Source organism: Megalops cyprinoides, chromosome 4 (genome assembly GCF_013368585.1).
Source record: "Megalops cyprinoides isolate fMegCyp1 chromosome 4, fMegCyp1.pri, whole genome shotgun sequence".
NCBI classification, from domain to species: domain Eukaryota; kingdom Metazoa; phylum Chordata; class Actinopteri; order Elopiformes; family Megalopidae; genus Megalops; species Megalops cyprinoides.
This window is the reverse complement of record NC_050586.1, coordinates 29,689,101-29,749,356: the sequence shown is the minus strand read 5'-3', so window position 1 is coordinate 29,749,356 and position 60,256 is coordinate 29,689,101. Positions and strand designations below refer to the sequence as shown.

The 60,256-nt window shown below is 42.1% G+C and overlaps 2 protein-coding genes and 1 long non-coding RNA gene across 3 annotated transcripts; all 3 read left to right on the top strand.

Annotated features, from left to right (window-relative positions):
• Positions 1-6,698: 6,698 nt before the first annotated feature.
• On the top strand, positions 6,699-9,097 carry LOC118777201 (complement C1q-like protein 3). Its single transcript, XM_036527966.1, has 3 exons — positions 6,699-6,886; positions 7,329-7,463; positions 8,610-9,097. The coding sequence occupies exons 1-3, from the start codon at positions 6,748-6,750 to the stop codon at positions 8,933-8,935; spliced, it is 600 nt and encodes a 199-aa protein (XP_036383859.1). The 5' UTR covers positions 6,699-6,747; the 3' UTR covers positions 8,936-9,097.
• A 2,711-nt stretch (positions 9,098-11,808) lies between these two features.
• Positions 11,809-15,660, top strand: ela3l (elastase 3 like). Its single transcript, XM_036526753.1, has 8 exons — positions 11,809-11,851; positions 12,419-12,507; positions 12,849-12,946; positions 13,336-13,464; positions 14,277-14,413; positions 15,009-15,154; positions 15,346-15,498; positions 15,598-15,660. Exons 1-8 carry the CDS (start codon positions 11,812-11,814, stop codon positions 15,613-15,615), a joined length of 810 nt encoding a protein of 269 aa, XP_036382646.1. The 5' UTR covers positions 11,809-11,811; the 3' UTR covers positions 15,616-15,660.
• A 32,519-nt stretch (positions 15,661-48,179) lies between these two features.
• Positions 48,180-50,057, top strand: LOC118775959. The gene is made up of 2 exons (XR_005004898.1): positions 48,180-48,446; positions 49,292-50,057. It is a non-coding gene; the product is annotated as an uncharacterized LOC118775959 (long non-coding RNA).
• The last annotated feature ends 10,199 nt before the right edge of the window (positions 50,058-60,256 follow it).

Below are 60,256 nucleotides of genomic sequence, written 5' to 3'. Positions count from 1 at the left end.
TAGAAATAAAAACTATTCACTCATACACAGATGTACCAAATCCATGAGACATGTAGTTATTCTCTCTAATACAGTCATGAGCGCCCGCGTTAGGCTGGTCAAGAAGACTGCTGTCTGTTTCCTCAAATCAATGTTATTTGATATTGATATTTCCAAAGTTAGGAATGCAGTAACTGTTATTAACTGAATGACTAGCAAGTGTTTCATTTTGCTACAGAAGAACTGTAAAGGAAAAAAAAAATCTGTACAGCAAGAACAAACATGGACGTTCTAAAAATGGGGTCTTCTGTCCCAGCTCCATAGCCGAAAAACATCAAGCAGAGCAATGGAACCTGTCTCTATACATGATGGATGCTCTTTGCACTTTTTGTATAGTTTGCATTACGCGTAAGAAAGACATAAAATATTGTAATGGGCGGAAATGACCAAATAGTATGTGCCGGGAACAAAAGTTACGTTTTTAGCCAACGTGACGTTGACTGCAACACTTGAAGTTATGCATCAGATATGAAATAAAATACATGTTGTGGACTTTTCCCAGGGTTGCCATCTTCTTTGAGAATCACATGAATATGCATTAGTGATCAGCGAGGTTTGCCTGTGTCTTCTTGGTAAGAAATAGAATAGTAAATAATGGTAAAGTATAGGCATTGGCAAGAGAACGTAACATACAATAATAATATAACATTCAACATGCAAGCTTTTTTCTGCTTTTGCGCACATTGCATTTTGCTTAAGTGTATCAGTGTATTTGCTTAATGTTCTCCTGTTCTGTATTGCACTGTACACTGTAGCTGCAGTAATGCTCTGTATTGCCCTTAAAGTGATTGCGTTAGCAGCATAGCTTTGGCTTGTCCTGCCAGTAAAGTGTAACTGAAAGATAAACAGAGAGAAAAGCAGGAGAGCAAAAGATAGACATAAAGAGACAGGGGTCAGGAGAGAAACAGAAAGCAAGCGAGAGCAGGAGAGACAGACAGAGAGAGATGAATATTCACTCCATGGTGTTTGCTAATATTTCACACGTCAGGTCGAGATGACAAAAAAACACTGAATTTGAGTTTGAGTCAAGGGAAATGGGAAAGAGAGAGGAAGAGAGCCCAGTGAGAGAGAGTGTAGAGAGAGAGAGAGAGAAAGAGAGCGAGAGAGAGAGAGAGAGAGAGAGAGAGAGAGCTGTCTTTGTTCCCATGGCAGGATGATGCAACGTTTTTTCACCGAGCGGATCTGCTAGGACACTACAATGTTGTATCCCAGTCACGAATGGAGGACACAGTGAAGGGTGGCTCTGTACCCCTGCGGCGAAAGCAGTGACGAAGGAAAAGGCATCCCGCCCCTGCTCTTTCACGCTGTCAAATCACGAAGCACTGGACTGTTATTTCAGCCCGGCACATTGCTCAGCTTTCTGAAATACAGTACAGTCATTTCAGTTCTCATCAAGATCAGTGTCTTCCCTGTGATAGTCAAATACAACACAACCATTTCATTTTTCATTAAATATTATATTATCTTACTGTTTCTCTTTGGTTGTCAAATCCAATTTACATGTATTTACAACAATTTACATGTTGTCAAACACAACTGAATTTATTGTGATATAATTTGATATGTTTCCCTACAGTAGCCATAGCATAGAGCACAATCGTTTCAATTCTTATAAAATATTATTTAAATTCATCTTTAAATCTGTTTTCTTGTGGTAGTTAAAAACAGTATGATCATTTCAGTTCACAAAACATAATATTTAGCTTGTTCTGTTTCCATTGGATTGTTACATTCCACAGAGTAATTTCAGCTTCCATAGCATGTTGTTTAGCTCAACCTCTTTCCATAACAGAAAAATAGAATGAAATTATAATACAATGAAATTATTTCAAGCTTCATATGCTTTTTAATTTAAATTAATTAATTAATTTAATTAATAAATAGCGCATTCACATTGATGCTTATGCATGTATGTTTATATGCCAGTATGATTCATTTGTAGCAGGTCCTGCTATTCCAGAACAAAGGACACTGCACTGGTTCATGAAGCTTCAGGGCAAGCCTAGGTTTTATCCAACATGAAAATTAGATGGCACACACTGTTGATATAGTATTTCATATAACCTGGAATGAATTGATCAATAATATATTGGATATCATATACCTGGTCTTGTCTGACCTCTGCTCATAGGCATGACATATTATAGGTTAAGTTAAACAGCAATGTATGTAGCTCATGAATAATTTGTTGTGTGATATCTATAAGCCCCTGAAACATGACTATAATGGTATGGAAAATCAATAAGTAACCATGTATACTGGAGCATGTACAGTCTCCCTAGAAAATATTATATGAGAAAAGTAGCACACTCTAATATAAAATTGAATACTTTGATCCTCATAGTTAATTTGAAGGGGTTTTCAGCATCAACAACTTGACGTCACCATTCCCACAACATTTCAGCAACAATGTGTTGATATTCCCATGTTTGAAAAATACCAAAACAAAGTTTTTAATGCTTTAATATGAATGCGGAAAGTTGGAATGGTACTTGATAGGGTGCATTAAAACATACTCTGATAGCTGCTGGGCATTCATATCCTTTTATTGATTACAAAATCACTATCAATGTCACTCCCATTCTGATGTAATTTTACACAAAAATAGCTCTGTGTCATGTATACTCTCTCTCTGTCCGTGTGTGCGTGTGTGTGTGTGTTTCTATGTGTGTGCATGTCAGAGAGTGAAGTAGATTCACCACATCAGATGCTTAGATTTTTTTTTATTAAAAATTTACATTTGAAAGGTTTTTTCAATACATTTAAATTTCATTTCACTGTAACTCAACTTCACAAACAGAACTGTAGAAAACACACAGAGCTGAAGAAATACAATCAGCATTACTCAACATGAAATTCATTATTGCAGAAGGAAGGCATCACCCCCCACCTTCAGGTAATTACCACCAACACTCTGCAGGTAGAGGAGAATGGTAAAATCTATTCTTGGTGCGTTCACTGAGAAGAGAATTTCCACTTTAGCAAGAGAGCATTTGCGCAAAAATGAAAGCATTTCTTTATGTAAAGTTATTTCAGGAGACCATTTCAATGTTTTTACTCTTAAGCGGACGGGATACAGGGCAACGACATCAACCCCCCCCCAACCATCTCATCCCAGCAAACACAAACACATGCACACAGATACACACAGATACACACACACACACACACACACACACACACACACACACTGCCTCTTGCAGTCCTCTTGAGATGAGCAGACTGCCGACAATGCACACAGTGCCATCTTTTCCCATTTGCTTTACAGAGCCTGGTATCCAGGGAGACTCAGAGTACAGTGGAGGGTAACTGAAGAATTTTGGAGATCACTTCAGGGCTCAGCAGCCCACTCTGTGTGTCACACCAGACTCTGCATAGCCACGCCCCTCTGGCCCCGAGTCCAGCATAAAGAACCAATCACGCTCCTGCCATAAATCCACCTGCTCCTGCTCCTGCTTCTGAAAAATTCAGAAGATTTCTCAGACAACAAACTGTTAAATAAATACATAGAGAACATTTCAGAAAAACTGCTGTCCTCCTGCTGTAATGATTGAACTGATTGATCCCAATCGTTTTTGTGAAGGACATGGTTGCTGAAAGAACAGCTTGAAGTTCAAGTTCAAATGTTGCAGTTCAACCCCTCCACGGTCAGATAGTCTAAACTGGGTCACTCCTGTGCAATTTATAACACGTCTTGCTAGGTCTATATGTGCACAATTAAGTGGCCTCCTTGAACTCCCTCTAAATAATTAATTCAACATGCTACAAGAAAATCAGGGCAGGACAGATATATCAGTACTGGCCAAGTGGAAACTTAGCTGCTGCACTCACACCACCCCAGGAACAAACCACAAAAGAATGACCAAAGTCTCATTTACCTTGCCCATCTGTGTGCCCTGCAGTTCCTATTTCAGTACTGTCCAGCTAGAAGATCGACTACCTGTCAATGTGAACATGGTGGGACTCCTCTCCATTGTTATAGGGTATTTAAAAAGATAAATACCCGATAACAGGTTGTTTATCTCTTTAAATACCTCTTGGAGTAAAACACTGTGTCCTTCTTGTCCAATCGTTTGTAAATCACTCAAAAAAATATCACTCATTGTTTGCTAGAGAGGGTAACAGGAGAACTGTAGACCTGATAATAGCTTCAACAATAAGAAAGATGAAAGCACAGGTGAAGAAGAGAGGAAAATCTGTGATTACTCCTTTCTGAGGATGGGCTAACCTTTGGGACTGACCTGAAAGAAGCTGTCCAATCACAGCATCTAGTGAGGAAGACCCACACCACATGATTGGTTTAAAAAGATCCATGTTGTCTCCTCTTACACCAGAAACCCAGGAGTAAAGCTGCCATCTTTTTGCGTGTGTGTTTAGTTCAAAGGCCATGTCATGAAATATTGAGGTTCTCTGATAGCTGTTTTTTTTCCTGCTGTCATTCAGACAGCTCACCTTTTACCTTTTAAAACATATTTCCACATCCCTGGCACAGCTCACACCCAGTGATGCTGTAGGGAAAATGTTAAATTATTTGTAATGATCATTGAGAGATTCCAGTACATTTCATCACAACTGCTGTAAGAAGTTCCTGACTCCAAAGAGGAAAAAGAAAGCACTAAAAAGATAATGACATGACTTCCACCTTTTCTTTGTCATCAGTGTCAGGGAGTCAGTTGTATACCAAGACCTGTTCATATGTCCTGCGTATTTGTACCATTTTTGTTACATGTATAATAACGACAGTATGCCACCCGATGGTTGGTTGGGTGGCCTGGTAATTATCATAAGTACAGTGTATTTTTACAAAGGGCCTTGTTAATGAGAAAACCCTTTGCGGGTATATTGTGGCCTTAGTACCCACAGTAGCCATGCCTATAAAATTACCCAAAAAGCTTTGCAAGTTAAAAGAGGAAGCAAACTTGCAATTGGCAACAATGGACACAATTAAATCTAAGCTGAATGTACTGGTTGAGCCTATATGAGATGAGATGATGAGAAGTATTATTTTAATTTTTTTTTCAGATTCGTAGTATAAAACCTTTAAATTAATACAAGGTTAACACCTATGCTGCACAATATCTGCTACACGTTACAGAGCGACATTATTCAAATGAGCGGATTTATCTTAGGTGTCTTGTTTGCCTGGTATAAACTGCAAGGCTGCAGTTAAGCTTTATGCTCTGTTTCTGATATCTATCTGACAAAAGAGTGGTGGGGTGTTGATTTTGGCAGCAAAGTGAGTTTTTCCATATTGATTGTTTGGACATTACGAAATTGTGCAGTTTCCAGCTTACTCATTTACTGGAAGATATGATTTTTGTTGAGGTTGGGTAACCAGACATTTGACTGCTGAAATTGTGACTAACGGGAAAATGTGTGTATTTTAAATAGCTTTGTAAATGTCCTGCCAGCATATCCACTTCAGATTGACAAACTGTCACTCAGTAATATACTACCACAATAGTGAAAACACCAGAAGGGGAGCCAGCACCAGGAGCCTAACAACCCCATGCAAGACAGCGAGAACTTGAGTCAAGTAAATATACTGCCATATTTTAGGTGGCTCCACCAACACCAAGCAGATAAAATGACATCATTAATATAACAGAGGCTATTATAAAATGCAAACTGTCTGCTACACTGGATATGGATTAGACTGACATTATTAAGATGAGCTGATGTATCTCACATGGGATATTTTGGTCTCTTATGAACTGCCAAGCTGCAGTTAAACTTTATGCACTTTTTTATGCAAGAGTTCGTCCCTCTTGATTTATTGGATATTGTGAAACTGTTGCGCTCTCCACACTCGATTGGAAGATATTTGTGTTAAGATTGGGTAACTGGATTTCTGTCAGGCAAAAAAAAAAAATAAATATATATATAACAGGCACCACAGGAACAACTGGAGAAAGAACCAGACCTGTTCAAAGAGGGACAGGGAGCCAGGGATCCCGCTGTGTCCTGCTCCAGCCCAGTCAAAACAGACAGACCAGAGAGATAGCATTACCGAGCACGTGGATAGGACAGAGCCAGAGATCCAGCCTTACCCAGCACAGAGAGAGTGCCAAATCACACCGAACGTCCTCCTGCGCACAACTTAGGAGAATTATTCACAGAGGCTGAGTATAACACATCCCAATGTCTTTAATATCCTTATCCAATTTCTCTTAAAAATACTAAATACCAAACTGTAGTTTGCATTTACACTATTACTTTCTTTGATTATACCTATCCACCACATTTCCTTTTACATTATTTTGTAATTATTTTGTTACAATATTTTCTCTGAAAAGTCATGCATAGTTATGGATTGTGTTGTCTGTTCACTCAATAAGTTGACTGTACAAATTCAAAATTCTCTACCTGCAGATATGAATAAATACACATTATAAAAAGTATCTACATGTTTAGCTGAAAGTCTTATGCTCATTATTCATAATTTATGTTCAATCCCTACTAAAACATCATTTCATCTCTGAAAAAATCAAAAAACAATACCTTAACAAAGAGGTGTTTCAAAAAACTGTGGGAGGACTTCAAGCAATATTATTTGCACAAGGCCCTATGCACATAGATGATGTAAGATCTTATCAACAGAATATCAGCACTGCACTTTCCGGGAACACAGACCCGGAATATATAAGAAGACAGAGAGGAGAAATCGCCTCTATTTCACTGAGGTACTGCAGATATATAAGTGAGGTGATGTCACTACACCAGCTGATCTTACTGGGCTGTCTGTCTGTGGGACTGGCACAGGAGTTTATGACACCCACTACTGACATTGTGGCTGAGCTGAAAGCTCTGAAGGCCAGAGTGGAGAAGCTGGAGAAAGAAAAACAAGGTAAAATATGAAAAACTAATTGTTGGTTTGTAATTTTTTTTTGGTTGGTTTGCCTTTTCAACTGGGCGCATTTTGGCATGAGTTGGAAGTTGGAAGAGCCACAGAAGTATGAAATACTTGCAAACAAAAAACATTTAGAGGAAATTTCCCCTTTATGTTTAGTGTTTGTACATGTTTACTGTAGAACACGTGAAAAGGACATTGAGAGTGAAAGAAGTCAAGAAGAGAAAAAAACAGGTTCCATATTTGGCTAAAACTAGTACAAAGAAGGTCTCAATGCTCAGTAAAGCTATTGCTTTGTCAAGGAAGTGAGGCAGAAGGCTCTGAACCATGTAAGTAATACAAAGTGAGTGGTTTTTTTTTTTTGTGAAAGGGTAGATTTATCTGTTAAACTGTGATAAACTTTCCTTTCATACTTAGTTTGATGGCAATGTGTTTACAGATACACCAAAGGTGGCCTTCACAGCCAGGCTGTTAGAGTCCGGGAAACAACACACTGGTCCATTCAATATCCATACTACCCTGATCTACAAGGATGTGGTCACAAACATTGGCGCTAACTACAACCCAACCACAGGTATGATATACACCCATCCGCAGGGACAGTGAGCCAGATTCACTGAATTGCATCAATTTCTTCTTACCTGGAATGCAAGCACACACATTTCACCATTATTATCTGGGACTGCACAAATCCCACCAAAAGGAATGAGGTACACACAGGTGAAGCACCCAAGTGCAGAGGGTGAATTGCAAATTTCGGCCAAGTGATCTTCATCAGTATTATCCTCTTCTATTTAGAGTTATGTTACGAAAACCTGGCTGGTAACACGACTGGCCAACCAGCAGACACTACAGAAGGTTCAATACAACCACATATGCGCACTAGCTTAGTAATGGAGCACACTATTGGAGTGTAAGAAGACATGTCCACTCTGTCTTCCACAACATGTCCACGAAACAAGACATTCCCTTACCACCACGTGAACTGAAACAAGCGGACCCTATGTCTGTATCACTCCAGAGAACAGGGTTATGATTCAGAGAACTGATGAGTGTCTTTGAGACAAGGTATGAATTACATGTAGCCATGCATGTTTTACTCCCGTCTTACACCTGCAAAGTCTGCTCCCACATACTTTTGGCTACAAATGTCATTATTACACCAAACTTCATCAGGGCAAACTGTTTGATCTAAAATATGTTGGTGATAAGATGGAGTCCTCCATTTAGACAGAGTCCTTTTTTCAAATAGTGATTAACTGATGTTCTGGACACTCCACTGCTCACACTATGAAATACATATTTTTTCTTGCATCTACTTCTGTCAGCATTGTTTATGTCTCTGAATCAGAGAGAATATCTCCCCTCAACTAAAGCTGAATGCCCTTATATGGGATTTTCAGGTGTTTACTTGAGCTAATTGCAGATAAGATGCACGAGCATGCAACTTATGAATAGTTGGTATTTCTCATTATACAAATGAGGGTAAGAATGAAATTGGGTGATCTCTTTGACAAATATTTTCATGAATGAGACCAAGTAAGTACCTTCTTACAGGTACTCTACACACCCACTGACATGGATGTCTATGTAAATGTATGGTTAACATACATATCACGGAGGTAACCAGACAGACACCTTCACTGAACGTTTGCTCCTCTCTGTGAGTCTATGTGAATCTTCCTCTGTTTATCTCTCTCCTTTTTTTTCTCTGTTGCAGGGATGTTCACAGCGCCAGTGAAAGGAGTCTACTTCTTCAGCTTCACTAATTTTGGGTATATGAGCAACGGGGCGCATATTGGCACAACCCTGTATAAGAACGATGAGCACATAGTTTCTGCATTCCAGTATAAAACTGATAATACAGAGGATGTCTCGTCCAGTGCAGCCACACTGGTGCTGGAGGTGGGAGACCAGGTCTATGTGCGTCTGCCGTCCGGCTTTAAGGTCTATGACGATGCGCATGATCGCTGCTCCTTCAGTGGCTTCCTGCTCTTCCAGACAGAAGATGCATTAAAGCCGTGCAATAGTGCAGATCACAGCTGAGCATTCTGAGGGTGATTCTGCACATTTCAGTTTTTCAACAGTTTTTCTGTGTATTCACAACCTCTGTCAGTGTGTGCACAATTCTGTACAAATATGAGTGTAACGCAATACCTTCCCGAAGGATTTTCAGAAAAATAATAAAATAATTGATTACAAAAATGAATGTTTCGCATGCAATACATGTGCTCAGGAACAAACTGAAACAGTATCTTACTAAGTCACAGTACAGGGGACAGAATGCCAGTTTATAGTACCATATTTTATAGAATAAAGACAGCTAAAGAAATCAGAGTATAAAGGCAGCAGCTAAAGTTTGAAGGACACCATTATATTCATATGGTATGAGGGCGCTCAAAGATTGTGAATCAACCAGCAGTAAATATACATTAAATATCACAGGGGAAGGACACTGCTCTCTACAAAATACACGCCAAACACGCCCTTATCATGTGTCTGAAGGCCTCTGTGAGGATGGTGTTCCAGCTACAGGCTAACAGCTGCTTCTTTCCCAGCACTGCCAGGGGAACAGTGTGTGTGTGTGTTTGTGTGTGTGTATGTGTGCATGTGTTTGTGTGTGTGTGTGACTATGCATCTGTGTGTTACTGTGTGTCTATGTGGATGTGACTGTATTTTTGTTTTTTTGTTTGTGTGCGTTATGAGAGTAATACACACAGATACATATTCACACATACAAGCACACATATAAGCATGCCCTCACACACGCAGACAGACGCACACACACACACACACACACTCATACACACACGTGCGCACACATGTTCACACACACTCAGTTCTTGACACAGTGATTTTCAGCCATGTGTGTCTCATCCCCAACAACCAATAATCACCCATATGTAATCTCGTAGCTCATCTTCACACTTTGGCAAGACTGGCCATTTATATTACCAGTCAATGAAAATCACAAGGATCACATGAAAATGTCTCCATCCAAAACCCATTTGACCAAAGACACTTAACCCTCCGTATTACTCAGAAGGAATGCATAACCACCAGTTAAAGCTGTCAATTCAGTTATTTCTATGCTTAAGATTTTCTACAGTATGGACAATTTAATTGTTGTCGGTCCTGTGTGTTTCCATTTGGACTGATGGACATGTTCAGTAGTATGAGGACTTCAGCAGCCCTTCAGAGTAAGTCTGGCTTAACTTGATGAACTTGCTCTGCAGTATAAACACATGTAAAGGACTTTGTGTGTCAGAGAACATTGTTCAGAAACATTGTGAAATCCCAAAATTCAGTGTTGAGTGTTTATCATTTTCTTGATTATATGCTTCACGTCACCCAGCATCAATAAAATTGTATGGATTTGTGTAAACTACTTTTATTTACATACAGACAGCAATTCTTCTTCAATTTGTTAACAAGCTAACATTAACATGTTAATGGATAGATATGTTTCCTAGATAGTGGTGACCAGATGAGAAAGGTCTAGAATCACAGTGTCAGTGATATTAGAGTAGAAAAATGGAATACAATGTTATTAAAGAACATAAAATGGCACAAACTGTTACTCATTTTGCAACAAGAGGAAGAGGGATGTCCTCAGTGAAACATAGTATGTTGTTTAAATTCAGGCTGTTACTGTACGGTATACAGTTCTGAACACCTATACCATTGATAGATCAACTTTGGAGACTGTTTACTTAGATGCAGAGGGTAGGTAAAGCTAAATGGAGATTTACAGGGTGGCGTCCAACTCATACTGATTCTTCTGTCATTTATACAGTCTTCAGAATGTCAGCACACTTTTCACGTCACGCTAAAGCACCACATTGCAAGCAAAGATTGACCATGGTAATGTAACAAATAAAGAACTGTCAGAGTGTCTGAAGAAAAAATCACTGATGAGATTTAAACAGATACAGTCGTCCCTGTTATTTGCAATGCCACTATTGTGTCCTAAAGGACACTGGGGTTCTTAAATAAATTTGTGGTGCTCAGCTTTCTTCCACCAATGAGAGGAACAGAAAAAGGGAGAGATGTCAGAGTCCCTTTATTTATACTTTGCAGGAGGATTATCATGTGATCAATCAATTACCTCTCATACACTCTTTAATTGGAACTGCTTATATGCCACTACAGTTGTAGCTTTTGCTGTGGTTCAATTCAATACAACACAATCAACTCAGATAATCCTCATCAGATCAATCACTTGTAATCATCTCAGTTTTGCTTTTATTTATTTATGTTTCACTGCGGTACAGACCTCTGACGTGCCTGCTGCATGCTTCCCCACTTTCAGAAACTCCTTCTTTAAGTTAAAGAGACTAAACGGACACAGCCCCAAGGAGAAGTCGCCTCTTATGTAAGAGAAGTAAAGTCACCTGGGACTAGCTGGATTAACTGTCTCTGCTGGGTCAGCACCTGAAGGTCTGAGATGCGATTGGACACTGGTTTCAGATTGGGTTTAGAACAAACTGGCCAGATCTGGCACCGTCACACCTGCGGCTCTTCCCAGGGTCACTGCAAAGCTGGCACACCTGCCACCTGGGGTGTCACCTGATAACCATTGCGCCTGACCACGGGACCACGTGTGCTTAATGTGGAGGTCGTGGGAACACACCTTGACACTCCAGATGCAGCTCATGCAAAACAGCCCAAGCAGCCTGCGTTGAGTAAGCGTGAGCTGTGAGCTTGAATTGTCCCAGTCCCAGTTTCGGATTCAGTGTCCTTATCATAAAAAATTTCCATGCTTGTTCAGACCCTGACCTCTTTTTTCCCCCTTCACATTTCTTACACTGGCACCTAAGAAACCCCCTAAACCTATCAGACGCCACACCCACTGGCAGAAGAGGTCTTCTATAAAAACTGCTGACCTGCGGGGGCTTGGCCAGCAGTAACAAGGCTTCAAGATGATCCCAATCGTGTTGGCCTCCATCCTCTTCGCCAGCGGTAAGATGGTCTTCTCTGGTGTTTGTTGTGGCGTGCCCTGAGATGCAGGTTGAATGGTAACGTTCGGTGTCTTATGTTCTCTGCTCTGCCATTCGCTTGGGGCTTTCATGGTCATATTTGGCTTTTCTAAAGCAATGCCAGGGGCTTTCATGACCATTGTTACCTTCATTAGAACAATTGATGGGGAAAAAGGAAAACTGTGCTCTGGAGTTCCGCAACTGGTCTCTTACTCTCAGATCTGCAGTATCAAAGACAGCCGAAATGAAGGAGTGCGCAACAATGCAAGTTTTTCAGAAAAAAACACAGGTCACTATTGACAGCAGAGTCACAATTTACAGTCAAAGTGAAAAGCGATGGGGTGAGGAGTGTCTGTGAAAGACATCAGTGATGCTTACAATGGGACGAATCAGAGGGCAAAGGAGAGCATGAGAGAGAGAATGAGAAAGAAGAGAATAAGAGAGACACAAAGAGGAGAGGGAGGAGAAATCCTTCACATGGATTCCTTCACAGTGGGCTGTTCCACGTCACAGCAGTGTCCTGACTCCAGTCATGCCTGTGTTCCCTCAGCCTATGGGTGTGGCACACCCCCCATCGAGCCACTGTCCTCGAGAGTGGTCAACGGAGTGGACGCCCATCCCCACAGCTGGCCCTGGCAGGTACAGGCTCATCTCTATCTATCAGAATATCTTCCAGCAGGAAAAAAATATAATATGCTTCACGATATACAACAATGCTTAAAAATATATTATCTAAATACAGGTAGGAAATTTTTGAGTGTGTGTGTCTGTGTGTACAGAGTAGAACAGTACTTATTTTTCAAGCAATTAGTAATTAAATTGGGAACAAATGATAAGCCTTTTTTTGTCTTTTTTCATGAACCTGGAAGTTTTTTTAGTCTCCAGTCTCAGACCACTGAATGCGGTTATTATTTTAAATAAATTCTATTAAATGCATATTGTATTACATCTGTAATATATGCTGTGGCTGTCTTGTCCAGATCTCTCTGCAGTATCTGAGGGACAATGAGTGGAGGCACACCTGCGGAGGGTCTCTGATCGCCACCAACTGGGTCATGACTGCTGCCCACTGTATCAAGTACGTCTGCATGTTTGTTGCCAAACACACCAGACACGGCAGTCCCTGTTACTAACTGCTACTTGTTTTAAACATCTATACTCTTTATACACTTTATACTCTTTTTCTTTGTTATTTAATTATTCATTCAATTGAATTCGTTGCATCATATTCTTTCTCTGAAAAAAATCACCTCTAAAGCTTTCTGAAAATGTGTTGGCCTAATCAATTATAATAGAAAAACAGACTCAGCAATATGCTCTGTTTTTCTATATATATATATTTTCAACTGACAGTATTCCTGACAGACATTAAGAAAAGGCTGAGTTCCCTGATACAGGCAGTTTATGGGAACATTCAGGACCTCCAAAGCTGCTCTGCTGCTGACCATTGACCTGTTACCTCCACAGCACAAAGCTGACCTACAGGGTGTTCGTCGGAAAGCACAACCTGCTGCTGGATGAGCCCGGGTCCCAGGCCATCACCCCCGAGACGCTGATCGTCCATGAGAAGTGGAACCCCATCCTGGTTGCCCTGGGGTAAGGGTGCCCATGGGAGCCGTAGTCCAGGCCTGACTTATAAGCTAGATCTGGACTTCAATTCCCATCAGAACTGGAGACATTGCTCAATGTTGTCCCTGTTGTGTCCAGGATCCAGCAGGATTTCCAGGTCTTTCAGAGTGGAAGACAGCATGTTAGGCATAGCAGATAGGCCCAAGTACCCTGAAGGTTTCTCGCTTCATTTCAAGCTGGGTTTGCTGTTGCATGCTTGAACCTGAACTACAGTAAATACCCAGCTGTATAAATGGAAGATAAGTAAACAAGCAAGTCACTCTAGGCATCTGCTAGGCCACAAGTGATGGAATAATAGAACAAAGCTAAAATTTCGGTTGAGACAATGGCTATTTGAAACTGAGGTACCCACAGACTCAATCAGTAACAGGAATTAGCTATTAACACATTAATACATCACAGTTAATACATCACACCTGTTATGTCAAATAGAGGATATTGTAAATGACCCTGAGATTAATTCAGAACTGTAATTTCATGTAGAACTAGATGGTGTTAATTGCTTTCATGTCTGAGGAGCAGTAGTTGAGCTTAGGGCCCAAAGTAACAGGCTCTAGTGCCCAAAATAGCTGCCTTTTTGCATCACTCTATAGTGGCATCTAATAAGTGAAAGACAAATAAAAGACTGTAAAAGATCTTACTTATTAGTCAGGCTCAAGAGACGTGTGCTGCAGATAGATGGAGCAAAGCCAGCTGCACCAATCACATACTATATCTGACATCTCAACCAATCTCTGATCACCCTGTTTTTTTTTTTTTTTTTTTTTTTTTGCGGCCAGTAACGACATCGCCCTGATCAAGCTTTCGGAGCACGTGACCCTGAGTGACCAGGTCCAGCTGGCCTGCATACCTGCAGCTGAGACCATCCTGGCCCACGAGTACCCCTGCTACATCACTGGCTGGGGCAGACTCTACAGTGAGCTCCTCATATAGGAACAGGGACAGCCCTGAGAAATTAACCACTCGAAATGCAACACTGAATATAGCTGGCCTGAGCATTGCGTGTGTATTGAGTGCACCTGCAGCTGTGTGTGTGTGTGTGTGTGTGTGTGTGTGTGCGCGCATATGTGCCTGCATTCATGTGTGTGCACATGTGGATGCACCTGTGTGGATTTGTGCCTGTGGGTATGTGTGTGCCCATGCCTGTGGGCATATGTGTATGCACATGTATGCATATCTGCCTGTGTGTGTATGTGTGTGTGCGTATACTGTCGAGGGTAATGACATTAACCACAAGGCCTCACCATCCGTCTGTCACCTGCCGCAAAATGTCACAGTGCATTTAAAGCTACAGAGTTTGTACAGTGAGTCTGTACTCCCAGGATGTGGCTGTGCACTGCATGGATTGGTCCTCTTACATGTACATGGAGGAAGCAAACCTGCTCTGAAATAAGGGTTTTTTCGGAAATCATATCTCTTCTGCTTTTGCTTGAATTTCCTAACTGTGTGTGTGTGTGTGTGTGTGTGTGTGTGTGTGTGTGTGTGCACGCGTGTGCATGTGTGTGTTCCAGCCAACGGCCCCATTGCTGATAACCTGCAGCAGGCCCTGATGCCTGTGGTGGATCATGCCACCTGCACCAAGCCTGACTGGTGGGGCCCTGCTCTCAGAAAAACCATGGTTTGCGCTGGAGGAGATGGCGTCGTTGGTGGCTGCAATGTAAGTGTCTGTGATTGTGTGTGTGACTGTGAGTGTGTGTGTGTGTGTGTGTGTGTGTGTGTGTGTGTGTGTGTGTGTGTGTGTGTGTGTGTGTGATTATATGGGCATGTGAGTCTACGTGCATGTATGTATTACGTGCATGTATGTGTGTGCACGTGTGCGTGGAAACTGAATTGACCCTCTCTCTTCAGGGTGATTCCGGTGGCCCCCTGAACTGTAGGAACCCTGAAGGAGTCTGGGAGGTGCACGGTATTGCCAGCTTTGTCTCTGGCCTGGGCTGCAACTACATTAAGAAGCCCACTGTCTTCACTCGCGTCTCTGCCTTCAATGACTGGATCAGCCAGGTACCACACCTGCGGCCACAGACAAGCACATCAGAGCTTTATTTCTCACAGTGACGGCACATCTGCGAAACTCATGACTGTCTTCTTGTTTTTCAACAGGCTATGATGAACAACTAAGAAGTACTTGGAGAAAGTGTGCTTCAGTGTTTCCAATAAACAGGCCTTCAATAAGAGGTTTTCTCATTTCTTTGTTTTTGTTTTTGTTGTTTGTTGTGGGGAAACTGTGTGGTACACAAAAATTTCATCTCCAATCCAAGACCTTCCAAAAGATGGACATCTATACTGGGTGGATATCTGAAAATAGCCAATACATTTATAATGGACATAATTCTAAGAGTAGCCACTAGATGTCCTCAGTCACAAATAAAACTGTAGTACATGACACACTGAACAGGAAACAACCTGAGTCTCTTCACTGGCATCTGTACAATTCCTGCTTAGTGGACCTTTAAATGATTAATGAGCATCTCCTTTGAAATTATATATTTCTGGTAGGAAAATATGATGCAAGACGTATATTAATTATTTTAACAATCATATGATAATCATAATCATAATCTTATTATTACAGTTGCATTCAGTTAGGTGGTCTTGTCACACACCTCAAATGCTTCCCCCTATTATACCTATTGTGAATATGACCACATCAGACTACTACACTACAGACCACGACATTATGACTTGGTATACTGTACAAGGAGCAGTGCTGCTCCAAACAGACTTCAATGGCAGGAAGGGAAATCAACACAATGATCTGAAAAAAATGACCCCAAAATCTCTTTTGAATCATGTTATGTGTGTTGATGTGTATAATTATTCAAAGAAAAAAATATGTCAGGCTTGCATGATGCTACATTATTTCCTTGCCTGACAATTAGATTCCTGCTGGCAAGCAGAGCTAAAGCCCAGAGACTCATAAGAAGTACTAATAACACATTCAGGTTTCCTCCCCCAAAATAACCAACATGAACCAAGTTATCTCATGTTTGAGAAAAATTAAGGGATCTCACTTTATGATACCTGGACTGGCAGAGCACGAGTTGGGAGTGGCAGAGTGGTTAAGGAGCAGGGAGTGTAGCCCATACATTGGGTCGATTCCCGCGTGGAATACTTCCCTTGCACGAGATGTGTAACGGTAGTTGCTTTAGTAAAACACATAATATACATGGATCAGGTCAGACTTTATCAGCCAAGCATGCTTTTGCACATACAAGGAATTTGACTCTGGTTCCAGTGTCTCTCATAGTGCTTTTCATGTCAACATGACAACAGTAATATACACATACATGGAATAAGGATGGAATGAATGAGATATGTATGAGCAGCTATTGCACAATGAACATGAATTAAAGTATAAAGTATAAAGATGTGAAATATGGGCTGTGAGTTGCTGTGGATGAGCATCTGCTAACCAAATATGTCTTACCTATGAACAGCTTACCTGTTGACTGAGCAGTTGCAGAATATATGTAAAAATAACAATGATAAGCTTTGATAATGCATTTCTCAGTCATTGTGAAGAATGGTATTGTGAAGAAAGCTAAGTCACTGTGAATTAGCCTTTAGCTATGTTTTTCTCATAGGTCTGCATGAATCATGATCTGTGGTTTCACTCGAAGATGAGGCATGGTTTAGTTGATTTAACCTATGAGGGTCATAGGATCCAAACCCCATGTGCTCCAGTACTGTTGTACCCTTTGGCAAGGCACTGAACAGCAGTTATTGCGATTAAAAAAAGAAAGAAACAGGGATATAAAAGAGGTATAAAATGTCCAGGGCAAAAAAGTCAGCTATGTATCAGCCTCTCTGGGTACCAGAAACTGCAAAGCAAACAAAGGTGATGCATAAAATGTACGTCTATTATGCAAGCGTGTGAAACATAAAGGTCAGTCACAGCCTGTTCATTTACTGAGGGGTACTGAGGCATTCCGGCTTCTGTCCTGACTCACATTTAAATCATAGCATTTGTCTTTAATTGCTTATGATTAATGATGACTGTACCAGCAATATAAAATAAAATCTGTAGACAGCCTGATGAAGTTAAAGAAACACTGAGCTTTCATATTATAAGTTAAATTTTATTTTTTTTTTTCCCATGGATGCCGTACAGATTTGCTGATTTTTTAATTATGTGGATTGCCTGACATGGTGCATTCTGTGAGTAGGACCCACTGTCTAGATGAATTCAACAACAGCAAATTTTCATGGGTATCTGTGTAGCCTTCACAAAAACATATTAACACTATTTTTGCCCAGCCTAAGGTCCCTCTTAGCCAGCTGTGGTGTTGGATCTCTACTGACCTCTGCTGGACAAATTAAATTTGTAACCAAGTTAACATTGTCAGTTCTGCGTATTCTATGTGGCGTACTAGAGGTGTGTGTGTGTGTGTGTGTGTGTGTATGTGTGTGTGTGTGTTTCAGGGGGGTTAGGCCCACCTACATCTGATTTCTTCTTTCTGAAATACATAATTATTATTACTTTCTGCCTCAATTGTACACAATATTAAACTGGCTAATGATAACAATGAAGGAAAGGAAATGAGCTTGACGTTAGCTGTGATGGCTAAACTAATTTACCCATATTCAGGTCTTCATGTTTTCCATTAAAGCAACAGCGGGCGATGTACAATTTGTTCATTGATTTGTGACATGCCATGAGGACTATGGTGGTTACTGACTGTTTTGCAGAATGTTTAACCACAGACTAATAAACGATTTTGGAATATTTTATTGTTTGTTTCTTTGTTTTGTTTAATTTTGCTTTTTGGTGAGTGGTTGGAGATGGGGGCAACAGAGTTGAAAATTATTTTTTTATTTTAATATTCTTAAGCAAAACAAAAGTTCATCAAAGGTAATTGATGACACGAAAGGAAATTAATTACGAATTACAAAAAAAACAGACTAAAAACAGACATTTCCATGATTGTAGCTGAAATTACTTAATTATTGAATGATACATGATTCAAGCTTTACCCTGTGCTATAGATTACAGATACATTTACTCCCCTCAGACTGCCAGAGGCCAGTTACGAAGTCTTTTGACTTCAATAGATGTGGTACCCTGTCCCCTTTTGAGTACTTATTCCATGTGAGTCCCCTCAGATTGTCGTCATTTACCATATTACCATGTGGACAGGGAGGTGCTTGGCCTTTCCGGACCCATAACAGCGCAAAACACACTCCAACCCTATGAAAAGAATTTGATGCCAAAATGGAGAGGATGAAAAAAAATAAAATGTTTTTTGTAGGATGACACTAAGTCACAACATGCTTGAGAACTCTTACCCTGTGTCGCTGTGTGAAAACACAGCCATGCCCAGAGACCTGTATGTCTTCAGACTCACGCATCTGCTCTTACACGAAGATATAAAAATCCTCTTGGAGCTCGGAAGGAACTGTGTCATTTTTCTCCCCCCTGTGATTACTTTCATTTCCCCTTTTTGATGTGATGTGATTAAAGATATGAAATGATTCTGGGCTGAGGAATTGCGGTAAGAGACTGGTAGATTTATTGGAGAAATTTATTGGTACAGCACTGATGTGTTATCGCAGTGTGGGTCTGTAGAGTTGCTGAGAGATACAGGATGACAAGTAGCAATTTAAAACTGTACAGACATGGTCACCCACATCCAATTGAAGTTTGAAATGGTTAAGGTAACCACATGCATACGTATTGGGTATTTACCCAATTTTCTTCTTAGACTTTCCTGTATGTAATGTGAGAGGCACTCTCCCAGAAGGAACATAGTATTGCAACTTTGTTTTTTTTGTTTTTTTCTTGCAAACACGCTAAGTAGTCAGAATATATTTTTCTATACATCAGTTGTTATGCTTTTAGAGCTGTAACCTCACTCATACTCTCACACATACAAGTGCTTGGTCAATTAGCACTCAATGACTTTTGTACCACTGGCACTTCAAATATAAGAATCAAACCAAAAGCATCTTAAACTCTTCCTCATTGGATCCTGGCTATAAACCAGGGAAGTGCACTGTAATCTCTCCTCCAGTGCATTCTGGCCTAATTCATAATACTGTATGCTGTGGAAAACCTTTAATGTTTGAACTCCCAGAGTTTTTGTGCATGGGTTTCCAGCCCCTGAAAGCAACCCTAAAGAATGAGAAAAAAGGGGACCACTATATAAATTTGGCAAGGGAAACACCATGAAGAACTAACATCATGATGCTAATTCCCTCCTTTTTTGTTAGCCTTCCTTGTGTGACTTTTCTTCCATTCTGAGCTGTCTGTATAAGATAGATTCACTGAAAAAGACAATATTACTCCACCTACTCGCACACTGAAGAATAGGTATTCAGCATGTATTTATCTATTTATCTAGAGTGGCTGGCTTGTTGTGGTTGTGATCTTGATATGGCAGAGCTGTTCGGGTTATGAGCTGTTGTCTGCTTCATAACTGTTTGTTTTCACCTCCAACTTTCTCAAATAATGGAGGCCATGTGGAAAGTGCATCTAAACGGCATTAATTCATGATTGATGTGTTTACGTTTTCAGTGTTGACATCTTTGGATAAGGGTAGGGTGAAATTTAATTGGCAGCATTCATGGGAAAACTACAAAGGGGACGTAGCTGAATGGCAAGAGATATTTAAGCCTCCATGTCTCCCACTCTGTAGCTAAGATGTAATTAACATACTGTGTGGTGAAAACACTGTGCTTCTAATGAGGCAAGCCTCCACAAGCAGCAGTGGGCAGTTTTCAATCCTGGACCTACAAAGAGGAGAGCACAACAAGGAAAATAACATCTAATGATTATGCAAACACACACACACACACGCGCGCAAACACACACACACACACACACGGACACAAAGCACACACATATGTGCTATTTCACAATCAAGTGAACAGCCCTTTTCACCTTCCATGTACAGGTCCTCATATTGTGCATTTAGAGGCAAGAGGTGCCAGGTATCTCTAAGGTGTGATACTGCCAGACTGCCTGACATCCATCTCCAACAATAATGGAAGCCAGGCCAGAACAAGGGCAAATTTAGCAGCTCAGACGGCAATACTGCTGTGAGTTGCAGCAGCTCAATGTGTAATTACTCCACCATCCCAGCCCCATTTTTCAGATCCATTTCCTCTCCACTTGAGTGCCAATCAGAAAGGCCATGATATGACCAGCCTTGGCTTTGAACCAGTTCCCCTTGCATTCATTTTACTATCACTGCTGACCTCCTGCAATTTAATTACGTCCATATAGTCAATTCTAGACTGCTGTAGTTCGAATAATAAAATAATAATGATGAATTAATAATAAAATTACAATTTCTTCAACATATTATAGGGTACCCACCATTTGAAACGAACATCTATTTTATTTTGACTGATTAAAATTCCAATTTGCAATTATTTGAGATTTTGACAAAATATGCAAAATACGCGTATGCTTTTCAGAAGAGTACTTATGAAATATTACTCCAGGTTATGTGCTAGCTGTAGATTTTTAGTCCACTAGAGAGTACATAGTTTCAGGTTTTGTAGTGAATTTTCAACTTTTGCATTTTTTCAAAAATTGTGGATTGCCATGCCAAGGGATGCAAGCTGTTTAGAATTTGAATCCATCATCACTTTTCACCACACAACTTTCCCTTATATGTCTGAACAGGCAATCTACCTGCAAACCTGTGAAGATTTTTTAATTAGGCTAATCATTAGACTAATTCATATTTATTACACTTTAACTATAACAAATGTGGGCCCTGTTGCTACACACGGGGACACAATCAGTCCCAAATTGTGAATTTTATTATTTGGTGGAAGGAAGCATTGCATCATCATGAAAACTGAATTCTCTCTACTGTAGCAAGCACACCTGTAACTCTTTACAATGTCACGCTTTATAAACAATGTTTTAAAGCATTTTAAGAGGGGTATTTTGAAAAAAAAAAGAACTTGATAACCCACATTTTTGTTTTCAGATCCTCTTTGACATCAAAATGAAGATCTGCGTAAGATTAATCTGTCATCATCTCAAGATAATGTCAAGACATGTGACATGCTTAAGGTTTTCAGTGCTTTTCTGAAGTACACCAGCAGCAACAAATGGACACACTTCATGGGGCCATGCTGATGTCAACATTTATTTTTTAAGATATCAGCTTGGATGGTGCTATCGTGTTTTTCCAGCACATCCAACTGGCTTGCTCCTTTCAGCTTGAACCAAATTCCTTTTGCATTCCAGTTGGCAGGTTTGGAATGTTTTCTACAGACATTATGATTTAAAAGGTGCTTCTGGGATGTGGTCTGGAAATATTTATTTAGCAACATGATTGTAAATGAACAGCAATGTGCAGGTATTTTCAGAGCTTCCAGCTCTGTGTCGGAGGAGCTGTGTTATGAAACATGAGCTGGAACAGGAAGAGGAAGTGAGGCCTGACTGAGAAGTCAAGGGATTTCAAATGTTCAGCGTTAGTTTCAGTGCAGTTCAGTGTTCATACTTCAATGAGCAAGCAAGCAAAAGGACAGATAAAAGAAAGAAAGAACCATGGGAAGCACATCAAGGACCACTTGCCTCATACACAAACCGTCCCTTGTGGTAAAATGCTAGCATGAAGTGCCTGACAAGCTGACCATGACTGACAAATAGGCATGATTGAGAGAAGTTGGCAGCCTGACAGGGTAGGCCTTTAGCTTAACAGTTAAAATGTTGTACATTATTATTATTGATTATTGTTATATTGACAGTGTCATATAAACAAAGGGAGAAGATGGGATGTAAAGGTATTCTCAGTTGTATCTGAATAAGATTGCGTGTCTGTCGTCTGTGACTGAACCCGTGGAAGTCCTCGTTTTGTTGTTGCCATCTGTTGTGTGGCCTCAGCAGTGGAAAATCTTTTCACACAGATGAAAGCAAACATGAGGTCTTGCAAAGAAAGAGACCACCCAAGCGTAGTGTAAATGCGACAATGTTAGGGGATGGGGTTGAATAAAAGAGAGACAGACAGAAGGAGTGGGGGACAGAGAGAGAATGAGGGAGAAAGACAGAGAGGTAGATAGAGCATGAGACTGCTTGGAATAGTGAATTCCTGAGAATTCCAGGCTGAATAATGCATGAAGTCACAGCCATTCATTTGACTGTTTCAACCCCTTTTCTTCTGGCTGAGTTATGTTTCATGCTTAACTCCTTCTCAAAAGGCAGCCCTTGAGGATCACATGAGCAGTTCCCAGATTCACACATGGAAACCACCCCACAGTTACCACACTGAAGCACAAAATGTAACATAAACTTGTACATTCACGGTTTGTCACCCACTCCATCTGCTTGATATGGTTTAAAGCCCCACTGTGCACCTGCTCATGATCAAGATAAGATAAGGAGAGAGATAGATTAAGAAAACGGATCCTGCTTATACAATACATAATACATAAACCTTTTGAATCATTCATCTAGTAGTATCCAGTGTGATTGTCACAATATCAAAGCTAAAAATACAAGCTCTTCTGCAAAGCACTTTTAGCTTTGTTGTGCACCTGACCACTGTATTCGATCCACAGCCTGTAAAACATAAGACACGATTAGTAAATAAGCCTACAGACTCATCAGCAAAACCAGGTCATTCTCTTGGGTGAGCTGAGACAAGAGCATTGAAGAGCTTTAAGTGAGTGCAGTGACATTTTCGACTGAGCCAAAATGATGAGGCTCAATATAATTAGGGATACATGCAAAAATAGCTGTAGAGTTCAAACAAGGAAAACTAGTTTCTTGTTATTTCAATATTACGCTATGCCACTTTGATTAACAGAGTCCCAGTGAAGGCCCCTCTCATCTTTTTTTTTGCTTCTTCCTAACAAATGTATGTGTAGGGAAATGAGTGGTTTATTTTTTTCCTCTGGGAGCAGTGATTTTACTCAGTGTATTTGTAATTTCATGGTTGTTAAGTTGTGTATTTGTGTTTGTGTGTGTTTGATCCTGTTTGTGCGTATGTGTCTCTGTTTGAGCATGTTTGTGCACATCTGCAAGTGTGTGTTTGGGTTCAAGCGTGTTTTTGTGCACATGTGTCTATGTGTGTATCTGTGTTGTACAGCTTTTTTTTTTAATTTCAGAACAATGGAATCCTATGGTGAGCTGACCTGAATCTATGCTGAATAAACCAATCCCACAGAATCATTCTATAAGGACTTGTCTGTGCAATCATTTTTAGATTGCTAACAATAGCATCTTTCTCTGTGGTTGGTGACAGAGAGCACCTTGTCTCTCTTAGGTACTTATGTACTTATGTACTTACATAAGTGAAGTGGGTCCTTAACAGCATACTCACCAACAGGCCACTGTTGAGGTATTGAATTATGACCTGTACTTTTGATTTTTGATTCATATTATGTATGCCTGCATCTCACTGATTAAATCAATTATGAAAGCAATGTAGGACAGCATAAAGCTCACCAAAATTATAATATAAAAACAACTACAAAAAGTTTTTAAAAAACCTACTTGTGCACACAACTTCTTTCATCAGTGTGGATCATAAAGACATCTTTCTGTCACCTTTTGTTTGTGTAAATATATAAGCAATCTTTGAATGTTATGAGTTGCCTAATCATTATTCCTCTCCAGTAATGGACATCTTGCAGTTCTTTCTTTCCCATTCAGCCCATGGAGTGAAGGGAGGGGGGGGGGGGGGGGGGGGGTATTATCTTCAGCTGCTTATAAATCTCCTGCCATTCAATGGTTACCACAAGGGGGTTGCTCAGATACAAGGGGCGGAACTGGGCTTGCAGCTCATTGGTTAGACATGGACCAGCAGCATTACCGCCTGCCTGAGAACAGCGGTGGCTACACTGATGTCTGTGGATAGCACTGCAATGGTTCTGATAAGGACTCCGGGGCTGCCTGGCTGCACAGTCATAAAGCACCATCAAAGGCCTCCATATGCAGTTATCTGCAAAAGCTTAGCGCGGGATCCGTGGGCTCAGTGGAGCACAAGGGGTAGCGGTGTAGCGGGAGATACCACAAGCCAGGTGGCAGATCCTTACTTGTGAGATAACCCAGTGTTCAGAAACGTTCCAACTCAGTGTGGATTACTAAGAAAATAAATCATGATTATGATGCACAAGTACACCATGCACTGCAAGGCAGAGCACATATAAAGGAATGTTCAAAATATGTGTCTTTGCAGGACAATCTATGATGCCTTTATTAACTAGTCTTCAGAAACATCTGCATGCCTCCTTTGAGCCAGGTGTTGAGGCTGATTGACATAATCACTCTCCTATCACAAATAACTAGGTGTTGAGGCTGATTGACATAATCACTCTCCTATCACAAATAACTGTGCTCACTCTTATGCTAATCGTATAAGTCTCGCAGTCTGTAACCTGCACATCCAGCAGAGAAGTAAATGAGTCTTCCTGAGACATCAGGTTCCACTGTATGTAAACCAGTTGAACCTTAACAGAGACTCAGCAAATCGCATGGTCAATATTCCTTATGTAATCATGTGACTGACTGCAGAGCTGGGACTTCCGAGGCATTTAAGCTGTGCCAGGAGATGAATTCGTAAAGCCTTATTCATAAAGCCTTGTTTTATGACCCTTCAGGGTGTGGTGCATTTGTCTGACTGCTTTGGGCTGCAGTCATCAATCCATCTTCCGATCAATTTAATCTCGATATAGCATGCTTTAATAGGGAATCACCCTCAGAGCACTTAGCGGTACAAAAAGAAAAAAAAAATCTAATTTCACAAATAAATTACAAGCAGAGGATCAAACAATTAGTGTGTGATTAAGGTAACACATATCATACCATGAGCTTTTGTTGTCTTTAATGTTAAACCTCAAATACAGTATGCTTGAGTATGAATGCTATGTAAAAAATGGTGTCATTGCATATAAAATGAGTCTGCTTTGACTAATTTGACCATAACCAAATTTAGTTCCATCTACACTGGCTAGAATAATCATAAAGAAGAATGTAATATAACCTGACAATATTAATGTTTTAGGTGGGTGGGTGGGAGGAGCAGTGACAGCTTTCAGTTTTTTTTTTTCTATTTGTTTAATTTCTCCCCTGTGTAACATCATAAATAGCTGTAATTGTGTTCACTCAGTGCTGTTGACGTTTCCCTGGTGTAACATGGCTCTTCCAGTTCCATCATTAACAACGTAGAACTCAAAGAGGTGCATCCCACCACAGAGCAAGACGCTGCTTTGTGATTTTGCAGTGTTTAGATTTTAATTACCTCTCCCAGCACAGACGAGGTCACGGGTGACAGAAACGCAGTCTAATTTAGGTGCAACGATTCAGAATACCTTTCAATCCCATCTCCACCCCAGCTCTCATCTTGAGCATCCTGGAGAGGAATCAGGAGGCTCCTTTGATGTTCAATGGCTCCCTCACTGTTACAACTTTTTTTCTTTTACTGTCTCAGAAAACTACAGTGAAATTAAAACTCCCCAAGTCTGAAAAACATCAACAAGAAGGCAGGCGTCTGGCATACCATGTCAGCTCCCTGTCAATACTAAACCTCTGATGTGGGAATACCTCAGAAAGCCACACAATACTATATATTTTGCTCCTAGGCATCATGCTGTCAGAGACATTACCACATTACAGAGCTCATTACATGTATGAGGCCATTACATGTGGCATTATTATCCCCAGAGCCTGTGACTCAAGCACAATTCAGCAAATTAAATCCAAAGACACGCTACAGTGTGAAGGAGTTGGGACTTCTGTGAAGCGGATTCAACCTCTCTTGGTCAATGTTTTGTGTCAATGAAAAGTGGACAAGTTCGTTGCTTGAGAAGTTCAGCAGTTTAAACTCATCCTCAGAAGAGGCTGTCAAATACCACACAAGTTACAAATTGCATTTCAGAGCAATTGCCTCTGCATGCTCCACATACTTGGACTGTGAGGGACAGCTGCAACCAGAAATTGAGCAGCTTATGTTGTTTAGTTCCTAAATACACTATTCTCACAGATACATAGCCACAGCTGTCAAAAATACCACCAAGCAAGTTCTTTTTTTACATATTGCATACTAGAGATTCTCATCCTAAATCTTCTTCTAGTCTGTTCTCAAACTTGTCTGTATCTGTGATGAATGCAAATGCACAATAATCTTGTGAACCAGTTCTGAGAGGTTTGCTCACTTAAGTCCCAACCCAAACCATGCCCCCCTCCAGTTTTCCAGCAGTTGGAGATTCAACAGCACCCTGGGTTTCATCTATTCTTCCTGGGCTGCAATGTGTTGGGGAGCTGTTACTTTTTAGTAACTGTTTAGCAGACACTCTTACCCAAATGACTGAGTACAATTTTGACATGTTACCCAGGTAAACAGCTGGATATTTACTGAGGCAATATTGGCTCATGTACCATGCCCAAGGACAAAAATCAGCAGCCCACCTGGAAAAGAAACTGGCAACCTCTGGGTTACAGGCCCTGCGACTTGTCACCATGCCACACTGTTGTCTCTGTGGCACAGAGTCCCAAGTGCTGTTGTGTCATAAAAGCAGGCAACACACCTGTAGGTAATGAGCCACGAGGAGCACCTCCTAGGGGATGCTTATTACAGGGGCAGAAAGACTCTCCTGAGTTTCCCTGAGATGGAGAGCAGCTGCAAATATATGCTTATTACAGAGGCAGAGAGACTCTCTCGAGTTTCCCCAATGAGAGGAAGCACAGACAAAGACCTGGCATTTTATTTGGGCTGTTCTTGTTAAAGCATAGGGAACTTACCACCTGGTGACTGAGGGCATAGTTCATAATTCATAGTTTGCACAAAATGTGGGTTAAGCACAGAAAAATGTGGGTTAAGTAGAGATACCAGATTTGGCTTTTTGGCCAGACTGGCTTATTTTCTGTGAGTTTACACCTGAAGAAGATTGTTGGGTCCATTGCTGTCATACCCTTGAGCAAGCTAGCTGTCCTGGATTGCTTTAGTAAAATACCCAGCTGTGTAAATGGATAACATGCTGAATGTAAGCTGTATACCTTTCCCTACAGCTGATTGTGGTGTGGGCTGGAGTTTGATTGGCACCACTGGACTGTTCCTCCATTTTCATTATAAAATGTTATGCTCTGTGGGATGACCCACAAAGGGCGATGCTGATGAATACATTGTTCTGTGTAGTAGAGCTGAGTGGTTTAATTCCAGGTGATCTCAGTGCAGAGGTATGACACATCATCAGGACTGTATACTCAGCTGATGAGTAATGAACACAGAGAATTCGCACTGTAGGCGACCATCCTCTCCACCTGTACAGTGTCAACAGACTGCCACCCACACGACATAGCCATGAATTAAATGGAACAAAAATCAGTATTGGAATATGTGCAATTACGGTCCTATGTAAGATTTTACAAGTGGTACACTTTCCCAGCTGATGCAACATTCTGCCAGCGTTCTTGGGACCTGTAACTTTGCAGCGACATTGCAGCAATGCAACATAAATGCTGTGGAAACATTACTGTACATACACTGACACTGACAGCAGAGGGCCAGCAATGGTACCGCCTCAGCGCTACACCCTGAGTCCCTGATAGTATCTGGCTAACAGTGTGATGTTTCATGACTTTCGCTACACCCTGATTGGCTCCTTGTTCCACGGTATGTCACATTGGATGTACAAGAGCTGCTGCCTATGTGTGCTCAGGGGGCATTGTTTAAGCGGTAGCCTGTCCACAGCCTGAGTGACCCATGCAGTCCTCAGTGGATTCGCTGATGCTGGATGTGTCTACAGTCAAATCAGCTGACACACTACTCACACAGAACTCCTGTATGCACAGCTGTGTTGGACTTAAATGTCCAACCTAGTGGCCTTTGCATCCCTGTGGTGAAAATTATTGCTGCTGGGTCAGCACATTTCTTTTTCTCTTTCCCAGTTCCAATGTACAGCTTTAGTGCTGAGACATACATATTGCATGGGAAGGTACACACACACACACTCAGGTGTACAGTCTTCCTCTGTAGAAGGACATCTCTTCCTGATTCTTGTTTCCCACTTACGCATTCTCTTAAGAACAACAACAAAAATGATTCTTCATATTTGCCCAAAGTTGCCCTATACGATGTAGTTATACAAATCTGATAGTACTGTGTCCTCAAACAGACCTTGCTCTCAGCTGAGAACTGTCTCATTGTGGAGCTGTACACATCCTGTCCCCGTACTGTCGCTATACTTACTGTATGCACTTTTGTAAGTTGCTTTGGATAAAAGCGTCTGCTAAATAAATAAATGTAAATGTAAATAAATGTAAATGAAAAATTATTATCAGTTCTCTTTAAGATAACGCCTTTGGCTACATTCCGCCTACTCCAACTGGAGGTTTATTTTGAAGGCAGCTAAATCAAATAAGGTAGTAACTTCTGCCAGTCAATTGCCAGGTTGTGTTTCCCAGGGAAGGACATTATGAGGAAGAAACAAGTGAATGTCACCAGCTCGCTACTATTTTGATCACGATACTTCCGCTACAAAAATATAAGTGTGCGAAGACTACTTTAGCCAGATGTCAGCCTGGTGGAGACAGAGGGCTGCCCAAATGTGATTCGGGAAAGCCTTGTTCATGGGATGTTCTCGGCGCAACTTAAAAATAGCCTCCCTTTACTTAATGACAGACGGCGATTCGTAATCGGCCGATCCCCCGAGTGACAGCGCGACAGAAGCCGAAGCGGACACAGCTCAGTCTCATTAATACTGGACGCGTGCGTCTCACTCCACCTATCAGTCTCTCTCTCTCTCTCTCTCTCTCTCTCTCTCTCTCTCTCTCTCTCTCCCACTCTCTCTCTTTTGTCTCGTACTCTTCACTTTTAAAACAGCAGCTGCTGGGAGTCGGAATGCCAGTATCGCAACGTTACTAACCGCCGCGAGTCATTCAACGCGGGGACGAGTCTGCCAGGCTTCGCGTACGCACGGAGAAGAACCGCTTGCTAATCCATGCTTTATTTCTCTGGGTAACTTTTCGCTCGTCGTCTCCGTGGATTTTTTTTCTTTAGATTTTTTTTTAAATATATATCAAGAAGATTCAGTGAACACATGAGTGGAAGATTTATACTCATTGAGTTGATTCTCAAGTTACTCCATAAGATTAAAACACACCGTCAAAAATAAGCGAGGTAAGTCGTAAAACAGTACTCGAATTTTGTTACTAACACGCAGTGCACATCACGTCTTCAACAGTTATTAAGCGTTTCATAACCAGATGATGTGTCAACATGCTACGCCGCCAGGTTGTGAAAAAAATAATATGTTGTATGTTTATGTGTATGTCTGTATGTGTAATGAAGAACGTTGGCCTCGTGTATCTTTAAATATGTGTAGTTCAAATTTGATTGAATCAACATCGCTGCTCCAACCCATGTGGACGTTAACCCGTTTTGGTCCGCCGATAACTGCTGTGACCGAGAATCATAATCCTGTAATCATGTCCTGTTTTTTTAAGTTATAGTTGTGCGCGTGCACGCATGGTTCCGGCCGTTGGGATGACCGAGGTGCTCTTTTCTGAATAATCAAAGGGCATGTTCTTGTCACTGAATGAATTCGCGTCATGTTTAGGTTCGTTAAGTTCGTTATAGTTCACTCCACCTCTCAAAGCAGTTACACGCAGAGTTAAAAGCCTTTACCTCCGTGGTTTAAAGAGCCACCCAGTATTGAAACACACATACACACACGCACGCACACGTTGCTCGGGTGCAGTCTGAGAAAGGAAAAAAAAAAGGATCATTTGCTTACGTGCATACCATTTGAATACAGCATGTGTAGATTGAATAAATTTGTCTGCATAAATAACTGATGTTCTGACACCCCTAGAGTCACAAAATGGATTTGTGGGACATAGAAACGTATGGATTTTTTAAAAATAGTTTTAGCTGTATTTTAAAAACAACTAGCACATGTGGCTGATAATATTGATTTTATTCCAGTCACAGCATCTGATATTATTACTGCTCTGGTGGATACACTGTTTCATCATTATCATGAATTGTGTATTGCCTGAGACCTCCTTACAGGGAAACCCAGGGACCATAGTATTTTTTCCCAGCACCAGAATGTTTACTGTGCCCAAGCTTACAGCACCAGTGTCCTGTTTAGGAATTAACCTCATAACCTGCTGGTAATCAGTCCACAGCAGTGGAACAGAAGCTTCCAGCCAGTCACTGGGGTATAGCTGAAATGGGTAAAGCCCCACTGGAAGGGAATTGAATCTCCACTTCAAGGGTTTGCATCTACAGCCCAGTGGAACTTCTTGACTCCTCTCAAAATACGACCCCTGCAATTGTATTACTCTGACTCACAGTGTGGAGAGCGGGAGAATGCACGTCACAGAACCTTTTGCATGCATAGCTCAGGTCCATATGTGCCTCCAGTCTCCTGCCTGACTACATTAGTTAGAGGAAGTTGCAAACCTCTGATCTGATTTGCAAATTACTTCACGCTTCACGGTTATGGCGCATGTGCTCTGCTAAAGGGCTTCCCCCTTTGGTTTAATGACAGTTCTGGGTAATTGCATCAGCTGCTTTATGTGAAGAAATAACAATGTAATAATGCTTATTGTTGTGAAGTGTGCATGCTCGCAGTAAGGCTCCAGACAAGAGATTACTCTCTGGTTAAAGATGGTTAATCTGATCCCTTTACTCCAAAGGTTACCCGCTTGTCAGCTGTCAACTTAACTGCAACAACTAGGCTATGTGCACAATGCATCTGATCACTCACTGTAAGCAGCTGTGATTATTCAGACAGGATATCATATTCCATTCTACATAAATGTGAGCTCTGCTAGTATTTGCAATGCAAAACCAGACCAACGCACTGTCACTGTTTGTAGTCTGTGTGCTTTGTTTGTGACACGGCTTGTACATTTAGTTTTCCCCAACAACACTGCAGTGCTCTTGTGATGTAAGGAACTACAGTAATCTAATCACTCTAAGTAAAAAAAAAAAAAAAAAAAAAAAAAACAGACACAATGGACTATTGTGCAATCACAGGATGGCCCCGCCCACAGCACTAAGAGAACCCTCTATAGCACATTTCCATTGTGTTTAGTAATCCTATGGATAAAAAGTGGGTCAAACATGAGACATCTGCTTCTCCATGTGAAAATAAGAAACAGAGACACCCTTCAGCATGTCCACGTGAATTATTCATTTGAAATCTGGACGGAAAACACAGTGTGAATTGCTTTTTGCTTTTGGAGCTACCACTTTGAGCCATAACTCTAGCCATGTGAGAGAAACAGCCTTATTAGGAAGGAATGTTATTTCATTATGTTGTGGGCAGTGGTGTAGCATAGTGGTTAGGGAGCAGGACATGTAACCGAAAGGTTGCCAGTTTGATTCCCAGCCGGGGCATTGCTGCTGTTCCCTTGGGCAAGGTACTTAACCAACAATTGGCTTTGTTAATATCCAGCTGTATGAATGGATAACATTGTAAAAAAATAAATAAATAAAAAAACTGTAATCGATGTAACTTGCTCTGCATAACAGCATCTGCTAAAAAATGCCAATAATGGAAAGTATACAAACATAACAGAGAATGGAGTTTGAAAACCAACCTGTTCAACTTGCTGGGACTGGTTCTTTCATTTATGATTTATTGTGAAAATTAACAGATCATTAAAAAAATAGAATAGGAACTTTTTCAAGATCTGTGACTACTTTGGTGGCACTATTGTCTGTTAGCCATCTAGTTGCTAAAAGAAGGTATAGGTTCTGTTACCTCTGGGGAAGAATTTTGACCAACTGAGTGAGGGACCTTTACTAGAGCTGCTTAATCACAGCCACTACTATTAAAATTAAATTAGTGTGTTTTCCTTCATGTGAACCTTTGAAGAGAAATTATCTGTTAGCACTGAAACACAAGAGCGGCTACATGCAGGTGAGTTGCACATTGTCCCATGAAGCAGTTTCATGATAACATTTTAAAGGAAAATGGGCTTCATTAAGCCGTCTAGAGGGAATGGTGCTCCCTCAGCTTGTCCTGGCACTTTCAATTAACTTTAATGAGAAAGCATAGCTGGTCACTGACTGAACAGAATAGGTCAGTGTTGTCTCTAGAAATTAGCCAGCCCTTATTTGGGCTGTCTCTTAAAAGGTGAGCACATCAGACATAAAATCACCCTATTTGCAAACATTAACTCCAAATTTTGGTAGTGCTAAAAAGTTGTACACAGTGCCGTTTCCTTTCATCCTTCTTTAGCCCAGTTTTTCTTTAATGGATGGAATGCATGGATGGGGCTTGAGGAGTGAGGAGGGGTGTGAGCTGAAATCATCATAAATAAAAAGCCAAAATGAGCTCCTGACTGTGGAAACCTTCTCCTTCAGATTGTGCTCCTCTCGGATGTACACATATTACATATTTACATTATTGATATAATTGGAGACACAATTTTAGTGTGTGCTTCGCTTTCAGCTGATGCTCTTGACAGACCCGTTCTTTGTGTGGGACAGGAGCAGAAACTGACTGACCAATGAAGAAGATGCCATTGAACTTTCAACCATCTCTAGCTCCACCCAAGACCCAACCTATCCCCAGCTCAACCGTATTTCCAGGCTATTCCAGTCCTGCTCCGCCTTGCTCTGTCTGACCCAAATCTGCCACGCCCACCCCCAGTCCCCCTCGGAAGCTCCAGCCAGCCCTCTGTTTAACCATCTGCAATAGGGGCATAATGGTCTGCCCATTAATGGCAAACACAGGCAGGCATGTAATGCTCACATTAAAGAAGTGGATTCATGGGCCTTGATAGTTTGGGAAGCTCACATTGGCTCATCACCAATTGTCAGTCTCCTTGTACAGAACTGAAAGTGCGTGCAAGTGAATTCACATGGGCAGATTCCCAGGCTTGGGCAGAGAGAGAGGGAAGGAGAGGAGGGGGAGATCTGTGCTGAGTCCTATGATTTATTTAAACCAAAAGGAGCTCAGAAACATCAAGGGCCTGACTTGGTTCTGCTTCTCATCTGTTCTTCATGAAGTTCTCAAAGTACTTTTTCCCATTGTTGTTTATTTTTAGCAAATAGTTGCAGGAATACATAAGGTAATCTTGAAGAAAGGAGTTATCCAAAAGAGCAGCTGGCTTCCCTTTACTGAGTAGCACTCTCTGGATGTCTCCACCACATACTGTTGAAAAAGCTCATGCTTAGCCTGCCTCACAGTGGTCTTCTGGCAAGAGTGTCTTTCCTGACCATGCCTGACCACAGGCACACACCATGATATTGTGAGCTCAATGTTCAGTCCGCAGCAGTAATGTTTCAGATGAAAAGGCTCTCTACTAATTTATGGTGCAGAATTTGGGGGTATGCCCCCATCCCACAAAACACTCAGTCCTGATCACTGTTAGGCCTCGTATAACTCCTCCAGTCTGTCAAGTGGGCAAGCCGTGCGCACCGTGGGGTGAAACGGGCTTGTTTGGCAGCGCTGGAAACATGGGAGCGTAACGAGGGTGGTGCACCATGACTCTGTTTGTGTTTAATGAGCCACCCCCCCCCGTGCGCTGTTAGTGCCACGCAATGTCTCCTCAGAGACGGTGCTTCTGCGGCGCGGCCGTTTGCAAGCCTTCCCGACTCTTGCAATATTGCCCCTGCTGAGTCGTAATTGCAGTGTTCGAGTGCAGAAAGACTCTTTTTTTTCTTCCCATTAGCCATTGCACATTTGTGTCACTTGCTGGGGATGCCCCTACGGGGTTGCAGTCAGCTTCATCATTTACTGCTGGGGATCTGAGCCAACTTCTTTTGAATAAGAAACATCACATTTGACAAAGGGAGCTATCTCGGGTCTCTGTTGAGTTCTCTTTGTCATTCAGCCATGTTTCTCTGCTTCACTTAACGGTGCCCTATTCCTCACATGCTTGGCAGAATAAGAACAGACAGTTCAACAATAAGTCATGGCACAGATGTAACTCCATGCAGACTGAGACAGTAAAGCAACATTAATGCAGAATGAATATAGACAGAAGAGATATGACTATGCAGGTCCTGCCCATTGGGACAGTGCAGTAGTTTGTGGGTATAATTTACTGCTGTAGTTTCTTCCTCTGGAATGTACTAGATTAATCTATTGGTTATGCCTGTGGCTGCTGGTGCTGATTTCCCAAGAACCCCTTGTGGTGTGAAACGAGTGGAAGGAAATTATGCAGCTGTTGAGTAGCTTTTTAGCGCCTGGCTGCCTTTCTTCATTTTGCTCCAAGTTGTTCATGTTAATCACGTTCATTTAAAAAGAGCAGGGTTTGAGCTGCCCTCTCTTCTTTGGCAGAGGAATGACTGTTGCCCTCCTGGGTCAGGGATAGCATTTATGGATCGGACAAAGGGGCAAGCCAGAGTGGCTTTCTCTCATATCACGCCACCAGCAAATAGAGTGGGAGAGAGGGCCACGTAGTCCATATAGATAACATGATCGATGACACAATGATGAAACTGCTGCCCTTCTAACCTCCATCATTGAAAGAATGGAACCAAGACGATGAGAAAAACCATACTGTGTATTTGGACTATGACCTGAAACTGGATTTGTGAAATCAATGCAGCATGATGGATTTTTTAAAGGCAAATTACCCAAGAGTTACACATTTATTTGAACAAAAGATACCTGTATATAGACAGAGTCAGGGGTCATGTCATGCTAAAAAAGCACATGCCTGAAGGCATTTAACAGCTCATCAGTTTTTGTATTTTTTAAATTATTATTAGAATGTCTAAAGTATTTTGTATACAGTAAAACATTGTGTTCACATACAATAGGAAATAAGTGTTACCTATAGTGCTTTTTTGAAAGCCAACTACTGTCACCATTCCATTATAGTGTTTTATGAAGTATTGCATTTTTTCCATAGGTTTCCATCAATCTAGTTATCATCATCTGCTCCTATAAATAAACTGCAGTAGAGTGAATTAGATAAAACAGACACTTGTGCAATCATTGTTGTGACTTGCTCATGCCAAACCCCACATAGGACTATAAACCTTGGCTTTCACCGGAGCCTTAGAGGAGAACCATGTGTAATAAAGAGCCTTGCAACCAGGTAGTGCAGGGTTCATTTCCCCGAAAGGGAACTGCTGTTGTACCCAAAACAAAGACACTTAATCCTCATTGTGCGTATAAACAGCCCGCTGTGTTAGCGTGTAACGGCTGAGAGGAAGGATTGCCAAGCTCTGTTGAGCGGAGGCACTTTCAGGGGAAGTGAGGAATGTTTCTCTCTGAACTGAAGCATCCGTCTCTCCCTCTCCCTGCCTCACAGTGAGTCTGAGCGGCTGTTACTGTCACAGTCTCTTTCTCACCCCGCACTCTTTTGCCTCAACGTTAGCTGACAACTCCAAACGTTTCCTCATCATCTAAGGCCCGTGCTGCAGTCGGAAAGAAGGGGAGAAAATGTGTTTGTCTCAGCACAGGGCTTCAATAAAGGCTGCTACTCTCCCAGATTTCGCTTCCATCCAATGGCGGGCTCGTGTTTTCCCACCCTGCTCGATTCAGATAGGCCGAGGCTGGCACCAGGGCATATGGTTGGCACCATTACCTGGCACGGTTGGCACTGCTGCCTGAGGCACAGTGAGATTCCAACTCCGCTGCCAGAATCTATGTGAAAATGCATTTTCGCAACGTTTTTGGCATTAACCCTGTTGTAACGGTGGCCAGAAAAACAGCATATGAAGAATGTGTCTGGAATAACACCTGGCTAGCACTTGTGTGATATGTTGTCCACACTCTGATGCCCATTGCACTGTTGGAGGTCAGGGAAAGTGTACCTTTTTAGTCCTTGGTGAAACTTTACCCCAGTTCAGAAGAATGATTTTTAATAAACACATTATGAACCCTAACCAACCACTGTGCCAACTGCAATCAGGCAGAGAGAAAAGGTGATTTTGTTTCTGTGACTGTTCTGATTAAAAGTGTACCACTTGTTGCATACTTTTAAAACACACAAATCCTTGATTTTTAGGACGTAGAGTTGTGCGTCTTAAATCCACCTTAACCAGTTTGCTTGTGTGGAGCAAGTGGAGGGCAGATTGAATGGTGGGTGGCTGAGACTGACATATGACCAGGTGAATGCTCTGCATACTAAGCTAGTACCTCTTCAAACTCAGACATGAAAGACTGGAAAATAAGTGCATGTCATTTTTGAAAGTGCAGTTTGTTAACTGACAGAACAAGAGACAGGATGGATGGCATCTCTGAGCTCACTCCTGCATTACAGCTGTCTGGGGTTTTGGATTTAGAATGCTTCTTTAGAATGATTCTTGCTCTTGTCTGGCAGTGTTTTCGCTTCTCTTCCTCTCTCAAAGCCTCGTTCTGCACCTTCAGCTCTGTGTGGCGACGCTCATTGGGTCGGTTGACACTAAGCTGATAGCCTTGGATGACTTGTTTTCTATTAATGCCACGCCTCTAAACAGCAGGCCTTGTAACAGCACAGTTACAGCCTTCAGGTTTAATCCAAATAAAGCAACTTTACAACCCCCTCTTGAACTCTCCACAAATGGAAGGCTTTTTCTGTAATTCCGAAGAGTGTATCCGTGTGTGTGTTTACCCCTGCAATATTATGTGTTTATGATTTAATCAGTTTTTCAAATCCAAAATCCATCCTCTTTGTGCTTTTAAATTGTCACTTGCAATTTGATATTTTTATTTTATTTCGTCCATCTGGTGTGAAGCCGTGTAAGAACTTAACTTCTTTATGATTTTACCTGGACAGATTTATAGAGAATGAGCATCTGGGATCTTCAGGGTGCAACAGCTTGTCCTGTAATGATAACTGCAAGGACTTTCCAAACTGGCAGTTTTGGGTGGGTGCAGTAGTTCTGAAAATGGGTACTGGCACAGACTCAATCTCAGGTCCCTAAACCACTAAAAAAAAATCTAGTAATAAAAATCAATTACTGAGTTTCATCTCCCTACTATTAAACATTATCAATCTTGATTTTTATTCTAGAAGAGCACTGTTGAGGTGGAAAAAAAGAGACACCGGAGTTTGGAAATTGCATTCCAAATAGAATAGGCAAGCCATTCGGCTCTCTCCACTGGAGGAAAATGGAATCCTCAGGTTTAATTAAATCTGGAGCGAGGCAGAAAGGAACAGTTTGCAGATGAGCCTCGGTGTCCGCGGGGCATTTAAACAACCCGCACACATGCATCAGCTTTGTTTCTTTTCTCATTTCTCATAATTTCATAAATGGAAGAATACTCACGTCCTGAGAACAGCCCATTTCGCTGACCATCAGGATTATGATGGTTCACAACGCATAACCATCTGCTTATTGTGCAGTCTGACGGGACCTTAGGCCAGCGTCAAGATTTATGAAAATAAACGAGAGCCGTAGCCATAAATCCAAGTCCTCAGTGAAGGAGCCAGAGCTGCTAACCCAACCATGAAATTGAATTATCGGAATGGTGTTTGTTCCTCCATGGGTCCCGTGACAGACACACAGACCTCACCTCTTTCATCTCTGCATTGCTGTGATTAGTGTACTCATTAAGTTACGGGAACGGTGCCACGCATTTTTAATTAGAGCTAATTTCCTCCATGGTTGTGCGGTGGTCTTCATCATTTACATTTTAGGCCTTAGGACTGATGTGTCGTGGAGGGATATTGTCCTCTTTGTGGGTCTAGTTACTGCTTTACCTTTCCATAAATCAACATTGTCAACTGTGTCAAATTATGGTTTGTCGTTATGCGTCAATTCATGGCTTACAGTTGGATTGCAATTAAATATCAATTTAACAGTATGACCAGTGAAAAGGCTTATACGGTGATATATATACTAGACCTAGGCATAATAGACCTTGGGCCAAATGTATCAACGGTGCGTACACACTAAAATCGTGCTGAGCACTTTTCTACACATAAAACGGTAGTTATGAAAAGATACTTCCCGGGAAGACATGCATACCTCTGCGCGTGGTCTGGAGGGGACGTATGCATAAAATTTGTAATTTGCAGATTGACGACACCAAGAAGAACTAACGGTGATGCAAGGAAACTTGTGTCAATCATTGATGAGTGTTATCGCACTGGTCCTGTGTGCACTTATTTGTTTTTTTGGTCTCTCTTTTAAAATCCGACCACTTCTTCACCTTCTCCACCGTACGCACCTCTGGTGAAACTGCATTTATAGCAGTCACCACTTTGAGCCACTCCGCACTCCTACCATACTAATAGTAATGTCAGATGCACAAATGAGGGATTGATATGTATTGTGTTTTTACTGCTGCAGCAGTAGGCCAGGAGCAGGGAGTGCTGCCTGATTCAAATTCTGGAAACTCTGGAATTAGTCTCCAGAGGGGGACTCCTACTTTAAGTTAGGGTACAGCAGAAATCTCGCATCTGGGATTTGAACCTGCGCCACGCTACCGTGAGGGACAGTCTCACTCTCTAATTGGTGCTCCACCACACGGGGAGATGTATAGTTTCCCTGCAAGGGGTTTACTCAACATACAACTTAATGAGATAGCTGCGAGCCAGGCCTGGAAGTGGAGAGTCACTCACCGGCCATTAGGGCTGTGCAATATAGCCGTCACTATTTTTAGCGCAATAACAGCTATCCCCGGTATGTGGCGTTAGGTTTCTTCCCGTATTTTTTTCCCTTTAGTCATACCTGCTGTGGGAGCACACCTCCAAAGTTCAGTGAAATGCTTCCGGGGCAGAAAAATATCACTTGGATCTATATGTTGGTTAACTTATTAGCTTTGAAAAACACATAGCATATGTTTTCACTCTTTATCTTTGTAGCCCATATTTTTGTATCTACCACATGGGACCAGCATAGTGCTGTTGCTGTGATATCAACATTGAATAGATACGAGTGGCATTTTCCCCCGGAAACCTTGGAAAACTGGAGGTGTGCTCACGCATCAGGTATGACTAAAGGGAAAAAACATGCGGGAAGAAACCTAGCGCTACATACCGGGGATAGCTGTTATTGCAACGGCTATATCGCACACTTTACTATAGACTGTCTACCTCAGTAAGGAAGCAAAGCGACATTTTATTATTAGTGCTAGACCACATAGGCTGGTGATTAATCTTTCATTGAAAGAGCTTGCAGTCATGCTTTGTCTCTCTTCAGCATGTAGAAGTATATCAGTCTAGAATTAGTTTACATTCCTCTGCAAGCACCACTGACTTGAGCTAAGGGATAAGGATGGGGACCACAGATATAAATGTGTTATACAGACTTTTTAAAAAGTTTAGCAGAATTTTGTGAGCTGATTTCAGTCTAAAAAGGCTTGACAGTCTAATAAAGACAGTTTCAAGTGGCCATTACATGCCTAAGGGAGACAGGAGATTCGCTGTAGCTCAGAGATTAGAATAACAACTCATTCTTGGGAAAAGCTTTTGTCTGAGTATTTTGTGCAGCCTTCACAATACCTTCATAAAGTCTGATTAATGCCATTCATAAGAATTTGTAAATGTCTTTTAATGCTTGTAATAACTGAATTCATGAATACTAACCCAAATGTTCACATTATGACTTTTGCCCTTATGAGCCTGGCCTGCAGTTATACAGTTTAATAAATGGTACTGTGGGAAACTGGCTAAACCCTATAGTAAAGTAATGGTAAATTTCTGAGGGGGCAAGATTGTTATAAGAATGTGTGAATGCTCAATGTGATTATATATGAAAGATATAATGTATCACTTATGAATATGAGGTAGGCTGTGTAAGATGTATTTCAGATCAATTGCAGCCAGTTGTGGTAGGTTATTCTTCCCAACTTGTGTCACTGCAGATTTAGGCCTGGCTGCAATCAGCATTTCTCCTTAACCTTGACGATAGATAGATGCAAAGGTTACTTTTCTGTTTTTTTTTTCTTGGTCATTTTGGTGATTTGTCAAATTTACAGACTGTTAAGGAACAAAGTAGTACTTCCATTTAACTGTGTAAAAGTCAAAATTGAGGACAAATGTTGATTTAATCCTGACCTCTGTGTCATTTCTAATAGCATTCTAATGGGAAGTAGCAGTTCACTCAAGCATAATACGGAGTCATCATCAGGATTTTGATATTTGGAGGAAACTACTGAAGAAGTTTTACTCACTTAAACTCTGGGATGGTAGGACAATTTTATACAAAACATCACTGTACAAAATCATCTAATCAAACACATTAGTGTGACATCTGTAGTATACTGCAGTTTTTTGTATACATTTTTGTTGTTTTGTTATCTCTGGCTGTGATATCTGTCTGCGTTATTGTCTGGATGTGGACTTCTAAATTACCTATCGCTATTTGGTCTGGTGTTTGGCTTGAATTTCAGTAGGCTTTGCAGCAAAAAGGAAGTGAGAGGCACTGAGGGTGCCAATTTCTGCACCGATATCAAACACTCTTTTCCACTGATGATAGCTAATGCACTATGAAGAGCTCAATATTCTGCGAGGAGCTCAGCGGGACCGGATTCATTACCCAGAGTTCAGCAGCGCAGCGCCAGTGCATTTATTACAATAACACCTAGCCTGAGGACAGAAAGAGATGGTATTTACTGAAGTCCTGGTCCAACAGACAGGTAGGAAATGTAATAAATGTGAGGACAGTGTTGGGGAACTCAGGGAGATGGTGTGTTATGGAATATTGCCAGGCTGTCCTGGACACACTGATTTTTTTTTTCAGCAGGGAACACTAAATAGCCTGGAGCTGTACATAGGAGAGTGCGGCAGAAAGTCAAACTTTCTCTGCAACTTTTTCTTTTTTAGTATCAGCTTTGGAGGCAGGAGCTTGTGAGCTGGAAGGTGGCTTGGGGCATGGGTTTCTCTTCTTTTCATCCCTGTGATATCCAGAAATACTTTCATGTTTTACATCAGATGTAAATTTTAAAAAATGTGTCTCCTAGCAAAAGTAAGGGAAAAATCCCAGGCACTGACACACTAAAGCACAAGATCAGCAAAAGCAAAATCTTTAGATTTTTTCACCCGTATACATTAGCAATAGGAATTGCAAGATACAGTCATCTTTCTAAAAAAGACATTTGTTTGAAAGAATTTCATGTGTTTGAAAGAGTTTGGAATGTGGCATGGCTTGGAAGATAGGTATATGGGCAAAGCCCCGTTTGGAGTGATCATAAATAGTAAAACCACCAGGGTGACAGGAGAGGGGATGGGGTAGCAACCTTTTTAAACTATGGCCACAAATAAGGAACAGTGAGCCAGCTGATGGTGCATACTGGAAGGGTGGGATTATAAACTGAGGTCATTGTCACATGTGCTTTTTGCCACATCAGAGAATCCTTTCACTTTTAAACCTGGATTTTAAAAACCATTAGAGCTGTTTATTTCACATAGGAAGACCCTTTCAGCAGAAATACTGAGTGCTCTATGTCCTGTCACTACAAAGGAAAAAAAATAGAAAATATTATTCGTTTGATTATGGCCTAGCTTCCGAGAGTCTCTCTTCCTTTTGATGTCTGAAGATTTCTAATCATATGGGAAGTGTGTGTTTAACTTATCCAGTAAACCATATAAAGGTAAGGGAGCAGTAATCAACTCAAAGCGCCAGGCTTTGTGCACATGAAGAATGTCAGCTCAAGGTGTACTGTACCTCCACTCCTCTGGCAAATGTGCCAGTCCCATCACCTCTCTACATAAACACTGCCCTGGCTGCCGTCACACCAAGCCGACCTTGTGCTTGTGGACTGTGCATTGTGGTCTGGCTAGCCATGTGTTCTTTTGCTGGCTGAGCATACATTCATTTTCATGGTGGACTATGCGGGCTTTGTTTGATGGTCCGTGTGTCTGTTTGGAGGAGAGTAGGAGGTTCCATCTGAAATGCGGCCTGGTAAATCCCTGCAGCTGCACAGTGCTGCTCCTCTTTCCTGCCTTCTCCCAGGAGAACCTGGGCTACACCTGGTTCCTCAAAGACACATTCTGCTTTATGTGGCAATTTGGCACTGAAATGTGTGTGATTCTTTCTTTTAGGGCATGGAACTGTTATGAGAAAAAAATCATTTTCTGCTTATATCACGTTATCGAGAAGCTTAGCTGAGCCCTTTTCAAGGCCAGCTTATAATTTTACATCTTATGCAGCCCAAGGGCACCAGTGAATCAGGTCATTAGAAAGGCCAGGTCTCAACATGGCAGGATAAGGGCCGCTGTCTCTCGGAGAAATGTCATCCCCTCAAAGGTTTGACATTTTCTACCTCGGCGAATTTGTAATGAGGAAGTAACTCTCAGTAGGCAGACGGGTCCTTCCTTCTAGCCTCCCTCTGGCACAATATGGGACACCTATTCAGACCTTTTCAGTCTACTGCTTTGCATTGGGAGTGCAGACCAACACATGTTTACAGTTCACAGATCTTCAGTTAGGGTATGTGAGGTCCCTTGGGGCACTCCAAAAGTCCTCCCACTCACCATCATTCCCCTTGCAATAATTTACCCACCCCTCTTGTGGTTGGTTGACATTGTGAGTAAAACACAGCATTCAGCATTAATCCAACTGAAGCTTGTGCCAAATTTCATCTACAAAAGGTGCATAAAAATCTTAATTCAGCTCCAGTGCCCTCCATTTGACAATGTACTTCTTTTGTTTTACTCTTGTTCATATTATAATGTTATGCAAAAAAAATTGCAATTTGGGAGCTATTGTTGCATGTTGTCCAGCAAGTAGTCGTAATCGAAACATCAAAAATATTCAATTGTCAGTGAAGGTCCTGAGGAAGTTAATGGTGTAATGTTGGTCTTAAAAATGTTCACATTACAGCTTCCCTCCACAGTCATGCACAAATTTAGATATTGGAAAATCAACAGGACATGTAACACATTACATATAACCAAGTGTGATGAGTGTGTCAAAACGCTTTTACAAGGTGTGCAGAATATCCTCATGGGCCTTTGGCTGGCAAGGGCTTTGGCAGTTTAGTGTGCCCTAGCATCCAAAGCAGGGACACTGCAGTTGATTTAACACCTCTGCAATGGTATCTATGCTGAAACAGGTTCAGTGATGTTCTGGCAGCAGTCCTCTTCTGCAGCAAAAAAAAAATGTGCTGGTTGTCTCTGTCTCGGGCTGAGCATCAGCTGATGGGATGATTTGCACTTCAGGGAAGCCACTGGAATGGGCCGTACTGTACCACTGCTGTGTTAAGGAAGACCGTCATTTCTTCTGTTTATGCATTCTCTTTCAGTGTCAACCTGAGCCATAAAATGTCAAAAGAGGAACACATTGTTTTGTTTGGCTTGTCACAATTTACCCCAGTTATGTTCAGTGTACTTACACTTCCCCTTCAGTTAATGCCTCTCTCTAGCTTCTAACTAAATTTCAACGTCTACCTCACAATGTTTCTAATATCTAAACTGCATCTAATATTTTCCTGTGCGTAAATAAGTCTCTTATTCCCGTCTGGGTGGTAATGCGTTAATCTCCCTGGAAGTCACGCTCAGATAAAAAGATTAGTGATCAGCGTATGTTAGTGCCAGAGGTGACGTCCGTCTCTCCCTCTCCTTCCTGCAGCAGGAGCTGTGACTGCCCAGGGCCCCGCCCTTCGCCTAGTGGGCTGAGCCAATACGATGTGTCTTCTGATCTATGTGGAAAATCACTGTATCGTTGAGTTTCTTCTCAGGTGACTTTAGTGTGTCATAGCTTCATTAACCTGTACATCAAAGTGACTCCAGGCAGAAGTTTTTGTAACAGGGAATGGAAAACGCAAATGGAATGAATGTCATGTCAGACTTAAAGACTTGATTCTTTTCAGTTAATAACAACTTTGCCCAGTTTAATTCAGTGTAGCTCACCCATCAACAAATGATTCCTTTTTCACTTCATTGTGTCCTGTGCAGTGTGATTACCCTTGTATCCTTCTTAATAAATCATTTTAATTATGGGTCCCAGAATGTTGCAAAGTAAGTTGCAACAGCAGTGTAAGACAACAGCATCCAGACTCCAGTTGGAGACTCTAGTGTTGGTGATAAGATTGTGACTGAATGACTTGAATGACATACCTTTATTAACAAAAGTAAATTGAACGCTTTTACAAATGGCAGTTCTCAAGGGGAAAAAAAAACAGTATCTCCAAAAATAGTTCTTTATTTCAGTGTTGTTTGTTCTCTTTTCTCTAAATAATGCATGACATTGTCTTCTCCAAGCAAGCGGAAGCCATTGCAGCAGCCTGTTAAATCTGGACTGGCTGGCGTGGAGATATCTCCTCAGGAAGTGTAGGAGTTACACACACATTTTCTTTCTCCACAGTGAATAATGCCTCAGACATTTGTTGAAATTATTTTATGGGTTATAACGTCTCCACTGGTAGGTGTCTCATTACTCCTCTGGGGTTTTTGTCTTTGAGAGTGAAACTACTGAACACCTGGGGAACACTCTTTTGATGCATGGCATTGGGGGGCACATTTTGGGGAGCTGGAGTCATGGGAGCAGGGGGGATAATTAATGCAAGTGCACACAGGATGGGGGGAGACAGGGATACTCACTGTGAGTACCCTGACCCTTCCTGCCTGTGGGTTGGTGACCAATCGATTGGCCCAGTTAACAGACTTTAATGATCGCCCTAGTTTCGTTAAACATCCAGCTTTCTGAATTGGTGGCATTTAAAATATGCAAGTCGTTTTGAAGAAGGATATCCACTAAGCAAATAAATAATGTAACATGACGATGCCACACGTGAATATTTAATGGATATGTATTCCAGTTCATGCCTCTCTTAATATTTCTATAATTGATTTAAGGGGGTGGCACTAGGAATTGTAGCAGCGTCTTTTTAATGTGATATTTTTATCAGGCAATGGCTTTGCTCACATGGACTCTTCTAAGTAGAGCAAAAGTCTTGGGAAAGGGTTAGGTCAGGCAGTTCCTGCTGGGCACAGTGTCACCCCCCACTGTGTATCTCTCTCTCTCTGACATCCTCCCAGCCTCCCCCACCCCATCACATTGTCACATTGTTACATTGTCACAGATCATGTTGCACTGTGCGCTGTTGCCATGGTATCTCTGTGACACAGCACAATTCCTGTTGCCCTTTGGAACTGGATACCCCATCACACCACCCACCTGGAGATACAGGTGGCTGGAAACTCACCCTGCACAAATGGGTCTGATTTTGGAGGTCGGTGTGTTTCTGGTCGATTGCAAGTCTGGAGGTCAGTGTGTTTGGGTCAGATTCACACAGGCCAAGAAGGTGAGAGACAGAACTTGTAGGTCCTTCTTAAAACAAAGTTTCCTTTTAAGTTTCCTTCCAAAACTTAAAAAAATAACAGGTACATAAGACTTGTAAGCTTCTGATGAAAAGAAAAACAAGACCTGGGAAAATGAGATGTATCGGATACATTCTTACTTTAAACGAATCCTAAATGTAAAAAATATATTCAAACATAATTTGTCAAAGTGAGTGATTAGAATTCAGTGGAGGTACTCTGAGGAATGTGTGTTCCCAGGGATGCACAGTGCCCCCAACTCGACAGCCCACCACTTGAGCATTCTGTTCTGCTGGTGCTCTAGCGTATCCATGCAGGACATTAATGCATAACCAATAACGCGTGACAATACCTCAGAGACCTCTGCAAAGTGGGAGTCTGCCCGCCAGGGCCTCAGTCTCTTACAGAGTCATGCCAAGGACTTTGAAAATGGCAACTCTCTGCCTCTCCGCCTGGCACTTAGCAGGAGATGAGATGGAGTGTAGGTAATAGTCCTGTAACAGGCTTGCGTTCCGTATAGGGGGAATACTCACAGAGCTGTCCCTACTGCAAATACTGGGGTAAGACTGGAGCTTGTGAGCTTTCAGGCTCAGGCATGGCCCCTTACTGCAGAGCCACATGAATTGGAAATCATAAGGATTTGTGTCTTGATCTATAACGCAACGTGTCTCACATATGTTTTGTTTTTTTTTTGGTCTCTGCGGGGTAGTTGTAGATAAGAGTTTCGTATCAGCGTGTGCCGTGCAGAGAGTGAATAATTAAAGAAGTTTGCAGAGCCGACAGTGCTGAGCAGATGGTAGCAGTGCAAATGACTGAGATGGCACTGCATCCCTATCAGCCTCTGTTCTTGCCTGCTCTGTATCAAAACAGAATGGGGTGCTATATGTACATTGAAATTGTATGTACCATCCAGATGACTGTGCTCTGCAGCCTTCGGGCAACTGAATGTCCCTCCCAATGGGTTCACTCCTCTCAGCCATGATGTCTGTCAAGACCCACCTCTTCACCCTGCATCTCTGTCCTGCCTCAGTCCCCTCCCCACCCTCAACACCTGCTACTTGTATTACCTGCTGCTTATTTTATGTGCAGTATCGCGATGTGTCATGGGTACTGTGATCGAGTGACTGTGATGCATGGTAGTGTACAAGCTTTGCTTCTTTTAGTTTCTAAGCTGTCTAGCTTCATGTTAGCACAGGTTAACTTGTTGTGGTGCTTGAATGGTGCTGTTCTCACACTCCTCGGTCTGAAAGTGTTGCTCATTTAACTTGAATGGATATAGTTTTGTTCTCTTGTGCTGGAATAGAAAATCTATTTCTCTCTTTTTCACTGTCTTTTTCTCACTATTATATAATGTGTATGTGTGTGTGTGTGTGTGTGTGTGTGTAAATTATCAAAATAAAGTGACAACATCTTCATTGTTGAACTCTCCTGCACATTATGTAATATTTATTGTGCATTGTCAAACTGAATTTCAATTCCAAATACTTAGTGTGGAAAACACTACATAATTTATGCTTTTTTAAGTCAGCTTCTTTTCTCTATATATTTCCGTAGTTTAGTCAGATGTTGGGCTGTTACGAAAGATTTTGTTCTTCCTGTATGCTGAAAAAAATGTGAAATTGCTTGTGAAACCTCTCCATCCAACATCCATCCACAATATAAGTGTGGAAGTGGTAATGCAGTGCAGCAGTTAAAGGCCTGAGATTACTCTGAAATGGGTCTATCACACTTGTCCCTTTGCACCAGTATAACTCAGAGTAGTAAGCCCCAGTCTACAGGGACTTATGAATCACTTGCTGCAGTGGTCTTAAGTGGGAAGCTTTCTGCGAAAATCCACTATGATAAAAAAGTTAAATATTAAAATGAAATATGTATATGTTAATATATATGTCATGTTTGAAAAATACTGCTATGCAATATGGCTCATCCCCCTCTTCTTCTTTTAGGTTGGCAGAGAGGCCCCCCCTCCCCACATCCATCACCCCCTGCTGTCCAGGCAACCTCTCCTTTGGTCAGGTCACACCTGTGGGCCCCCTGCCAAAGCCAGGGCTGCTTTACGGGCACGTCTGAAGCGCTGGATCGAAATGAAGAGTGAATGCAGCTAAAGGAATGAAACCATCAGCGGGTCATGGACTCATGCTGATGTGAACTGCACCGCTGCACGCAGGATTTGCACAGGAACACATATAGGCAGGGGACTGATATATCGCCCTGTTTCTGGCGCAGGAAAGGAGGAAAGCGTTCCAGCTCTGAGAGCTCACAGGAACTCACTGTCCAGTCACTGGAGATCCATTCTGTACTGGGTTATTGTTTACTCTTATCACATTTTGTATTCTTTAACAGCCTCTGTGTGCTGGAATAGGCAAAGGTTTAACACCTGACTCCTGTGTGTAGTGATCCACCTCCATGGAGTACGAGATGACCACCGGGCTCTCGGCGGCAGCCATCGTCGCCATCGTGTGCAACTCCGTGGTGGCCGTACTGATACTCATCCTCTTCGTCATCCTCTACAAGGCCTGCAAGGTGCCCTCCACCCAGCAGAAGGCGCTGGCGCTGGCCGCCGGACAGGAGCAGCAGAAAAAGAACGAACAGAAATACTTACTCTCGGCGCCCTGACAGGACATGTCCGCAGGCACTTCCACTGTGTAATTCTGAAGAATGACAAAGAGGAGTCCAATAAATCTGCTTCTGTTCTTCCTGGGTTTGTGCCGCCTCTAAACAGGCAATAGCGTCCCTCCCCTCCTCCCTGGACCCCCGAACAACTTGGAGAATAGCTAGGACCTACGCTTCTGTCTCCTAGCGTGTGAATGTGTGCGTACATGTTTGTGGGACAGGGTCATTGGATAACCGTCTCAGAGGAGTGGGAGCATCCTAACAGGTGAGACGGGAGCGCAGGAGCGATAAAGCTAAAGTGTTGTGGGAAATGTATGCCATCACATGGATGATTGTGCAGTGCTCAGTCTCTAAAAATATCCTCTTTCCTACATTCCCCAAATTAAGTCTCCAGTGACTATACGCACACACATGCGTACACACACACACACACACAAACACACACACAGAGCTTGGAGTATAACAATGCCAGTGAAAGAAAATCCAGTCGGGATGTAGTGAGGACATATTCTCACACAGTTAGATATGCATCACATAAATCTAAAAGCAACAGGAGCAATAGCATGCCAGCAATGTAAGGGAATTCTCAAGGCCAAGGCCACTGAGGATCTGCAGCAGGATATCGTATGTCACAGTACACAGGCAATGTTATGTAAGGGGAAAATTGCTTAATTCATATTTCCTGCTTAAAGATGTGCAATCTGTCAGTTGGTTCTCTCCTCTCTGACAGTGCATACAGAGAGTGTATATAGCTAGGAATAGCGCAGTAGTGCACCAAATGCACACACAGAGGGTATATCCAGGGATATGAGCAGTGCGTACCTGGTGATGTAACAGTTGTGGTCCAGCCATAAGTAGGCCATGTGCTATACAAGCACAGGAGCAGCGCAGCTCCACATGTTCTGTGGTGAATCCCTCCAGGGAGAGCTCTCCTGGAATCTGTAGTGGGAACAGGGTCTTGGGGACTAGTGCTGCCTCCCTCTGAGTACCATGTGCTCGAATATAATACGTCAAAACAACAGAGAGGGGAGTTTAGAGTCTGCATGTGTCATACAGTCAAGTGACAATGTGGGGAAAGAAAAGGACCTCGTCTTTCCGTTTGTCCTGTAGGTGGGCTTTGGAGAGAGAGTGGAGGCGGACCATCGAAGCGCACCAGTGCACTTCCAGCCACTCGCCGGCAGCTGCTCAGTTCTAGACATGACTAACAGATATTTCACTGCTGAAGCAGATGGTGAGATAAGTGGTAAAGTCCTGAGAAAGACTGGTCTATTGAGGAAGCCTGTCGTCCTGTTGGTCTGCCATTCAGATTGGATGAAGAAATCCAGGCATACTGAACAAGCACATTGATCTTCCACTGATAAATGATACTCAATAACCTGAAGGCTTTTTTATTAATTAGTTTTTTAAGCTTTTTCTGTCAATAAAAAATAGGGGAGTAAAATCATGATGGAACCTGATGTTGATGAAGGTATTATTTTTTTGTGATGCTCTGATTTTTTTTTTCAAGATGCATCCAAGATATAACATTTTTCCTAACTGCAAATGATGACCACCTAAAGCTGGAGTAAAATAAATGAAAATGTTTACAATACTTAAAACACGTTCATTTACCACTGACACCTCCCATTCAATTGGTCAATGTTAATTAATAATGATATGTTTTTATTTTTGATTTATGTAAGTCTGTATGTATGTATTTATACACATAATACATACTCCCAAACAGCATATAATATGTTTAATGTGCATTTTACTTGTGTTCATTTGTTTTGTTTGTCTGTTTTGTTTTGTTTTAATTATTCTGGAAGGTGAAGTCAGCCACTGTGAAATCATTCATTTTTCCCTTTCAATAACAAAATTAAAGACTAGAAGAGTCTGAGAGAGGCTATATGTGTGTTATTTTGGAATTCACTGTTGAATCGATTTGGCAATTTTTTGACATTGTGACAGCATGTGAGTGGCACGTCTCTGACTGTCTGTGTCCCGGGGTGTTAGCTAAGGTCCGAACACTTTCTCTCAGACCCTTCCCCTTCTGGGAAATCTCCAGCTATCCCCCCTGCTGCTATCATCTCCTGCCCCCTCCTCCTCCAGAAGCCAAAACAAGCAGCGCTGGAGGCTTGTCATCAGTGTCTGCACCATTCATGGGTGCACACTTACATGCATGAAAGCCTATACACAAATTCACACAAGCACATGTATGCTCATACACACAGACACACACATGCGCATACACACACACACACACACACACACTCACACACTCACACTTAAATACATGCATACTCATACTCACATACAGTATGCAGGCAAAGACACAAGTATACATACACACACATATGCACATACACTACATGCATATACACATACATTACATGCAGGTGCACTGATATGAGGGGTAAATGAGTTCAGGTAATTCAGCATTTTAGCTCACAATGAGATTAAGAGTCCCACCTCTCATCAGATAACCATATAAGCCACATTTAAGCCTAAGTGGGTCAGAGGGTCAGAGTTTATCCAGATTTCAGTGGCGTGATGTAGCAAGCCCACCTCCTGTAGAGAGTGCATAGGTCCATTACTTGCTCATCACCCCACATATCTCTTCTATTTTTAACATTTGTGGCATGGCTGAACAGGATAGCTGTCACAAACCCATACTGTAAAGACCTTTCACGTCAGACAGTCCCAAAGACTTCTCACCCACTTGCGTGTAAGTGAGTCAGGAGTCAAAGTGCTGCACAAGGGGTTAACAATATTCTGCATCTTACATGTAACAAATCCGCTATCTGAGAAACTTATTTTTGTCAGTAATCGAAGAACAAGCAGGGTCTAAACCAGAAAGGCAGTCCGAAGGCAAATCCAGGTACAGCTAACCGAAACAGGCAGGGTCAAACACCGGGCAGGCAGAAGTATCGGCGAACAGAGCAGAGCGGCAGGCAGGAATCAAGTCAATAACGGGCAGGTCAAACACGGAAAACAGCACACAGAAGAGAAACGGCAGGGACGAAACAGGCAAAAGGCACACTGCTACAAACTAGCAACAGGACAGGGACATGCAGGGAAGATATAGTGCAGGGCTGACGAGGGGATGGGAAGCAGGTGTGTGGATGGGCGGAGACCGGGCGGGGAACGGGGCAGGGCCAGAACACAAGGAAAACAAAAGCAGGAGGGGCAGGAGCACTGACAATTTTTGTAACAATAACAGGGGTGCTTGCTGATACATGGTGGTTGAACATGCTTGGAACAAATGAAACACCTGTAACTCTGCAGTCATGACCCCCAACATCCAGAAACTCAAACATTTCTCGTGCTCATGACTCGGTCTGCCTGCCTCTTGATGCTCTTATGAGGGAACGACCGAAGGCCGTGGGAGATAATAAGTCCGAAGATAACCGAAGATAAGATGATACCTATTTTTAGACTTTCATTTTCCTATCTGCCAGTGTCTGAGTAGTAATTGAAAAAAAAAGATAAAAATAGGATGAAATGACAGTTGCGCAAGCCAAGAAGCAGGGGCTGAAGTATTATTTTTTACTAAAAAATGTGAAAATTATTTGGATGAAATGAGCCCACTATCTCCTTAGCTAGGAAATAAGGGTTTGCAAAAGCTGAGCCAATAATTTACCCTGGTGACCTTGCAGGTGTCTGACAAAAGAAATGCTGTGATATTTTGGCGGAAAACTCACACGCTGTGTCATGTCTCTGTGGGACATTTGAAAAAATGATCAGACCTCATTGCATACTTCTCCTCTAAGGATACATCTCTCAGTAAATGGTAAAACAAGGCTTGTTTATCTTCAGCCTTTGCAAACCAAAGGACAGGAATAAAGGAGTGGAGTGGACAGAAGTGAAAATACGTATTCTGCTCTTTCATAATATCTCACACTTGATAGTTATCACTGGCGACAGGAGACCCTATGCTCTATTTCTAATGTCATTCCTAGCACTTTCTAGCCAGTGAGGAGATAGCAGGAGAGAAATGCAACTTTCTGATCTGTCTGCAGTGTTTCACAATACAGCCTGTTTGCAATAAGTGGGGGGAGGCATGTCCACAAACACCCCCCCCCCCTGCCCACACACACACACACACACACACACACACACACACACACACACACACGCACGCCGCCCCCGCCCCCTGGCTGACAGAGCACATCTCTCACAGCTAATGAAATCACAGCGCTTCTCCGTACCTCCGTTCAAAGGCTGCGATTGTTTTCATCTCTGACTCCGACAGGCTACAGTTTCCCCCTTTTTCCTGGGTACGATGCCTTTGTTCTTTGTGGACTGAGGGGCTGCTTTCATCATCCGCATTCACATCTCAGAAACAACAAAAACAATAAAAGGATTTTAATCCTCACATAAAAGACAGATAAAATCACAATCCTTTACACTAGCAGAGAGATGCCAGCCCAAGTTTCACTGTGGGCATGCCCCTTCAAATGACACACTGTTGGATTAGTCAGTGAATGAGTCTGTGGTATTTTTACTACCTTGTCAACTGTTGCTGCCTTGGCAATATGAAGTTAATATTTAATCAAAATCTTTTGTAAAATGTCTCTAATCTGATGATGAATCTAACTCAGGCAGTCACTGCAGTGTGTGCAGTTTGCACGGTAGCATGAATTGACAGGTGGAAGGAAAAGATGGTACACTTGAGTACAAGCCAGTGAGGCAGAGCTGTTCCCATGGAATGTCTCCTTGATTGAAGTGCCCCCTTACTCTGCTCTGGAGAGAGTTCAAGGTGCACAGCCCATTTATACAGACGCTCAGGGTTTGTCCTTGTCCTCCATGTAAACTGGCCTTGTAGGGAAATTTTCCCTCCCAATATAGCTCTCCTATTCAGAGAGGAAAAAATGTCTGTTTTTCTGTTTGATTCCGCTCAGAGGAGCACCGAAGGCTGCATCTTTAAATAACCATAACATTAAGCCATTCTATTTCAGCTCTTTGATGATGTAGATTGACAGTTTGATGGTACTTTATGAATTTGCTTTAACTCAGATCATTTATTATTATTATTATTATTATTATTATTGTTGTTGTTGTTGTTGTTGTTGTTATTTATTTCATATCTATAAAAGAATGTTTATGGTATGATTTTTTACAAATTGCTGATGCATTTTTTTCCAACCTTATAGGTGAAATTCCTGTGGTTTTCAATACTCTCATGAGAACATATTCACTTAGTTCTATTTACAGATTATTATTGGTACTATTTGTAGTAATAGTAGTAGTAGTCATAGTAGAATTGCTATACTGTAGCAAACATTGGTAACATTAGTGGCCTCTACCTAAATCAGCCCCTTTTCCTTTTAAGATTTTACAGGGGCCCCTCTTCAGAAGCCAGCAAAGTGCCCCTTTTCTCTGGCTCGTCCCCTTCATTTAGAGAGATGGTGTACCATGGGTGGGCAGGTCACCTGCCTGTGCACCTGAAATGCTTATTGCTATGTAATATGTGCAGTTTCAGCACTCCCATCAGATGCATAAATGAGTCCCAGTCTTATCAATATGCACTCCACACTCTTGACTGGATGGAGATGACAGGATTGAATTGCATTTCAAGTGTAAACTTCCACCAATCCTGGAGAAGGAGACATCCCTTTATAAAGTACAGGAGGCATCCAATGGAAACGAACACCCCCGCCTGTCTGAAAGTGGCGTCCCTTTTCTTCTCTTAATCAATTAGTGGGACTGAGGCATCAATCAATTGGCAGGACTTACCGGTAGTTGCTCCTCTAAAGATCGGATTTACAATAACTCATGTTGAAAAAAAAACACACCAACTGTTGTATTGTCATTTGTGCCAGTTCTTTGCTTCAGTGAGTAATACCTGAAAGCACAAGGAATAATTAATCTTGACATGTGAAAGACTAACTTGGGCAGATAGCCGCAGCTTTCTCCACCATCAGCCCTTAATTACTCTCTTTCAGGTCCTCCGCCGCTCAGCCTCACAGAGGTGCTCCTGTGGGTTCGAGATACCCAGAAATCCCTGCGGCGGGGACCTGCAGTCACCGCACCATCCATCAAAGAGATTTCATATTTGATTTTATGGGATAGGGTTCTCCTCAGTGAACACATATCGAAACAGATATCTTCCCTTCTGCAGAGCCGCCATATTTCTCCGGGGGAACCTGGCTACCATGTGAGAATGACAAGACTGATGGTGCAAGCAGCTCGAAGGCAGAGAGGAGAGAATAGATTTTATTTCATTTGCTTTGAGGAGTTACTGCCCCTCTCCTGGTTCGGAGATGAACACGCACTCGATGCAGAGTGCAAGAGCAGCTTTTGGCCAAGCGTGCAACAAATCAGTGCACATTCTGCAGAAGTGGAACATTCACGACTAAGCGCCTTGCTGTCATTCTCCGTGCTTTGAGGTGTACCATACTGATCTTTTACAGAAAACCAATTGATCAGGCACTCTTGCCGGTTTCCTATGCACAGAGAATAGGATGTATATTCTTTGCTGCTCTTGAGATTTAGCCACAGCAGTGAAATACAAAATGAAGGAGTCAAAATGAGTATTTACTGCTACAGTTTTAGAAACTGACTGATTACCCAGTGGCCCCTAACTTGCACTGATGAGTTTAGTGATGATTAATGCTGTACTGCTTGCTTTTCCTCACCTATGAGACATAATTGTTTTGCCAGCTGTACAAACCATTGTCATTTAGCAGATACTTTTACCCAGAGTGACTTACATAGCAACTTACAGCTTACGTGTTATCCATTTATACAGCTGGATATTCACTGAGGCAATTGGGTTAAGTACTTTGGACTATTAGGGCATCAGGGGGTAATTGAACTAGCAACCTTTATGAGTCCTGCTCCTTACTGCTGTGGGTACATGGGAATGGATAACAAGATAACAATAACATACCAGACTTTGCTGTAAATAACTGCAGCAAAATTTGTGAATCATAGCAACACCTGAAAAGAACCGCATAGTACCTGAACCCGCTGGTGACCCATGCACAGAGGGCACCTTTGACCACCACAACCCCCCCCCCCCCCCCCCCCCAGCAGAGAAAGTATATTTTGGATCATATTATGGTACAAGGTTCTTTGTGGGAAAAGGCATTTTGACCTCTATATTAATGTGAAAAAGACTAACATATATACACCAGTGCACAGACCTCTTGACTGTCCGAGGGGATTGCACTTCTATACCAGACAGGCAGAATTAGCAGGGCTTCACTTATATCGAATTTAAACCTCTAAGAGAAGGATGTGCAGTGTTTGAGTGCATGAGTGTGTGAGTCATGCTTCACATCACTGGCCAGGTCACATCATCAAGGTAGAACAGTTCATGTATCCATAGGCATTTCACAGACAAAACATTGTCCACAGGGGACCGTTACAGACAATTAAAACCATTAACTGCCTTGTAATTTCAGTCCAGGCAATTACACGGCCCATTGCTTCCCACGTTAGTAAACACATTTGTAATTGCCACATCACTGGCTGGACCATTAGCTGATCACATCATCTGGAGTGTGCTAGTTGTGTGATTCTAATCCAAGTGACAGATTGCGCTTTATGCCTCTGGGGACATATTCATGATCAACCGATTTCTCACCTTGGAATTCATTCCATTCACACACCCGGAGATCCAATATCCAATATATATAAAAGAGTTATGATGGGATAGTGAAGTTTTATATAACTCCATAATGGGCGGAGCTAAACATGAGCTGTAAATCCCTGACTAATGTGAACCAATCAAAAGACTCTGCTCTCAACTTCAGAGCAGTGTGATTGGTTCAAATGTGTGAAATTGTTGATGTCATGTAAAGGCTGTGCCCCTTTTGTGGTCCGGAGAGCCTCACCCTCCCAGAGCAACAGAGAGGGAATGTGACAGAGAGCTGACAGGAAACACAATCCACTGTGACAATCGCTCTGCCGGGACTGCACAGAGGCCATCTCCAGGCAATCTGAACCTGGTATGAAAAATAATGGAAAAGAACCAGTATAATAACTATGCTTGCTATTGCTGATATGTGGGCGTTGTGGACGAGAGGAAAAGAATGTCAGCTTGACTTTAGTGATTGACACAAATACTCCTGTCATTGTTTACGCTGGAACCCAGGCCTCTGTGACCCATCCCTGAGGTACAGACAAATTTATTCTAAAAAACAGCAGGGTTCACAGTCCCATTGCTTAATGACATGTCATTGTGGCTAACAGCAAAATTCATAACTGGAACTTTCAAATCCCGTGTGGGCTACTGCTGTTGTACCTTTGAGCAAGGTACCTAAAATGTAGCCAGCTGCATACATGGATACTATGTAAAAAATGTAAGCTATGTAACCTGGCTGGGGTAAAGGCTTCCACTATAAGGTTAGCTTTTACAACCTCACTGACATTCATAAGGCCATTGAGCTCCTCTCAGCGTTATTTGTCTTTGGCTGTAAAACTTGCTTAGCCAACGGGACAGAGGTTCCCAACAGGCTAGACAGAGAACATCAAATAAAAGCACGGTAAGATGCCAAACGTAGGAGGAAGTTCACAGCAGTGTGAAACCAGTCAGACGCATTACAGGAACGCTTATGGAAAAGCGCAGACATTTTTGTTTGATTCTTTTATTCAATCACTCTGATTGTGACCTGCCCAGAGACGATTAAACTCATGTACATGGGGTAGGGTTACATAACAAGATCAAGGAATATTGAAAAAACAAAGATTACCACGAAATACCATAATCTGCGCTCCCATCTGCAACTCTTGGGATGTTGCGTAACGCAAATCCTCAATTAGTGTCTCAAACAGCGTGACAGAGCTGTGTCTGCATCAGACGGAACGAGAATAAGGGCAAGTAGAAAACAGGGTGATTCACACTGATGAACTAACATGAATAATCAGATGATATTCCGTCTCCAATCCAATCTATTTCAGCGAAACATTTGTCGGCGCAAACAGGGTTAGCGTTGGGTTTGCTGTGGCTCGCTTAAGTACACGCTCAAATCAGATTTACAGTGAAACAATGGAGCGACACAAATCAATCATCATCGTTCACTATTGATTACTGATTTAATATCAATGTACTGTATTTTAATGATGGTTTACAGAGGGAAAACATGATAGTCCCACCGATGGTTTAGGGAGACTATTGCACAATGGGGAAAACAGCTTCAAGATGGCCCTGTGCGGTGGCCTAAGGCTTTGTTCAGTGCGGTCACGCACTGATTAGCCTACCTCTCGAGCTTTGGTCGCCTAGACTTCACGTGCACGCTTCAGATCAAATCGATTTTCATCTGATGTAGCTGTTCACAGAGTGCATTTTGTATTAATGAATAAGGTCGTACGGGGCGTAACTTAAACGAATGATGATACTGCTGTAGCAGGAAACAGAATCACCTACAGTCATAATAATGGAATCAATGAGATATGAAAAACCGCAGAACCCACACCGCTCCTCCCCAACCCCCCTCCTGCCACTCAGATGCAAAATCCTATTCCGATTTATAATCACACCGTGAGCGATTTATGGCATCCGTTATCACTATTCTCCATGCCTGGGATGCGAACAATCGCATGGCCCTGAATAGAGACAGTGCCATTTTGATTGACAGCACCGGGCTAATACGTGGCCAGGCATGTGGTCTTTATACAATTGTGTTTTTTTTTTCTCCAAGACACAAATCTGGCAAGACCCTCAGCCAAAAGAAAAAGAAAATCTCCGCCTCCGCCACCAATTTCAGGCACCTTTTTATCATGCATTGTCTTTGCAAGATACATGGACTCTAAACTTCCAATGAAGTCTCTTTTGATTATTTGCCATACCAAATTTATATATAAATCTACCAAATGCGGATTTATTCGAGACACTTTAATGTACATGTGTTGTACATCATAAATAGTTTTATTTTGTTTTTGATGGGACAAATGTCTGTCTTGACTTTAATTCCCACGCACCATGTCAAAGCTGTTCTTGAGATAACATGCGCTGTGCCTTTAATTATGTATGTTTTTATTCATGCGTTTATTTTTTATTAAACTACTTACGTATGCATATCAATTGGCAAGCTGCTCCTGGTTAGTCATGAAAGTCTGTTGATTAATTTCAGGGAGAGCTCATCAGTAAACACAAACAGGCTCCATTTGCGGCAGATTACGCAGAGACCCATCGTAGCACGTTCCAAAATAAACGCCGTTTCAGTTAATTAGGGGCGATTAGAACACAGACCGCGGGCGTGTTTTGTTTTATATAACACAGCAAACAGAGAAATGTGGGCTAATGAATAGCGCGTTACATCATCAGCGATGTACGTCCCTGGCTGAATTAGACTGAATTAGCGGGCGTCAGGCACTGACCGGTGAAAGGAAATGATGGTATTTGTGGATTGGTGCTACTGGCTGTTTAAACAAACCTTTTCTCATTCGGCCGAACCATCGTTTATATGTGTTAGAGTTCCCGTGGAGACACATTTGGCAGTGTGGGTGATATTTCCAGGTGAGAGGGCTTCTCACAGACTCACGTATTACGAGAGCCAGACAAGTGAGCCGCGCTGTGGTCTCCGCTCAAACATCAGGCGGAGCCGACAGCAAACATAGCAACCGGGGGTCTCAGGTGTCCCACCGGGCTTGTTAGAAACTCTGTCTGCGCCCACACAAAGCCCGTTCTAATTAGGGTTGCCGCCCACAAGAGGCCGCGGGAGAACACGCGCATCATTTACTGGGACCGCCGGCAGCCTTATTTAAGGGCATCATGGGAGATCTCTTGTCTCTTACTGCGTGGGGTGTACTGCTGCAACAACGGGGATAGGGCCCCAAACAAGCAAGGGAGACGCAAAACGCAGCAGAAGAGCGATGCGCACAGTCTTTGGAAATGATTCTCGAAAAGCTTTTGGAAACACAGGTGCTCCCCAGCTCTCACCAGCCCAGAGACGGTTCGCAGAGCAGATCATTTACACTAACATTCAACAATCTGATCGCACCCGCATAAATGCTAATTGGGCCTTTTCTTGTTATTTGACTGTTGAACAAGCATGACATGCGCTGATTCACAGAGTGCTGTTGTGTCTCACCACTGGAAGAGACCGTTCAGAGCAACCCCCCCTGTCATAACTGCAGCGCTTGGTTTCAGAGCGCATTTCCTCAGAATCACTGCGAGCGATTTTAATTTAGCTCGGCCAGGGAGATCTTTGACTCCCACTCCAAAACAAGCGCTAATGATCTTCCAATATTTCCGCGCAGACACGCAGACTTAATTGAGATTAAAGTTATAAACAGAGACAGGATGAAAAAAAAGACTGCATGAGGAAATTAGCAGTTAATAAAAATATTCCTCAACAGAGCATTTAATGCAGCGTGTTAATATTTCATAATTTTTTAGTCAGCCGTGGGCGCGGCTATTTTTGTATGTGGAACATCAGATCGTGTTGTTTTGAAACACGCATACTCCTCAGGTGGCCATTTTATGAGTGCCAGACCCAAATATAGCAGCTTCCCATCACTGTCTCACCTTTCATTAGTCATCAGCTTGGGGTTAGGGGGATCATTAACACGCCTTGGGTTCTTTGCATTGGCTAAAAGACAATTTAAGGGCAGGGGTCTGTACTATTAGTTCCCCAAGGAGACCGCGCGGTTCTGTATCGCTGCAGACGTTGATTCAACGATTCTGCTTGTTTTTATGGAGGGCCCTTAAAGGCCACGGAGCACTTCGATTCAGTGTGGTTTGCCTCGTCTTGTGAGGATGGTCTCACGTTAACGGGTCTCATTTATCCTTAGACACTTTCAGCGCAAAAATATGTTGACACATGGTATGGTCTTGCTTCAAAAATGTGAGGATAGGAAAATATGAGAATGCAAAATGGTGCGTTTTGGTATAGTTGTGGTATCCTTAAACATTTTGTAGTGGTTAAAAAACGTTATTTCTAGTCTGGGTGCTGATCCGTGTAACAGGCAGTAATGTCCTGCCACCTACTGGTGATTATGAAGTCAACACAGCAGCCCTCAGAGAACAGAAAAGGTCAAACAGAGAGGTCTTGGTTAGGCCTGAGAAAAAGAGCAGGCATATGGGCAACAAAAGAGCCAGTGCACATTTATTTACAACACATAATAACATATTTATTCTCTCAG

What these genes read in the sequence shown, in the direction of transcription:
- LOC118777201 (XM_036527966.1), top strand. Translation starts at nt 6,748, where the DNA reads ATGTCACTACACCAGCTGATCTTACTGGGCTGTCTGTCTGTGGGACTG. An exon ending in GCTGGAGAAAGAAAAACAAG is followed by an intron (nt 6,887 to 7,328) that starts GTAAAATATGAA and finishes ATGTGTTTACAG; the next exon opens with ATACACCAAAGGTGGCCTTC. An exon ending in TAACTACAACCCAACCACAG is followed by an intron (nt 7,464 to 8,609) that starts GTATGATATACA and finishes TCTCTGTTGCAG; the next exon opens with GGATGTTCACAGCGCCAGTG.
- ela3l (XM_036526753.1), top strand. Translation starts at nt 11,812, where the DNA reads ATGATCCCAATCGTGTTGGCCTCCATCCTCTTCGCCAGCG. An exon ending in CCCACAGCTGGCCCTGGCAG is followed by an intron (nt 12,508 to 12,848) that starts GTACAGGCTCAT and finishes TGTCTTGTCCAG; the next exon opens with ATCTCTCTGCAGTATCTGAG. An exon ending in GCGTCGTTGGTGGCTGCAAT is followed by an intron (nt 15,155 to 15,345) that starts GTAAGTGTCTGT and finishes CTCTCTCTTCAG; the next exon opens with GGTGATTCCGGTGGCCCCCT.